Source organism: Dermacentor andersoni, chromosome 2 (assembly GCF_023375885.2).
Source record: "Dermacentor andersoni chromosome 2, qqDerAnde1_hic_scaffold, whole genome shotgun sequence".
In the NCBI taxonomy this organism is placed as follows: domain Eukaryota; kingdom Metazoa; phylum Arthropoda; class Arachnida; order Ixodida; family Ixodidae; genus Dermacentor; species Dermacentor andersoni.
In genome coordinates this window covers 205,476,769-205,548,857 of record NC_092815.1, presented here as the reverse complement: position 1 = coordinate 205,548,857, position 72,089 = coordinate 205,476,769, and the positions used below count along the sequence as shown (strand labels likewise).

The 72,089-nt window shown below is 47.4% G+C and overlaps 1 protein-coding gene across 1 annotated transcript; it reads left to right on the top strand.

Moving 5' to 3' along the window:
- The first annotated feature begins 29,659 nt into the window (after positions 1-29,659).
- LOC126540129 (ABC transporter G family member 20-like) lies at positions 29,660-64,943 on the top strand. Its single transcript, XM_055076289.2, has 5 exons — positions 29,660-29,726; positions 36,333-36,421; positions 40,919-41,095; positions 60,915-61,001; positions 64,634-64,943. Exons 1-5 carry the CDS (start codon positions 29,704-29,706, stop codon positions 64,846-64,848), a joined length of 591 nt encoding a protein of 196 aa, XP_054932264.1. The 5' UTR covers positions 29,660-29,703; the 3' UTR covers positions 64,849-64,943.
- The last annotated feature ends 7,146 nt before the right edge of the window (positions 64,944-72,089 follow it).

Genomic DNA, 72,089 nt, shown 5'->3' with positions numbered 1-72,089 from the left:
CCAGAAATTGAAGCGCCAACAAAGAAATGTTAGTGTCATCGGCATACATAATTAATTTAGGAGAATTCGGCACGTGGCACAGATCATTTACGTAAATTATGAATAACAGTGGACTAAGTATAGATCCTTGTGCGACACCTTTGTTAACTTTTGCACGCAAGGATGTCTCCTGATTAGTAACTACCTATTGGTAACGGTCTGTCAAGTAAGTTTGTAGTAACTTATTGGCTATACTGCGGACGCCGTAAATACTAGGTTTTTCTAGAAGAACGCTATGACACATGGTATCGAATGCTTTACGGAAATCTACAAACAGCCCGAGCGTGTATAATTTTTCCTTGAATTTATTTATTAGCTCATTTTTTATATCCAGTAATGCAATTTCGGTGGATTCGCCTCATTGAAAGCCAACCTGGACATCATTTATGATATTGTACTTATTGAAAAAAATTGCAATGTAATATTAATAGCACTTTCAAACACTTTTAACACAATCCGCAGTACCGATATTGGTCAGTGATCAACAATTTCTTGGTCATTACCACCTTCGAAGACCGGGCACACACGGGTTGTTTTAAATTGTTCAGGAAAAACGCCAGTTGAGAAGGTTAAATTAATAATGTTGGAGAGCACGGGTGATATCGCACCAGCAACGTATTTTATTGGCATTGGCTTGATGTCATGATGTTTTAATGATTGCTTAATTTGGATAGCCAAACCACTTCCTCGTCCTGAGCGACGCACTAGGCAATTGTAAATGTAGTTTTCAAGGTATGTTGGATGTTCGCCTACAGATAGCCAAGGTTTCAGAGAACAACGGTAGGTCAAAGCTAAGTGAAAAGGAGCCAAAGATATCAAGGGTCAAATCTCTCTTGTTGCGTATACTGCGTGTGTTTATATGAAATACCTGTATGCGCCTGCGCGCATCCCGAAGTAGTCTATTCAAAGAATAGTTATCATGATAATCATCATTAGGCATTGCGCTAACAGTGTTCATGAAAGTCATGCAAGCATCTGTGAGTTTGGGCTTATTCCGACACCGTGTTTATTCTCCAGCAGTTCTTCCCGCTTCTGCTGTCATCTTATCGAGCTTGTTTGCGTTTCTTGTCTTCGGTACAGGCGAGCCCTCGTTTCTACGTGCCTTGCCCCCGATGTCCAAACAAATTTCCATTGCATTTCATTCTTTCTCTGTAGCTGACCCGAGAAGCTGTTTGCCGCGTTTCGTCAGATGTTCATTGAATGTACGGCAGGGGACGTGTCTGCCCAAGTCCTTGCTATCAATTCTGACTTTCTTTGACTTGCTTAATACAGCAGTTTTCTTTGTCCTGCGCACAAATCGGATAATTATGTTACTTTGGTCATGACGGGCAGTCGGTACTCTGTGGCAGATATGGACGTCACCAGCAGTTATGTCTTCTTGAATAAGAACACCGATTTTCGTGACCGCTACGAATGGTTCAACATCAGGTAGAACACCCTTATGTTCCAGATTATTTGAGGGCTCATATTGCTCAATTTCCTCCATCCTGCGGTGCAGTCCATCATTTTGAGCTTTGAGCTATTCGTTTACCCTTGTTACATACTGAGTATCTATAGTCTTCCACTTCCTTCAAAGCATCTTTTATATCTCAAAGTTCCTTTCACAATTCACGTCGTAAGTCTTCGATGGATTTGGCGGTATCGCGCACATCCTTCGACATAGCTAGCCATGGCAAATAAAATCACTAGCCAAGCATCAAATACAAAACGGTGCGTCCGGCAGCACTACATAGCTGGCGAAATTTAACTGCTGCAAACTGCAACAGGAAATTTCTCAACTGAAAGGGGCGTAGTTTTATTCTGGTATGCTAAGGTGCACTGCTGCCGGAATGTTGACGACGACTTTCTTGCAGCGTGTTTTTGTAGCAGTGGTGAACCGTAGCCCTCTGGTGATGCGGAGCTTTCGTCGACGGTGCAGACAACACGTCCTGCTACGCCAGCTCCGGAGTGTCACGCAGCGTCGACGATGTATCGGCAGTAGGCGAACCTGAAAGAGGCGTAGTTTTAGTATGCGATGCTGAGGTGCACCGCTGCCGGACTGCCAACTGAATGTGCGAACATTAGACCTGTTATACAAAAAAAAAGTGACGTTAAAAACGCCCGTTATAACAACTAGCGCTTTGATAATGTATCATTTCTGCACAGTGAAAAAAAAACACGCAATAGTGTATTGATAGTTTCACTAAAGCATAATCCATATACGCTGAATTCTTACTGAATTCTTATTTAAATCTGGGCCATGTGAGTCTAGCAAACGAAGGCAGAATTTGGCGGGCCTTGCCTATGGATCTCCTTTCTTTAGCGCACAGCAAACCACTTTCTCCGTGGCTTGTGTGTCGCAGCACCATCGTGTTCCAGCTCGTGATGCCATCATGCGTCGGCGTGGTCTTCTGTCTTTTCGTGGGCGGCAACCCGACCAACCTGCCCATGGCGGTGGTCTGCGATGAACCGCAGGGCAGCTACTCGAAGGCTTTCCTCTCGTTCATCAACCCGGACATCATCGATCAGGTATGCGATACCGCACGATGGGTACGTGGAAGGGGTCGGATAGGCATTTAATTGGATAGGATAGGATAGGAATTCAATTGAATTGGCCTGAAGTTTGTTTGTCCTCCCTGCTTGCATACGGGAGTCGGAGTTGAGGCTAAAGGCTGCATGGCCTGACAAAAGCTCTCTGCTCGTGCTACAATGTGACACGCGCACCGATGAACACGATTACAAAACAACAGAATATTGCAGCTGTACACGTATATAGCAGGAAAACTCTGACATAAATCTTCCTATACGTTACCAACGTTCACAAATGTATGTGAACTCAGAAGAAACTGACCTGTTGAAGTTGTATGTTTATTCGATTTTGGCACATATGCATACGTGGGTACACTTACCGTGCAGAAAGAGATCCCATACTAAAACAGTATAGCGGTGCCCCCTTTAACATGTTACAAAGAATACCATTACTGCTGAACAACAAGAACAATATTAGTAAAAGAGAGACACTTGAAATACGAGCGGCTCACATATTTACACAAGAAGCAATGCAGAACATGGCAAATCAGTTCTGTGGAATCCCGCAAGGTGGAGGAAGTATCATGAAAGAGAAAAACTCTCAGCCACCCGAATATAGCACGAAGCTACGAAGGAAACCCATACGGGTCTCTAAGAAAGAAAGCTTCGCATTTGAAGAAAAAATCGTCCTGGTCCGGGATTCGAACGCGGGACGAACGCCTTTCCGGGGCGGTTGCTCTGCCATCTGATCTAACCAGGAGGCTAGCAGATCGCAGCACGATGGCGGATTAATCGACAACGCGACACATCACCTACCCGAATGTAGCACGAGGCTACAAAGGAAACCCGTACGGGGTTACCAGTTTATCCACCTGAAAGGAGCACGAAGCAACAAAAGGTGGTTTGAGTTGTCCATTAAATGTCCATGAAAAAAAATTGTAGACCAAGATGAAAATCAACTCCTGGTACAGCTCTATGTTGCTCAATACGGGCTACATAAAAGTGTTTTTGCGAGCGTGAAAGAAGCCGCGATTACATGCAAGATTGTCGCGCGGCTGGCTGCTCGAGGCACTTAATTTGCGTGTATTAGCGGGTTTTTAACCTCCACAATTTTCTCATTTACACTTTTCATGGAATTATAATATTTGAGAAGTTAATTCAGGATAATTATGGGCTTTTGCTGAATGCAAAAAATATGAATATTTCCAAGCGACGGCTGACAGCAGTACCTCGGTTCTGACCAGCTAAGCGGCGTTTGCATATATTTAAATCCTGGTGCGTGATAGTTGGAATACCCTGAATATTGTGTATGTTTCTGTTAATGTTGCACACTGCGCAGCAGTTACTTTGCCTAGTGCTAGCGGCATATGTAAAGAATTGATATAACCTTTCTGCAAGCTTTAAACATTGTATACGATGTCTGTTATTTATAATATCAACAGCCCCCGGCGATTTCGAACTTTTTAGTAATTGATGTAGCCGCTTCCAAACATTTCATGCATTGTCACAGCATTCCTGTTAACACAGGGCGTGTGTATACCTGCTTTTTTCACTCTTCAGGAAAGCCATTAGCTTATTGCGGCACTGCTTAAAATTTTCTAGGTCTATGATTGACATTGTCCAAAGAAATTTTTGAATAATCTTGTTTTGCACTTTATTCTGCTCCGACGCTCACGAGTTATCCATGGCTTACGGCCTTTGCCACGTTTTCTTACCCAGGAAGTTTTGGTGAAGCACTCACGGTAAATACGTTGTTACGGTTTACTTTGTGTGGCCACGAATGGAATGGAGGCCAGGTGCCTGAGACACGACGTGCCTAATCGTCACGCTCGTCAAGATGAAAAAAACTGGTCCATCGGTTGTGTGCGACAGGAGTATGCACCAGTGAAAATCCCACTCTCCTCTGTCGCCCGTTCACCACCTCTACGCCAGGGAGTGGTTTATCTCCGTGTTGCTCTGCGTGAGCTGACTCGACGTGACCTCCGCTCACCAACTCTACACCAGGGAATGGTTTCTCTCCGTATTGCTCTGCGTGAGCTGACCCGACGTGACCTCCGCTCACCAACTCTACAGCAGGGAGTGGTTTATCTCCGTATTGCTCTGCGTGAGCTGACCCGCCATGACCTACCCTCACCACCTCTACACTAAGGAATGGTTTCTCTCCGTATTCCTTTGTGTGAGCCGTAATAACCTAAACTCACCACCTCTACACCAGGGAATGGCTTCTCTCCGTATTTCTTTGTGAGAGCTGACCCGTCATGACCTACACTCACCACCACTACGACAGGGAGTGGGTTCTCTCCGTATTCCTTTGTGTGAGCTGACCCGGCATGACCTACACTCACCACCTCTATGCCAGGGAGTGGTTTCTGTCCGTATTCCTTTTGTGAGCTGACCCGTCATGACCTACACTCCCCACTTCGACACCAGGGAATGGTTCCTCTCCTTATTCCTCTGTGTGAGCTGACCCGTGATGACCTACACGTTCCACCTCTACGCCAGGGAGTGGTTTCTCTCCGTATTCTTCTGTGTGGGTTGACCAGTGTGCTGACAAGTTTCTCTACCAGGGAGCGAGAGAGAATGTGGTTGCAAAGATGGTGTAAAGTATTGCAGAGTCAGCGAGACGCTGTGAACACATCTTCTCTAGACTTGCGCACAGGAGCACGCACGGCGAACGTTGCTGTACTCTTTCTCTTGGAGCGCACCGCCCATCCGTAACCACAAATAAAATTCTGTTATTTCTTGTTATATCATCTCGTCCTCCCTGCCGGACCCTCTTTGATGGTCAACCTGGTTCGAGCTCTAAGCAGACGCTATTGAAAACCCCTTCTCCGTATTAACTCTTACCTGCTCTACTGAGCTTGAACGTGGAATACCGTTTGAAAGTGCAAATAAGTGCCTGATAAGTCTCATCGGCTGTTTCGCCACATGTTTCTTCGACTCATGTTTAATTTTAAGTCTTAAAATGGCATCCTAAATCTCCAACGTAATATTCTGGATTGTTACTATTAAATCTGCTCCTGGGTGGACTGATGTGTCTGTTCCTTGAACGACTAAATAAATGGAAATATGTAAGGGGCATGACCTTCGCAGGCCATTATTTGATGATGTTTAAATATCGCTGAAACTTTGTGACATTACGCACGGTCTTCGTTTTCTTTCCCTCATGTTTTCCGCATGCGTGCATATATCGCACTATTTTAGAACAGAAGATACCTCTTATTTCTTGACAGTTCGAGTACTACTTGTAAACTAAACAGGTACCGCTAACATAATTGAGGAGCAAATGCCGCTATTTTGGTGCCATTATTTCTCTGATTAGTAAACTGACTGCCCTTGCTAGTCGTATACAGCACCTCCTTTAGGTAGTGAATGCAGTTACCGGTGCCGCTACTAACGGTCCTCACTCGAAGACTAGTTTAGTTAACTTTAGTACAAGAAGTTACTGGCTTTTGATTAGTAACTGACGCCATTTCCTATCTAAGAGCCACCAGCCGACAGTTGGCAGTGCATTTACTCTGCCGTGTCCAAGCACCAGGTGCATTGGTCGGACAAAGCAGCTCGCCAGGCAAGCCCAGCCCTGTGCCACGAGCGCCTACCCGGAGAGGTCGATCGCTATGATGATAGTATAAGCGCCCAGGACAGAATACAGCCTTTGCAAGTGCCCAGGGAACAATGCAGCGTTCGCTTTGTGGCCCGCTTCTCTGGTCTCGTTTGCTTCGTGTTTGTCAACGTCTTGTGTCACTACAAGGCTGTGACACGCTAAGGCTATACACTACAACCTTAAGTTTGTGTCTGGTATCGTTTGTTTCATGATTAGAATGTGCAGCACGATTAGACGGCGACAGGAAAGGAAGACGACACACACAGCGCTCTATCAACTAGGCTTACTTTTTTTACCATTTTTGCAAGTACAGGATGAAAATAAATATCGCATGAACCAAAATAAAAACAATAATATTGTTGCAAGATGGAGACAAGCACAAATGTTGTTTATGCGAGGCGAATGCTGAAGGCACCGGCTGATACTAGAACATGGCGGCGGAAGCTCCTCAGCTCTCCTTCGTCCTCGTCTTTTGTCTGCATGTCCATGTTTCGCATCGCGATAATATTATACATTCATTTTGTCGTCGTCTTTAATTGTGCACTGCAAAATGTAATTACGTATCCGAATCCGCAAACCTGTTTCCCTTTCCGCAACGCCAAGTGTCCATCTTAGACTTCACGGCGTAGTAGTAGGATAGATAATTGGTCCAGTTTCTAGTTAGCTACTTAGGCATAGTGCTTCCGGAAGGCGAAACATGCGGAAGGAAAAGGAACACAAGCGAGTACTCGACTGTGTGCATTCTCCTTCGCTACTTGTCATTTATATTCCTCAGGCATGGCAGAGTGCCTGAAGATCCCTGCAAGCATGCAGGAAGTAAAGCAAGAGCTAGGAAACAGCATTGCGCAACACGACCGAAGATTGAAGCCAAAAGTATCGGCCCAACACGTGCTCGTCTCGTGAGAGCACGCGGTAAATTCTCCCGCTCTGCGGGCAGAGCAGCGGCATGCAGGGCAGCCGAAGTGCGCATCCAATAAAAGCTATGGGGAACCCAGCATGTCCGGCTAATACGCTTAGTCTGAGAGGTTACGGTTGGGGCCGACACTTAGATGAAAAAAAAGCGAAGATAATGGCTTCATGGTGAGTTCGCTTGCCAAGATCGGCTGCACGACGTGATGCTCCCTCCTAGTTCACTTCGTCCTTCCGTGTCTTCGAGTATGGCGCTGTCAGAGAGAGTGCATGGAGGGTCAACTGGAACATCGGCGCATGCTGGGGGGTGGCGACTATGGAGCTGGTGGATGGCGCTCAGAGCGTTTGTTCATTGCCGATGCGCAGAAGGTGTACCCGAACCGCGAGGAGGCGTTCGCTGCCGTGCGGAGAGAGGATGTTTGGGGCACCATCCACATACCCGGCAACTATACGTTCATACTTGAGCAGCGGTGAGTAGCCGGGACTTTCTTTTTTGTTTCTCCATTAGTATGTTGCTACATTCTACGCCTACAATACTGTCGGGTAACAGGTGAAACTGATTGCTAGTCGAGGAGTGTTCGGAACGTACCCTGGAAGGACGCACCCGTTAATACAGTCGTAAAGTTCCAACACCGGGGGCATAGCCATCCGGGGGCGAATTGGTACAAGCAGTTCACGTGCTTACCCTCCATAATGTCAACAATGTCAACTGCATGTAAATTCAAAACGACAGACAGATGTGCTATTTGGTATTTTATTACCGAATGCGTAATCACCGCGTCTTCGTCGTATTGCGTGTCCCTTTAGCGTTACGCATCACGTGATTCGGGTAAGTAGAAATCTTTAGCTTGGCGTTATACGTGACACGTTACCATGATACATCTGGCAATGTGCGCATGCGCCGCCTCTAGTATGAAAGTAGCATGAAAGACAAACCACAAACCATTGCTAATAACTTGGCCTCAGCGTGAGACGGGACGACGCGATGGCTGAATTTGCCATTTATTTGTTGCCGTCACTACGATGAGCAGCGGCAAGGGCAAATTCGCGTCGAAGCGAGAAATCGGCGTTGCCGTGTCGTTACGCAATCGTGATAGCCTGCGCGGTAGAGTGGCTGGTATAAGACGCGCACGCGCAGTGAGCCTCACATGCCGCCCATCTCGGTAGCAAATCACATATTGCGCAGACCGAAACCCTGTAATGTCAATCATGCTTCCATTACCTCTTGTGCACAATTGCTTGAGTGCGAAGAAAGTCCGCGAGCGCAGTATCTCGCTGACATCCCAGATGAGAGTCTGCAAGCAGATTCATACCTCGAAACGAAAGGATAGAAAGCTGGGCAAGGCGAATCGATTCGGAGGATTTATATCAGAACGCACAGCGCGTACAGCATGCCACAGAATCCAATAAGATAACACTGAGAACAGCGATACCGACCGTGTGGTTAACCAGCCAATCAGGCGTCCGACGTTCGAGCCCTCACAGGAGTCGCTTGATGTCGCTCTGTGCGCAGAAACGATCGTGATGCGCAGCTGAGCCGAATTGACAAACCTTTCCTTTCGTGAGCGCTTTTTTGCCATAAAGATTGGCTGGAAGTTTCTCTTAGAAACAGTGCTAGAAGTATTTTTTTGTAAATTCAGGCCGCCGTCTCTGCATCGAAAAGCGCGCACTGAATACTAATTGTACGTCCCTAAGCCTTATTAGTGAAGAGCTGTAATCATGGTAATCATGTAAGCAATCATGTTTAGATTTCGTGACATCCGTTGTTTCGGGGAATGTAGACTGCCAATTTTCATTTTTTTTCTTGCATTTTTTGCGATTAGTGCAGGCTTTTGAGGATGTGGTTAGACACGAGCAAGAAACTTTTTATTTCCTTTTCTAGAGGTGAAGACCTCTGTTGTTGGTTTCAACTTTGTATGCGCTCGTCTTCTGCAAATTGCCACTCTCTGTTTTCCGCTTTGCCCTTCGCAGTTTAAAGTGACGCTAAATGAGTTTATATTGGGGAATTATTCTTTCAGAGCTCTCTTTCCGTGTGTTTGGCGGGAAAGTTATTAGGAAGAAATATACAGCATGCTATTCTGGAATTTCTCGTTCACGTGACGGCACCGGTGCGTCAATGTTACGTCAGGGAATGCAGAGCATTTTCGCGTGTTTCGGCCCATCTTTGTACCGAAAAAGTGTATACAATACTGGCTAAGTTGAATCGTCGGTTTATTTAAATTTTACTGCGACACACTGTTGTCGCGTGTAGCGCGGTGTTTTTTGCGCCATCTGACGAAAAAATATTGGCTGCCGTACCCGAAGGTGGTGCAGTCTAAAAATGTATGCTCATCCCGTGGTGGTGCACGAAACGCCCGTGAAACAGTGCGCCATCGCTAATCGCTTGCCACATCCTCTCTCGGCTTCTTGGAAAAGCGCGACGGGGTTCTTCCGCAAGTGACGGCTGTTGACGTTAGGTGCGGGGAGGCTAGCTGAGGTATACCTGGAAAGCGAGATTGCCGTGCGTACCCTGCGTCTTTGATTGAGAATATTGGCGGCATTTCTTGTTAGGTGTTCGGGTGAGTCGTTGTGCATGGCGTGAGTAGTGTAGGGCGACACTTTTAATAAGATATTTTTTTAGAAAACCGTGGTAAGTGGATGGAGGCTAGGGGTGGTAGCCGGATAGCGAGATTGCCGTAGGGCTTGCCGCGGGGCTTTGTTGGGTATTTTGGCGGGCTTTTTTGTGAAGTGATCAGGAAGGCGATGGAGCGGCAGGCTAGGAAAGTCAGCGGGTGATGGCGAGCTAGTGGAATGCGAGGAGTGCAAACGTTGGTACTACTTGGATGAGACGGACTTCGCAAGTTCAGCCGACGCTGAGAAGGCTAGCTTCGAGTGCAGGCTGTGTGAGGGATTAAAGGGGGCTGTGCGGCGGATGGAAGCGGAATGGGCAGCTATAGTGTTAGGAGCTCGAAGGGAGCTGAAGATGGAGCGAGAGCGGTGGATTCAGCTCGAAACTCAGATCGGCGATATTGCTTGAGAGGCAGGGGGCTAAGGCCAACCTGCTAGAGAGAATAGCTGGTGAGCTTAAAGAACTGGAAAAGCGGGCCGAACTGGAATAGTGGGTGGAGGCGATAATGGCGCAGGCAGCGTGCAATCCCGGTTCGGAGCAGCGACAGGCGGAGGGTGAGGACAGCGGGGAGTCTCAGGCAGAGGCACGTGATCAGAACAAAGGAACAGGCCGGAAGGAACACCTATAGGAGCCGTAGAACCGCACGCGAGAGCTGGCGGGAGCACGGGGGCTCCACAACGCTACAGTGATGTAGCGTAGCAGGCTTCGGGTGAAGCGGGACGAGCGGCATCGAGCCCGTTGCCCCGTGACAGTGCCGTACGGCCGACGGAGGGCCAGCTATAGCGCGAACTGAAGGAGAGAAATCGCAGGCTGGAGGTGAACGAGTTGAGCCAAGAAGAGTCCTGGTGGGGGGCTCCAACGTAGCGAGGGTTGAGGAGGGCGTCTTTACAAAACTTGTAACATTCCACGCCGAGCGACAGCAGCAACTCATGGAAAATGTTCTGACTGTTATTCAAGCCCAACAACGACAAAACAAGTAGATGGTAAAGCCCTACGTCTTTGATGGAGAGAGCTCAAGCCCAGGGACTTGGATCCAGTTCTACGAAGAAGCGTGTGAGGAGAACTCCTGGGACGAACCTTGCGATCGCATCAGGAACATGCGTCAGTTTCTCAGTGGACTTGCCAAGAAGTGGTATGACATCCATTGCGCCGGACATATGACGGACACATAGAAGCAGTGGAGAACGAGCTTTTTGGCAGCTTTTGACGAAAACCCGGTTGAAAGGTAAGACCGACCTATATTTTATAAATATCGTGCAGGAAAGCCCCTAGAATATTTTTACGAGAAAAGGCGGCTTCTTCACATGAGAAATGCAGAGCTACCGGAGTTCGCAGTAGTGCCACCAATTGATCATTGCTTACCCAAAGAATTTTAGAGGCAGGCGCAAGTCGCCTAAAACTATCGAATGTTGGGATGTTTCAGGAACATCTGCACCGATTTTATACCACAATATGTGCGTAGGACAGATCAAACTTTCGAAAGGGCTCCATGGAGGTCTCGCGATCTCGAAAATCATCATGGCCGACATCGAGTCGTCAACTTAATGTCCACTAAGAGCAATAACGCTGAACCAGCAGCCTCTCATTCAGAGGAAGCGCAACCAAAAAACTATTTAAAGAGGGTGTCCAGTCCCGCCTGATGACAAAAGCTGAGACTGTTCTTCTAACCGCCCCTAGCCTTGTCTATATTAAGTTCAATATCAATGGAGACGATGTTGATGCACTGGTTATAGTGGTGCGTCAGTATCAGTAATAAATGAGGCTCTTGTTAAAAGTGACTGAATAGTTAGAGGAAGACCGGTGCAGCTACAGAGCTGTGATGGGACGAGACAAATATATGATGAATGGGCGAAAGCAAATCTCTCTTATCAAGGCCAGAGGGCTAATATCGACGTCCTTGTCGTGAAGGATGTGACTATAAATTCTTACTTTCCAGACCATATATGAAGACGCTGGAATTAAACCTTTATTAAAATGATGAAGCAACTGGCGCAAGAGACGTCCTCGAACGGCGCGGACCGCCTTGTTAAGTGTGAAAAAGACGTTCGTGAAAAATTCCCTGAACTTATGTCTAGGCAACTATCCACCGGCTACAACAAAATTTGCTGTTCCCATTAAGCTGAAAGATATTACGCCGGTCAGAAAAAAGCCTTACAGTATGTCATGCGAAAGGACACTTTGGTTGAAAAATGATATCCAAAGTATGTTAGATGCAGTAATAATACGGCCATCGGTGTCGATGTTCGCCCCGCCAATTACTCTGGCTCCGAAAGAAGACGGATCTCTGCGACTGTGCACTGATTACCGGATGTTGAATAGCTAAACGGACATTTTTCCTTTTCCAATGCCAAGGATTGACGAGATAATTGAAGAAACCGGAGGCTGCAAAATATTCTCCCGTACAGACCATTGCAAAGAATTTTGGCAGATTCCGCTCGAAAAGGAATATGCAATGTATAGAGCCTTTGTCACTCCATTTGATGTGTACGAATATAATCTTTTGCCTTTTGGATGAAAAAACAGTGCAGCATAGTTCCAAAAGATGATAAATAGTGTTTTCAAGCCATTTCTAGGATTATTCTGCAATGTGTATGGATACGACATCATAGTCTACTCCAATGATGAAACATCACACGCCGAGCACTTGACATCTCCTTTGATGACTTTAAGTTACGCCAAAGTTAAAGTGAATTTAAAAAAGTGATATTTTTAAACACAAAATGACATTTCTCAGTCGCATTTTGGACGGATTCACAAAGAGCAAAAAAGAGGAGTCCATGGAACGTGTACGAGAGATGAAGAAGCCAGACAATGTACACGCAGTCAGAGTATTTCTTGGCCTCGCAGGATATTTTAGAAATTACATAAAGGATTTTGCAGCACGAGCTAATCCGCTGAACAAACTACTCCGTAAAAACACAGATTTGATTTGGACTGAAGAATGTGAGAAGGCGTACAGACATTTGGTATTAGCCATATCATGTCCTCACAATACTGGACTTCACGGTTCCATTTGAACTTGCAACGGATGCATCGAACTACGGAGCAGGTGGTGTACTGTACCAACGAAGAAGCATGAGTGGCAGCGAAAGAGGAAGAAATGCTGTTGGATAATACTCTTATACTTTCACAAAATCGAAAAAAAAGTACAGCACAACTGAAAAGGAGGCATTGGCTGTTGTGCTAGCGATTAGGTATTTTCGATCGTACCTAGAAGGCACGAAATTCAAACTGTTTACTTAAAAGCAGGCACTTACTCATTTGCTGAATGGTAATTAGCCGAAAGAGCGGATTGCTCACTGGATCGGTGAAATTCAACCGTTTGATCTTGAGGTGGCACACAGGAGCGGACAAGATATGTCAGATGCTGATGCACTTTCTCGACTTCCCATTGTTAGGAAATGTGGGAACGAGGAAAGCGTGAACTCACTTAAAAGTGGGAAGGCAAAGAACAGCTGATGTATTTAGACGGAAAGTTTCATGTACTGGATGCACTGAAAACAAAAGTTCTCGACCCCTATCACGACAGTCCAGAGTCAGGAAGGCATGACGGCTTCTGGCGAACATACTGCAAAATGAGGAGATTTACATGGCCCGGTATGAGTAAATATATTAGCGATTACATTAGCTCTTGTCAACAATGTCAACTGAACAAAGCAAATACAAGCAGAAAACACAGCATGATTTTTCCACCTCATTCTAATGTGCTATTTGAAAGCGTACATGTTGATTTCGCTGAACTGGAGAAAAAAAAACGAATGAGTGAAGAAAACGCAGTCCTTTTTAGTGTGCATTCATAGATGCTCAAGGATGCTAGCTGCCAAGCTAGGAAAAGAAAATACTGATGCTGTCATATCTCTCTTGAATAGAGCGTGTTTAAAGGATTGAAATATGTCCTATTCGACAATGGCCTTGCATGCAAGAGTAAGGCATTTGCAATGTGGGCAAAAGACAGAAACATTACCCTGAAGTTCACAGCACCATGCCATCCATCAGCTAATGGACTAGCAGCGCGAGTTATCCGCGATATACAATAATATATCAGTATGAACCCAGGATTCCCAGGAGAGTGGAAGTGTTGTCTACAAGTAGCTGTGTCGCACCATAATAGATGTCATACGTGCACTCTGGGATGCAGTCCTCAATACGCCGTCTTTGAGGAGCCTGCCTATTTGCCTGCGGACGATATACTTGGCATAGCAGAGAAACTTAACTTGAAGGAAACGAATAAAAGTTCAGACAGGCAAAGGAAGCACAGGGAAGCGATGAAGAGAGCATTTGACAAACGTCATAACACAAATATTCCGGCAATTTCATTAGGCGATATGGTTCTGGTGCGGAAAGCATACTGCAATACTAACAAAAAACGTGTGGGTCCGTTTGAAGTCGTAAAGTTGGATATAAAAGGAGGTGTACTCAAGACCATCGGCTACACGACGGAAAACGGCGCGATGGAAATAGCAGCCATTGCCAACGTCATCACTTATTTGCTGCCGATGGATGAAACAAAGCCCGGGAGAGTGTAGTGGGCCGAGAGGACAAAGGACAGGTCTGGTTGGAACGGGGGAAGGAGAAGAAGAAGAAGAATAAAGAGATAGTGCTTCGGTTCTGTGCACGCTTATCGTGGAATGTTACAAGAGTGAAGACAGACAGGCGGGTGAAGGTAGAGGCCCAGTCAGGGAAGTGCATAGTTGACGCAATGGCCAAAGCTCAGGAGATGAGATGGGACAACATGGAGGACAAAAACCTGGCCGCTATCCATGTTGGTCTCTATGATGTGCTTACGGGAAGGATCCAGAGCCTCAAAAGACAATTAGAGGTTGGGTTGTGTAAACTCAGAGGCCTCTGCGAAGGTGCATGTGACCATATGCACAATCCCAAAGGTCCAGGGGCAGTCTAGCTGGATGTAAAGGAGGTTGGTTGACGCTAACCTTGTCATTAGGGGTTTGAACAGACGACTTGGGCACGGCGTAATGGAGGTAAACTGGGACGTGTACGAGCCTGGCTCTCACTCTTTTGCACAGGATGACATTCACTGCAGTGATGCCACGGTCAGGAGGGTAGGTAGTAGGATAGGCCGCCAAGCAATGACTTTTTTTGGGGGGAACGCAGAGCCCTGAGGCTACCAGTGTGGACAAAAAAGAAGATGAACGCGGAGAGGCCCCGAGCTTCAGGAAACGTAGAGTCTGTAGGAGAAGAAATAAACGTAAGCGCCAGGGCCAAGGTAATTGCGACATAAGGTACATTAACATGCAAGGTGGCAGGAATAGGCTGAAGTGGAAGGAGATAGACAAGCAGTTAAGGTAGGAGGAGCTGATGGTATGCGGGTTTGTGGAGGCACATCTTAGGGACATGGGGCAACCACCCTGTAATCATGACTGTGCATGGGAATATTACAATAGAAGAGAGGGCAGCAGAAAGGGGGTGGAATTTGGGCATTCATTCATCAAGGTATGAATTAGCGAAGTGTCAAATAGGAATGTAAGGAACATTTATGGCTAAAAGGGAAAGTGGAAGGGGAGCAGACACTCCGTGGCTTTGTATACCTGTGAACAGGAGCAAATGCCAAAGAGGAAACGAAAAAAATGGTAGAATGCATAGCAAGTTACAATAATGAGCTAGATAGCTATACTAGGAGATTTGAATGCACGCATAGAAGATATGGACGGGTACACAAACTCAGCAGGCAAACTGTTGCTGGATATGTGAGAAAGGCATAACTTCTTTATTTGTAACAGTACCGAGAAGGGTGAAGGGCACATATATGGGAGGTAGGGAGACTGCAGTTGACGATAGATTATACACTAATGTTACATACAATGTATAATAGGCTAGGAGTAATGAACGCAGATGAATATGGCTCCAGGAGTCGCAGTAGTGATCACAAAGGTATCAAGCTGAGTTTTGGACGAGAAACGAAAGTAGTGAGGAGGCAAGATAAACAACCAGATTGCTACTATTTTTAGATTACTATTTTTATACTATTTTAGATTTTTAGATTTTTACTAGGAAAAGCAGCTAGAAATAGTAACCCAAGAAGTTGAGGAAGTAATTTCTAAGGATACTGTAACAGAATAGACATACGCAAACTTATCAGGCCTATTTGAGCTAGAACTCGCTAAGGTACGAGTCAGGCCCAAAGGGAAAAGAAGTCGGAAACCCAAGAGCTGGTGGGATGAGAAGGTTAAGAAGGCCATAGAGAAACGTCAGGAAGCATCCAGGAAACACAGATATTCAAGCAGAAGAGTGAACCAGAAGCTGAAGTACACAGAAAATGGGACAACTTCTTAAACAGTAGAAGGGAAGCATCCCATTTGATCAATGAGAAGATTAGAAGAAAGTGGACCCAATGGTTGTCAAAAATGAACAAAAAGGATAGAAAAGCAGCTAATAAATTTTGCAAACATCTCACTTCCTTGAGTAATAAGAATGGCCTGCAGCAAAAGTTTATAGTTACTGCTCAAGGTGTTCGGCTAAAAGGAGATGAGGCAATGGAACATACAAGAACAATTATAACAAAAAATGTAAAAAAACAAAGAAATGTTGCATGTGCTCTATCAGACGAGGATAGACCGTTTAGTGCAGTGGCACCACTGCAACAAAGTGAGTGGGAAAGGGCAGAGAAAAGGGTTCCAAGTAGCACGTCGATAGAACCTGATGGCATCCCAGTTATGTTAATAAAGACACTGGGCCCAAAATCTAAACAAGTATTAAGAGAGGTAGTGAGAAAAACGATAATGGACGGTAAAGACCCCGATAGGCGGAGACAAAGCAGGATGAACATAATATACATGATATATAAGGGATAGGCGGACAATGCTTACATAAACAACTACCGTCCCATAACAGTGACCTCAGTGGTTTGCTGATTGTAAATGAATCAGGTTATCAAGGACAGAGTGCAGGCATGGGTGGAGGGTGAGGAGGTGCAGGGGGAACTACAATATGGGTTCCGGAAACAAAGGAGGACAATCTGTTCTCATTGACGCAGTGTATCGAAACAGTAGAAAGGGAACACAGGGCCCTATCGCTAGCATTTCTGGATATCAAGGGAGCCTACGACAGTGTAATCGAAGAGGATTTTTGGAACATACTGGGTATACTAGACGTGGAAGATGGAGTAACTAATTTTTAAAAATATATCTATAAAAATAACAAGGTGCTGATAAAATAAGAAGAACGGTATTTGAGCCTATAGAGATACAGTGGGGCTTAATCAAGGGTGCCTCCTGTCACCTTTTTTGGTCATGTTGTATCTACAAGGATTAGAGACTAAATTAGAGAGGAGTGGGCTTGGATTAAACCTTTCTTTCTTCACGCAAGGAGAATGAATTGAACAGTCATTACAAGGACTGATGTACGCGGACGGCATTGTACTTATGGCAGACAACAAAGGAGTTTTGCAGGGATTGATGGACGTCTGCGGTAAAAAGGGAGATAGGTCAGGTTTAAAGTTTAGCGACGAAAAATCGGAAGCCATGATTTTTAATGATGATCATGGCAGTGAACATCGGATGCAGGAAATAGCACTGGAGATAGCGGACAAGTACAAATATCTTGGCGTGTGGATAAACAATGACGCTGAGTACCTATTGGAACATGAAAAATATACAGCGACTAAAGGTAGCAGGAATGCGGCTGTAATGACAAATAGCGAACGGTGAAATTGCAATAGGTACGAGGTGAGAGGGATTTGGAAAGGAGTGATGGTCCCTAGTTTGACTTTCAGCATTGCGGTCCTGTGCATGAGTTCAGAGGTTGGCGCAAGGTTGGAAATTAAGCAACGAGGGGTAGGTAGGCTTGCTTTGGGAGCACATGGAAATACACAATATCAGAGATTGCAGGGTGACGTGGGATAGACATCATTCGAGGGTAGGCCGGCTAGCAGCACGATAGAATTTGAGGAATGATTGAGAGAAATGGCGGGAAAGCGGTGGGCAAGGAAAATTTTCAGTTACTTGTACATGAGGAATGTTGACACAGAATGGAGGAAGCGAACCAGGAAATTCTCACGCAAATGTTTGGACAGCAGCAGGCAAGCAAGCCATGAAACATCAGTTAAGAAAAAGGTTAAAGAAACAGAGGGGTCTGTGGAAAACAGGGGTGCAGACGAAATCAGCACCGGGAACATGCAGAGGGTCCAAGCAGGAAATTGCCCAAAAATATGTACGCGAATTCTAGGGGAAGCTCTTTGTTGTTTGAAGCTACACTTTTAAGCAAAATTACACCCTTTTGCCACACAACAATGATCATCATGTGTCTTGTCCGCATTTCCTTTCTTTAACGCGGCGAGCCCGGTACTTTCCAGTAACGAACGGCATGCGCGTTATCAGCATGCCATAGCATTCCCAACAGGAAAGTAGCGGGCGTAGCGTTAAGAAAGGAAACGCAAGCAAGGCAGATGACGATTATTGCTGTGTGGCAGAGATACAGCCCAAAGGGTGTAATTTTGCCTAAGAGTGTAGGACAGGAGTACTGCGGACTAAGACGTACCGAGTCAAGTACCAAGGGATAGACACGTTATGCGGTGCGTGTGGAAAGGAAGAGGAAACGGCTGAACTCCTGATACTTTTCTGTAAAGGGCGTAACCGTACAGCTCAAAGTAACGGGGATGACTTTTTCAAAGCGCTCGGGTTTGGGGACAGTGGAGGAAAAACAGACATTAAGCGGGTAGAAATGAGCAAACGGAGGTTATCTGGTGGCTAAAATCGAGGAAAGAGTGAAATTTCACGCTCCACTAAGTACAGAACATATTACTAGTCACGGCTAGGTGGTGCGTGCCGCCGCCCGATTTAAAGGGTTCAGCCTCATCCATCCATACTAGGCGTCTAGCATTGTAAGTGGCGATTGACGCACCAGGCTCGTCGTCAGTGGGCCATAGAAGCTTCGTATAGTCTCCACGTCGCTCTACAGGGCCGATTCCCGCCAAAACACGCCGTCCCTGGGAGGTTGTCAGCGCATAGGTCCCTCGTCGTTTTATGCAAACAAGCAAGGATTCATAGTAAGGTTCGTTTCAGCGCAACGCAAGACAAGGACAAAAGAAGGTATAAAACGACGACACGGCGATGACTCTCAACTGATATTTTATTGAAGATATGTCTAACATATGTATAGGCGCCAGTTGATAACTATGACATGCACGAGACACAGATATGCATCGAAGCAACTGTGACAAACTGACGCATAATCAAAATTGAGATAGGTAACGCAGTTCCTTGTCATGAAGAGTGATAGACGGTTCGCTGATACATGCCTTGTCCGTAATCTTTATATTGTACCCCTCGGAGATTTTCCTTGTCAGTTGGCTCGCGTGTTTAAAAATAACACTAGCTTTTTTTTTAAATTCGGGGCGACAACCACACGACTTGCAATGCTCCGGGAGATGAAGTGGCGCAACCCCTTGAAGAGATAGCCCATGCTCCTTAACTCTAACGTTCACACATCGCTTCGTTTGTCCCACGTACTCTCTACCAAAAGATAATGGAATGGCATACACAACCTGCTTAGCACAAGTGATGTACCTGTTCACATGTTTTACAGTGCATTTTCCCTTCCCTTGCTTCTCCTTCAGGCATATGCGACCTACCGTATGTTTCGAGGAAAAGCGAACATCAATGCTGTACCTTGAACCAACGTTCTTAAGCCCATGCGCTAACTTGTGTACATACGGTACTACTGCGTTTTTAAACACGCGAGCCAATTGACAAGGGAAATCTCCGAGGCTTAAGAACGCTGGCGTTGGCGCACATGTCGAAATCCACCATGCACACTACGGTTTGGTAGTGGAACCTGAAGGTATCCCGTTCTTGTTCTGTTTCTTCTTTGTGGTTTGCCAATTGCCAATTCTTCGCATACGGTAAGGCAGACATTGTTGAAGCAGTGTAATTTGCCTATCTGTATTACCCTAATTACATTTCTTTGGTGTCCGTCTAAACTAAGCACGATAACTTGCCGCACGTACAACGCTTCTGTTATGCGCTTTCTCTGCAGGATGAAAAACCTTTTCCGGGTAAGCGATAGAATCGCGAGGCTGAGCACGATCAACGTCTATATGGACGCAACCGGTGCGTAGGCTCGGCTGTTCTTTCTATTTTTGATGCGAAAGCATCAAATGGCCCATTGAGCAAAAAAGGCGGCGTCATTAGCGGCGAAATGGCATCCCATGTTCCCAGTAGCTGCGACGCGACGTCACGTGAGTGCCTCGACGGAGCAGAGTGGACGAAAGGGTTCGCCTGCTGCCTGCCGCATTGGCCCGCGAAGTGTTGCGTGAGGGGAGAGGGCATCGCCTCGGCGCCACGTCAGCCGCACTCTCGGAAGCCATTGTTATACGCGCATTCCTTGTTCCGTGCAAGCGCTCGCCTGCGTTCTAAGTTTGCCTCGTTAATCGCTGTCGAGAAATTAATGTATATATAAAAACTAAATAAATTTGAGAAGAAACATTTTCGCGGTAATGAGTTACGAACCTACGACTCCACGCTCAGAAGCCGAGTGTCTTATCCACTGGTCTAAACCAGCTCCTTCTAGATAGCAGGTCAGTGCACTACGCTTTATGACATCGTGGTACTTGGACCGAAATTTCTGTTGCGGTGACCTCAAAATAATTTCTCCTCACTCAGAAGTGTCCCCTTTAGATTCTGAGACAGTCGGGCAATTTAACATGACGTCACACATCGAAGGGCACCGGCGTGATGCTATATTGGAGGGGTTTGCCAAGTGTCGTAGTGCCCTCGCTTGCCCGCGAAGATTTCGTAACTCGAAGGACCACTCAGCGGCGTTCAATTGGACCTTAATGCTTTCGCATTCACAAATTGTAAAAAGTTCTTAGGTGTCTTCGGATTTCTTTTAATGCGGAGCATCCTTGGCGGAATCAAGCCCGTCTTTCTTTTTTTTTTTTTGCAGTAGGGTTGAAAACTCAGCTTAAAGTGGCACATTAATGGCAACCTGGTGGCAGCACTAAGCGATGGGACAAGAAACACAACGCGTGGGCGTTGACTAACAAGTTCTATTTGAAAGACCATACATACTCAATGGCGTCCTCGACTGCGCTCGTTACATATGTTCGTTCGAATAAGAACGCACTCGAGGACAGCAGAAAATTAGGTGGGACGACGAGATGAGGGAAATTTGCAAGCGCAAGTTGGACTCGGCTAGCGCAAGACGAGATCGGAGATTGCTAGGAGAGGCGTTCGTCCCGCGGAGGACACAAGGATAGGCTGCTGCTGCTAATGATGAAAAGTAAGTTCATTGCGACGCCAAATAGTGAGTGTAAGAATCAGAGCGCACAGATAAGCCGCCTAGTCAGATGATTAAACTGTCCATGGGATTTACATTTCGCGCGTCCTTAGGTGACAGCCTTAGATGACACCTAATATCTTAATAATACTAGCGGACTCATTGGCAATACCTTAGGTGACACCCATGTGTCGCCTAAGGATTTGGCAGTTATAAAAAAACCAGTGTTGTCTTGCGTCTCGTAGTTTTCGAACGAGCAGCCAAATAGGTGACCCCTTGGTTTACCGCCGCTCGCTAGTCGCTAGGGTCAGAACCAGCCAAGTGTGTCGAGTGTTGTCGACGCGCGGCGTTGCGCGAAGTCAGAGTCCTGGTTCGCTCTGGCGGCATTCCCTTCCTTGAGCTTTGATGTGCCTGGAGGTTTAGACGCGGCCGGCAGTGGAGCCCTCGCTAAAGAAAGGATTCGTCCGTTCGTTCTTTCGCTCCCTCGTTCATTCTTAGTTCCTTGGCTGGTTCGTTCGTTTGGTCGCTTTTTGGTGGTGAGTGCCACCGTAGGAAAGACTGTCGCTGTAGTTGGCCTGACATGGCATTAGGGGGGATCACGTGCAGTTGCCGCGTTGGGTGCTTTGGGAGCAGGGGAACGAGCTGAGAATGAAAGCGTTAGCAACGGCAGCTGGGGAAGCCTCCGCGGTGTGGTTGACAGCTCATCTTGATAAATATTGAGACATTCAAAATAATTAGAAAAAAATTGGCTGCGGCTTAGCTCAGCTAACCTTGTATATGCAATGCAAAAGGTTGGTTTAGCCTGCTTAAGTCTTGGTTTCACTTGGTTAACCTTCGATTTAGCTCTAATTATTATACTTTGGTATGCAATCATCGCTAAGCCAGGTATGCCGGCTGTGCCTAGGCTCGGCTCGATGCGATTAGTAAAGCCTTCGCTTTAAAGCAAAGATTCAGTCGTTGCCAAAAGGCTGTTGCATCTCCCCGCAAGTAACGAAGTATCTAGCTGCAGAGCGAAAGTATTTCCGAACCGCTCAAGAAGCGATGTCTGCTTGTAACGCGAGAGCTTTAAGGGCCCCGGGCCGTAGAAAATCCGGTATCGGCGTCCGGCGTCGGCGCCGGGCGTCCTGTGAGCGAAGGCTGCCGCATATGTTCAATACGGCACTAAAGTTTTTATATCACGAAAGTTACTCATACCTTGTTATACATTCTTTACAAAGCTCTTCCTTGGAATTTTGAGAGTGACAGCCTACAAACAAATGTCATGAAACAAAACAGCGGTAGCGTATGATGCCTTTTATGTTAAATCTTGTCAAACTGAAATTTCAAAAGTGCGAAACAATAACAGAAGATGGACCCACGAAAGAGGCCGCGTTTCTATCGCAAAATTCGCCTGCGTGCGTAGCGTTCGCCGCCAGCGTTTCCCAGTAAATATTACGGTTACACAAGCTGCAGTTGCCGCGAAGCGCGAGAAGCAGTCAAGGATCTTTGTATGCCATTGTGTTCCGCACATGAAAACGAAGCTTAAGCATCCTCGAAATTTTGTCCCGTCAAATACTATGTCAAATACTTTAATAAAGCCTGCGGCGCGGTGGACATATGTGCTTTGTGATACCGCATCTCATGATTAAATTCAGGCAGGTATGCAATATACCGTGCTTTATTGCGCAAGCATTCTGTGGTGAGCTCCCTAACCCTGTCACGTGAAAAGTGTAATGCCTTGTATTTGCACAAAAAATGCGTATTTGCACAGACATTTAATCGTTATGGTAGTGCAAATGTAGATGATTGGTAGCTTTTAGGCGATAAGAAAAATTAAAGCACAAATAAAATGAAAATAAAGAGAATACTCATAGAGATACTAGAGGCTCCTTAGAAGATGCATGGCGAAGCTAATGTAGGGCCAACTGAAATTTGGGGTTGAACCAACTTGAAATTTGGAAGCGGGTCAACTTGAACTTGGGTGTGGACCAACTTGAAATTTGTATGTGCGGCAACTTAAATTTGTGGGTGGTCCAACATGAAATTTGAGGGTGCGCCAACATGAAATGTGGGGTGGGCCACATTGAAATCTGGGGGTAGGCCAACTTAAGGCATTGGGGTGGCCGGATGTCAATGGGAAGGACGCTGAGCATCCTTCGAGTTGTGAACTCCTCGCGGGCAAGCGAGCTCATTGAGACGCTTGGTTAGTTTTCATTGGGCGTTACCGAATCGCAGTCAGAACGCAGGCGAGACCTTGCGTGGACAAGGAACGTGCGCACAGCGCAGGCTCGCGACAGTCACAGCGAGGGTGACAGAGAGAGTGCGATAGAGTGACTGTGAAGAGGAACGTGGGCATCGCGGCCATACACTCTCCTCTCACGCAACGCCTCACGCGCTACTGCGGCAGCTGGTGTGCCCTTTCGACCGCCCTGCTTAGTCGAAGCGCGGTGGTGCCGGGCGTTCCGTCCCAATTAGACGATTGCACTGAAGGGGCCGGATGCGGAGAGAAAAACCTGACGATTGTCTACCAAGGCCTAAGGATTCATTGCCACCGGAAAGGCCATGGATAGACGCGCATAAGCCAGAAAAAGCAAGTAGGTAAAACTGGGCAAGAACGAAGTCATTACGCATTAGTAGACAATTCTCAGAATTTTTGCAGCTTATATTTATTTGTTTTACTTTAATAGCACTGTTTCAAATCGTTTTGTTCAAATCTGTCATCTGAAAAGGCGGCTATTAGTTGAATTGTGAATCGGAATATCAAGTTTGCTATAATGGAAACGTGGCACTAATAACATATTAATTGTTCACTTTTTTAATTACATAACTAAATTGCGAAATTAAGCCGTTGAGAAGTCATGTCTGCTTAGCGAAAATCGCAAAACAGGTACCAACTTTGTTCTCTCTGCTCTTACTCTGCTTGCTCCACCCTCTCTCTCTCTTCGACATCGGCGTCTCCAAATGATGTTACAAAATATATTAGCGTTCCTATAAAGTTTCGAAAGAGCCTCCCTCTAAGAGCTCTGAACGGTTATAAGATCGATGCCAACGCATACTTTATAATATTTGGGGGAGGAACGTTTTGAAACTCATGCGAGTTTCAGTGTTGCTGCTAGGCATAGATGACTTCACTACGCCTCAGTTTCAATTTCACAATTTGAACAAGTGAATAATTAAAAATGTTATTAGTGTATATCTTTAGTTAGCTAGATGGCTATTTCAATTTGTCTACCAAGTAACCTCCTCCTCTTCATAATATCTACGGCAAATACAATATTGCGCGAGCTTCCACAGGCGATGCGAGAAAATGCGCTCCAACTAAAAACAAAGAGAAATGAAAGACACAGGCGGCGTTGCTGGCAGGCAAACGCAAATATCGCGCCATAAATGCACGCGCACGTGCCAGCGCTCGCTAAGAATTCGTGTTATCGCTGTATTGAGCTGAAATTGGTTGCTGTTTTACAGACAGCGTAAGCACGAATATATTTCATTGTCTCTTGCACAAAGAAAAAAAATCATTTTAGCATACCCCTAAGAGGGCGAAGGCGAAAGCCTGCGCGCTCAAGAGACATCCATTAAATTACTTTACATTCACCTTACAACGCGTTGTAGCTTCTTATTGTTTTCTCCCACTGAAGGTCGTGGGTTCGAGTGTTTTAACAAACTTCGCCCTAATGAATGCGACAGGTTGTGGTTTCGACTGCCACCAAAGCCGTGGGTTCGAATGCCTTATTTAACTCTATATAAGTTAACTGTGCCTTATTTTTGGCATGATTAGCGGCATCGATGTGGCAAGGATCTGGAAGACGACGACGACGAACGCGTGCGCAGTGGCACCAGCGCACCGATTTTCGGTGCCTCACAACGTGACCTTGAAACATAGAGATCTAAGGTTTTTGCCTTGAAAACGTGTGAGTGGGTGAACGTGATTTCAGACACCAAGCTACTGATGTCCGTAGGCGGGCGACCACCCTATCCCAGGTGGACGCATGGCTTCCTGCCGATAGCCTAGCCCCGCTCGCCATCCGTAGCTGGTACTTTGGGTTAGTCAGCTGGGCCTCCCGTCTTTTGTTGGTGTCCGGATGGGCGTTGCCCGCGGGTTGTTTTTGCATTCCCAGACCGTATGGTAAACGGTGTTTGGTGTATTGCAGAACTGGCAGTCTCTTGTAAATGTTGGTGGGTACACCGCGTGTCGGCGCAGTATGACGGCTTCTTCTCTGCTAAGCCTGCAGTGTGGTAGCGGGTATTCCCACTTGTTCTTCGTAGAATGTTCCAGCATGTTGTAGTATTTGTATCCTTTCGTCTTGGTCTGACGGTAGACGATGTTCTGGTGGGGTTGCCCGGCGTACCAGTTCTCGGGCGTCGGCACGAGCCGCTTGGCTTCTCAGCAAGGATTCGTGTAACGGGCTTCAGACAACGTAGGTTTGAGGGATTTCTTGGTTCTTGATGTTGACTGCCGTCTTGCTAATACTTCCTGCCCGGAAATGGCGACAGGCTGCCTGCGAATTTATGACGACCATGACCGGCACATCGCATCGGCATGTCCGTACGGCCATTGCTGTGGCGACCTGTTCGGCTACCTTAATGTCCCTAGCAGCCACTGATGCAGCAGCTGTCTCTTAGTTCTGCTTGTTGGTTACGTAGGCTACATATATCCCTGCCTTGTATCTTTCGGCGTCCGTGTACCTTATTTCTGCTTCGTTGCTGTCTTTGCCTAGCATTTTTTTGTGGCGCGGTGGCTCTCCTTGTCTCTTTGTCGCAATCTGGGTGCACCTTTCTTGGTACGAGTGCTACCTGTGTCCTTGCACTCAAGGTCGGGGGTACGTGTTGTGGGCTGTTGTCCTCTTCCTCTAGAGGGCATCCAAGTCTTCTGAGGAGAGTTCTACTGGCAGTGGTAAGCTTTAGTCTTTCGACTTGGCTCGTCCTGTGAGCCTCCGCCAATTTTTACCAGGTATTACGTACGCCTAGTTTTAGCAGTTTTTCTCTCGACGTGGTGGAGAGAAAGAAAGAAGTAATAAAAGAAGCAGTTAGGTGGATTCCACTGCGAGAACCGCACACAGTGGGCGTGCGTCATATTTAGTGAAAATGCATGCGACATGTGTGAAGGGTTTTCTGCTTGCGCATTCATATAGAAAACGATGACGTTTCGTCCAGCCGCTTTGTATGCGTTCTTCCTTTCCCCCTGTGCCCTGGTTTACCCTGAAAAGGAAGGAGACGGCACATCCGCTGCCCGGCACCCCGTCTGTTGAACGCAAGAAATTTGTCCCGCCGCTGCGCGAGAGGGTACTGCGCAAGTTGAAGCGAATGCTGAGAGCACCTACTTCTTCAATTCGTCACCGGGAACACTCATATGCCGCATAACCGTCAGAATCGTTTTTCCCCGATGTGCATTCACTGTCTAGAACACATTTGTGAGTAGCTTCTTAGGTATTGCACAATTTGCGTAGCTTTTAACATTTTTGCATCTTGTACACGAATGTATTTTTGTTTGCGCTATGTTAGGAACAATTTCACCCCATTCCCCCTTAAAAATGCGATGTGAGGATGTAGGTAAATGCACGAATAACCCCCGGATCACGTGGTCGCATATGAGATTCTACATGAAGACCCGTAGCGCTCCCGGAAATCGCATGGGCACATCGGGCGTGAGAGTTGTGCGCTCTGTGAGTTTTCTCAAGGGTGACCGATCCGCTGTCCAACGGCGCAGACTACACGATCCGAAACGCCATCATCAAGGAGCTGCATCGGGCCAACGATCAGGTGTTACAATACGTCACCAGGACGTTGATCAACCGGAGTCTCTCCATCGAGATGCTCAAGGCAAGCATCCACTTGCCGTTGCGGTTACGTATACTGGTCGTGGTATGCAAAATACATACATATATATATATATATATATATATATATATATTATTTTGCCATCATTGCGCATTATTTTGCTCCGCGTCATTTCCGATTCAGGGCGTAATGTGGGCTGCAAGTTCAGTGCAGTATGTAGAATTTGCCATCGTGGCCCGTAACCGCAGCAGATTTTTTTTTTCAGCCACAATAGGCATAGTGCACCTTGCCACGGAGTTTTCGGTCTCTAAAGGGAAATATGGCGCTGAATCGCCCCATACCTGTGAGAATCACGTTGCACTGATGAATCGTGGTTAGCGCTTGAAATTTCTCGCGACTTGTTGGCGTGGTACGTTGCAGCTCCCTTCGCCGTTCTTTCTGTTTCAACGTTAAGGCATGCTGGCTTCGAGACATTTATATTGAGGAGTTAATAGAGGAGTGACGTGTTCTATACACTGAAATACAGCTTATTTAATTGCGTCATTTTGAGCCTGTGAATCTTGCCATATTTTCTGTACGTCGGTCTCCCAATGTAGATCCCGTTTTTTAAGCAACACTTACTGTGCGTAACGCGTAACAGATTGTGCTCGATTTCGATAACGGCTTCACGCGAATTCAAAACTGTACAGAAAATAGAAAAAGCGAAACCTCGAACTGAACTGGCGAACCTAAGCACAGAGAAGCATTACTCGGATATAAGATCTACAACTGCTTTCTAACTTTTTTTAAAGCCTAAATAGAATGCTTCACTTAGACGACTGGACGCTCTTGTGATGGGAACTCGCACTATTTCTCGTGTTGTGCCCTGATTGTGCTGACAAATACCCCATCGTAGGACGGTAAGAACGAGGAGAATGGGGGGGGGGGGGGGGGTGGCGGGAGGGGGTGCGGCCCTTAGTCATAGCTACCGTACGGAGCCAACGCGGAGATAATCGTCTTTGTTAAACCTCTTGAAATATGGCTTGCGGAGGTTGTGCTTACCGGGTGCAGGAGTTGTTTGAGGGCTAAATGTGAAAGCACTCGTGTACTTAGATTTAGGTACACGTTAAAGAACCCCAGGTGGTGCAAATTTCCCGAGTCCCCCACTATGGCTTGCCTCATATTCAGAAAATGCTTTTGGCGCGCAAAAACCCATAATTTAATTAATTTAAATTTAAGTTATTTGAGCGCAAGACGACGACTTCACGAATAGCAACTCTCTCAGGTGAGAATTGTTATATTTGTTTTTTATTTTGACATTTGTTGTGTTTACTGCTGTTTGTTAAGGCTGTTGAATATAAGCATCTGTAGCCTCAGTTACCGTTTGTGCTAGGTTTCGATAACGGCTGTACGCGAAGATCAAATGCTGCCTGTCGATACTGGACAGCACTTTCCCAATAGCATTCTTAAGCGATTTTTCAGCGCTGTGTGGCTGCTAGTTAGTATCCCTCTCAGTGACGCTGCCCATACATAGCAGCGTAGGAGATTTATATGGGAACTAGGTATTCTGCATTGAAGGGAGACCTGGCCGAATAGTTCACAGGAAGCCGCGATTTTGGCCACGGGGGTCCTTATGGAAGCAAGTAAATCTGTTAATTAGGGGTGGCACCTAGTGAAATCTGGCCTAGAAGGCTTGGCTGCCGGCTCTGCGACTTGAAGCAGCTGCTCGGCGGTGGCCATAGTTCGCTTTTCAGGTTTCTCGCTCGCTCCACCCGCTGGAGAAACTTAACCGCGTGAATGTAGACTCACAACTGGCGGCACTTATTTCTATTTGTCACACTTAATCGGCTCTATAGAGTGGTCTCTCTCTCCCACACACAGACAAAACAAGGAAAGGATTTGGCGAAATTCCAGATACTGGTGATGTCCGAATCGCTGTCTAGGACAACCGACTAGGAAAACGTTCGGCTTCATCTCCCGTGTCAGAATGGAAGCTGATATCTTGGAATAAATGTGCTAGATTGGTGGCGGAGTGCTTGGCGAGGGCAAAGTTAAATGCGCAAGCCGACTAAATGCTAGCGCTAGTCTCTATGCACATTGAAAGCCTTGCCCTCAAACACCTTCGAGCACCCAGTATATGCACATTTCCTATATGTTCATTATTATGAACTGTTGCCATGCCGACGTCACTGACGCCGCCATAATCGCGAATAGTGCTAGCTAACAATGTCATTGGCCGGCTCTTACGTTTACTCAAAATCATTGATGAGAAAATAATGGCAACTCCGCTCCTTTGCTACCTTGACTCATTTACTGTGATAAGCTGTTGCAGAACATGTCTTCGCTGCTTCTCTGATTTCAGTGTCTGCTTCTGCAGGCTCTGCTTCTTCAATTGGCGATTTCGAAACACTCCCAGTTGCTCCGCATCAATTTTCTTACATTTTGTGGCCGAGCGTTTTATAAATCATCAGTTAGTCTATGCGATTCATGTCATGTACGATTTTGTAAAACTGTTAAAAATTTGTAATTCATACCTTAGGACCTCCGACTCTATTCTAAATGGCTACCGGTTCTTCTTCCAGTATTTCTTCGCGTTCGCTCATCACAGAGATTCAAAGTTGGCGAAACAGCGTGACGTAAAGCTTCGTTAAGTATTTTACTTGCAGAAAAATCCGGCTACCTATTGCACTTAACCACTTATCACAGTAAAACATATTTCGCAGAACGCGCATTATTAATAGCACCGGCGCAGAGAACTGACAGTAGCGGCAGTACCTGTGTTTCATATTTAACTGATATGTTAGGGCTGCTTCGTTCATTTGCACTAAAGAGTACCTGAGCATGTCATAGGCGCATAAACGCTATGGTGTATCCTAAAACGTGACAGCGCATGCGCAGGCTCTCCCATTGCGGCAGTTGCCGCGTGACGTCGAGTTGCGCCTCAGTTGCGCCTCAACTGCTTCGCTTTTATTCTTCCGGTGCCTCTCCTGTGACGACGTTATGCCTTACCGGCGCGCAGATTTCCGATCCGTTCTACCAAGCCTTCGACTTCACTTTCCGGGAATTCATGAGCCCCGGAATTATCGCCTGGTAAGCCTACACCTGACATGTTGGTTCTCCTGCGTGCCTGAGTGTATCGCATTAGAAAAAAAGGCCATCGATTATTATTAGGATATAACGGTGAGCTTTCTCGTGCGTGTAATCTGTTCGCGTACACTACATGTCTATGCAAGCATGGCGCGCACACACACACACACACACACACACACACACACACACACACACACACACACACACACACACACACACACACACACACACACACACACACACACACACACACACACACACACACTCTCTCTCTCTCTCTCACACACACACACGCACACGAACGCACGCGCACGCACGCACACGCACGCACGCGCACTTACGCACACACGCACGCGCGCACACGCACGCACGCACACGCATACGCACGCACACACGCACGCACACGCACGCGCACGCACGCGCACGAACGCGCACGAACGCACACACACACGCGCTCACACGCACGCACGCACACACATGCACGCACACACGCGCATACGCACACACACACACACGCGCACACGCACGCACGCACGCGCACGAACGCACGCGCACTGATGCATACGCACGCACGCACACACACGCATACGCACACACACACACGCACGCACGCGCACGACCGCACGCGCACGAACGCACACACACACACGCACGCACACGCACGCACACGCACGCACGCACACACACGCATACGCACACACACGCGCACACGCGCGCACACGCACGCACGCGCACGAGCGCACGCGCACGCACACACACACGCACACGCACGCACGAACGCACGCGCACGAACGCACACGCACGCACGCACACGCACGCACACACACGCATACGCACGCACACACGCACGCGCACGACCGCACGCGCACGAACGCACACACACACACGCACGCAAATGCACGCACACACACGCATACGCACACATACGCGCACACGCACGCACGCGCACGAACGCACACGCACACACGCGCACGAGCGCTCGCGCACTCACGCACGCACATGCACGCACATACACGCATACGCACACACACACGCATACGCACACACACACACACACGCGCGCACACGCACGCACACGCATGCGCGCGCACGACCGCACACACACACGCACGCACGCACACGCACGCACACGCACGCACACGCACGCGCACGAACGCATACGCACGCACACGCAGGCGCACACACGCACGCACACGCACGCACACACGAAGAAAACAAAAAAGAAAATAACAAAAAAGAAGAAACGACAAGGACACAAAATCGCTTGCAACTGCTCCCGTCAATTTTTGTGTCCTCGATGCCTTTCGTTTCAGTCCGGCGTCCTTTAAGCGCTATATTTATGGTGGTTCAATAATAATTAATAAGCCCACTCCAGTTTCTTCAGCTGTGCTAGTTCTTCAGGATATTCTTCTTTAGATGCCCTGTGTTTTAATAAAAATAAGAAAGCATGAAAAATAGGTATCTGCAAAATGTGCACAGCAGCGCTAAATCTACGTGTAAAAAGAACAATCTAGTCTTTTTTTGGTATAGTGGTAGTACTAGCAGGGTATCTGGTCGAAAACAGTACCAGTGTCGGTTCTTGCTAGCGTTCAGCGTACTTAGCTTTTGTTTCGGTTCAGTTCCTGTTTGCAGAAGATATAAATTTAATGCTTCGTGACCTTGCGCAGCACAGTTAACTTCATTGCAACCATCACAGGTGGTTGAGAGGTGACACTTCGCTAATGCGAATGCTACCGTTTTCTCTGTATGCGCAAGTTTCTGTCAGGTAGAGGCAGGGCTGAACTAACTGGCACGTGTGACACAGCTGATATTTTTACAGAATATTTTTGTGTCATCTAGGCAGAGCAAGTGCACGCACAAAAACAGTCATCGCGACGCCTCCACCTGTCTATACTTCTGTACCATCACAAGTATAACCAACCTAATTATGTAAACTGGAATACAAAATTTTCGATCTTCAATTACCTGTGTCTTGCGCTAGCTAATTTGGTCTAATTGATGCGAATTATCTAATTTCTTCTACACCCTCCCCCCCCCCCCTCACTTTCACCAGCCGTCATCGATTGCGCTTCCCTTCTTTTGGCACGGTGCCTCACAATCAGATCGTGGTTTTCGCACGTAAAACCCCATTTTTTTGGGCACCAATTCTGGAACTCTAGTAGACCTCTAGTAGTAGTAGTATATAGCTTGCCCAACAACATTTATTTCTCCTGATGTCAACTACAATATCGTCTGCCTCATGCGCTAGCACCGGCAGAATTCACCGATTGCACGCTTCTTTGTTCAAGGATAGCGGTTAGCTAGGGGTCATGATTTGGTAATATTTGCCGTATGCGCTGTACCACAATTTATTTCTTCTGTAAACTTATTTCTCTTGATAAGAATCCTCTGTTTTAATTGGCCTAAATAAACGTAGTCTAGCACAAATTTTAGGGGTTCACTGCCAATCACGAATTCCTGTTCGCGTGCCAGGCTATTGAAAGTTACTTTGGTCTTCTGCACATTGTCTTCGGCACGCCATCTACAGTTTGTCGGTTGAAGTGCTCAATAATTTGTCGCAAGTACTAGCGAGCGTTGGTTGACAGCACAATGCCATCTGCAAAGCGCACATTGCTGGGATATTCACCGTTTATCCTCGCCTCCTGATCGTTCTAGTCTAATTGCTTGACTACTTTTTAGCATGCAGGTAATAACGTTGCAAACGTTGTGTCTCTTTGCCTGATTCATTTTTAGATTGGTAGTTTTCCAATTGCGAAAGACTAAGGCAGCTGTTGGAACTTTTTAGGTATTTGCTAAGCTATTCACGCATACTTGTTTTACTCGTTTATTATTCAGTGCCGCTATTACTGCTGGTATATCTACTGAATTAAATGCCTTTTTCTAACCTATGAGAGCTATCTGTACAGCTCTAGTATTTCTAAGATTTCTGAAGTACCTGCTGGGTGACATGGAATCTTGAATGTCCTTTCTCAAATCGGTCTAGCCAACACTTTGAATGAAGTCAGATGCTGCCCTGATTCCCATTGGGAAATACATTAGAGTATATTTTACACACTACTGAGACCATGCTTATGAGCTTATAATTTTTCAGGCCTTTAACGTCTCCCTTCTTATCGATCAATATGATGTCGTCATTCTTCCGGGTCTATTGTACACTTTAAGGCATGAAGAATGGAAAATAAAGGGTAGCGAGCATTTCGATTGTATCATGTCCTCAATCTTTTATCGAATCAGCTATTATCCTATCTTCTCCTGCTGCTTTTCTCGTCACCACTAGTCACACGTGGAACCTCTGTGTTTTGTTCATCACAGCTTCCAAACAAGGTTATTTGACTTCTCTGGGTGTAGTCCCTATGATGTATTTATTGTGCCGTCATAATCATTTATGACATTGCTCTGCTTATCTTACACTGCATACATCTTCTTCTTTCTAACGTTGCTTCTTTTTTTACTGATTTCATGCTGTCTTCACTTTTTACTGATGGCTAAATATCTCCGACGTCACATTTTGTTATGTTACTCATCTTCTTGTTTATCCACTTTAACAGTCCAGTCAATTCTATCTGATCTCTGGAGTTCTAGCTGGAGGCAATACCACCTGATCTTTGCAAACAATGCTAATACTACAAAATGCTGTAACAACACAGCAATAATACCGATAAAAAAAGTATAGAATGGTGATACAACTTTTATAAAGGCAAGTCATTCCAGCCAGTAAGGGTGCGTGGAAAGAAATAAGTACTTAAACAGGTTGGTTCGGGCAAAATAGGGGGCCAGAGCATTTCGGGGATGTTGGCGAGTAGGTCTCGTTATTAGTGGACGTACATATATTGCCGGGTCGAGTGCCAGTTTGTCATTGAGTAACTGTGAAACAAACTCGAGCCGTAAATTTTTGTGACGCGATTCAAGTGTTGGAATACAATTAGACCTCATTAGTACAGTTGCAGAGTCGAAGGCAGAACATTTGTTGTAAAGAAACCGGATAGGGTATCTTTGGATTCGTTCAAGTTTATTTAGGTTACATTGAGTGTAGGCATCCCACATAACAGGGCCGTATTCGAGCTTCGGTAGAATTAAGCAGCAATAAGCGAGCAGTTTAACAGAGAATGGGGCGTGTTTAAGCTTGTATATGAGAAAGCTCAATTTGCGGAAGGCAGAGAAAGATATGCATTTTGCCCATGAATGTTCCAGGACAGGTTGCTGCAAAGGGTGACACCTAAATATTTATATTTAGTAACTTGTTTAAGTGCAGAGGAGCCTAGCATATAATATATAGAGAAATGTTTTCTTGCGGCAAATGGAAAGAAAAACGCTGTTTTCAGCATTCAAGGTCATGCCCCACTGAGTGCACCAATAGAACCATTTTCCTGAGGCTATCATTCGGGTCATCTTGGTCACTAGTGTGGGTCATTTCTTTAAACACGACACAATCATCTAGTGGCATAGATGATCTGTGCCACTGAGAAAAAGAGAAGAAAACTTGACTACGTTTATAATGTATACAGATGGCAGGTTTCATTCATCGTTGTTTTTAATTATAAGAAGCCATGCGCATGTCTGATCGCCTGATAAATAATATCATACTGTTTACAAATGCAACGCAGTTTCCAAATAAAATTGTTCGAAGTAGAGCATTGTGGTGTCCAGCTTCGTCCCTGTCTTTGTCTTTTTACTCTATGCGCTCTTGGTTTTCTCAGTGCAATATATCTGTTCTTGCGGTGCAGGTACATTACTTTAAACTTTGTCCCGATGTTCGTTTCCTCGACTTATGGGACTTTTGTGAATAGTTTCGAAGTAATTGAGGTGACCTGTCCCGAGTTTTACTTTCAACATATTAGAGGCCCTCTCTCTTCCTCTCTCTCCCAAGTGCAATGAAGTTCATTCGCGTCATTTCAGTAGATGCCTAATGAGAGCCATTTTACTTTTCACGTATACGTCATCAGGCGAATCGAAAGTCGGGCACTGAATAAGGATTACCTTTAAAAATGTATTTATTAACTTGTTTTCTTTTAGGGGTAAGGGGGGCCACAGGAGAAGGGCCAGCTTGTTTTGATTTTTCAAATGAGAAGCAGTTAACGATTGTAAAATATTGTACTACGCGGTGCTCCGATTTTAGAAGCGGATGCTGCGTGCAATACTGAATAGCACGGCGGAACCTACGTTTCCTGTGATGAATGCGTTCACAAGCACTTAACAACGCCAGTATGTCATTTACAATTACACCATATTGCGATATGTAGAGACGGCTCGGTGACATTCGGCTTTTCTTTTTTTTATCACGCGAATACGATCTGTGCACACACAAACAATTTTATTTTCTACGTCATGCCTAGCGCTCTACAGTGCTTGTGAGGGCAGACTATATAGTCTGTCGCGAATCACGCTCCAGGTTGCTTACGTTTCATGAGATATTTTTCGCTGTCACGTATACCGTTCCAATGCTTGCGACACCTTACTATAGTAGTTTTTAGCTCATTAACGTCCTGGACAAGGTCCCTGCGACTTGGCTACACGTTCTGCACTAATGGCATTGCGGTATAGTGCTGGTGCTGCACCAGTGCAGTGCCAGTTCAGAGAATTCAAGTGCAGTACCTGCTCTATCGCTGCACGTTTCCTTCAAAAAGGATGAGAAAAGCGGAAGCCGTGTTATCTGCTCGGTGCATTACACGAGTTCAGCGCATTGTGTCGTAGCGTCTGCCGTTGGTGCCAAATCGTTCTACGGGCGCTTTTACGAGTTTTGGTGGGGCTCCTCGCGGGTCGAGATACGTTTTGCTTACAACTACGATGGCATAAATCAATCTTTCGAGCGCCGCTTTGTTACGTTTACTTGAATTCGGTTTCCAGAGCGAGAAGTTGGACGTCCTTGTTTCAGAGCGAGATAATCTGGCAACCATCGCATACAAAGTTTGGCTTCCGTGCGGACACACTTTTGCAGTTTGGCAGCACTTCCCATCAATTTAGTGCGGGCCTGTGGTGAACCATTTCGAGAAATTCGCACGTAGCAAAGGAATGCTATTTTGTTTTCCGTATCGCGCTAATCGTTCTTTGTGATTGTACTGCGTCGTAACAACCGAATGCTCGGCCTGGATGCTGTTTTTACTCAAAGAACGCGTTTGTAGCAATTTAACAATCGAAAGCCATTTAAGACGTCACATGACTTTATTAAACTACGCTTACAACCATTAAGACATCGAACTTCTACCTCCCATTCTTATGCCAGCTGAAGGAACTGTTGCAACCAAAACGGGAGACATTTACGTTCGCGCACCATTATTAAACGCGCTGCGCCGTGTTGTCTGCTGCTTAGAGCTTGCACGATGCCTGCACATCCAAAGTAGCGCGTGCAGGAGAACCGTGCACTTGTGCAAAACTGGCCTTGTACGAAGTAAAGTCGAAGATTGCGAAGCGCGAAGAGCGCGCTGACCTATACAGAATCGAGGAGAAACGCGCTGCATTCCCTGAATTAGTGCGGAAAGTGTAGCCAGCTGGAAGATACCAATAGTGATATGCATGCCTGCAGCGCCCGACTCTATAATGCTGCGCGAAGCATGCCCAAAGTAGCACGTTCTCCGCAGCCGACATTTCTCGCGCGTGTCCTACGCGCAGCACCCTGTTCGCACTGTCCATCACACTCACGGCGCTGCTGTTGGTCAGCGAGGACCAGGGAGGGATTCAAGGCCGGTGCGCCGTCGCAGGTGAGTCACGTGATGCGCGCTTTCGGGCCGCGATCAGCATGCCGTGGTCGGTGACTTCGCGTCCCTATCCATTGCGCTGTTTCTCTGATCGTGCCGAGCCGGACTTGACGCTACGCAACAAAAGAAGCCGAGACAAGAGGAACACACTTTGCTTGAAACAGGCGTGCACTTTGATCAGTAAAGAAGCGCCCTTTAGAATTTAACTGAACGTTGTTCGCTAAGAACACGCATAAAATGAGAATGACACTGGACGCGCAGACCTGTATCCCGAAATTCTATTTCAATCTGTAATATTAATCCGCAAATTTCTAAGTTATGTGTACTCGGCCGACCAGCTATGCAACAGCTCAAAGTATACAAGCGACGGCATAAATCAAACTTTCCAACTTTCGAGCGCCGCTTTGTTACGTTTACTTGAATTCGGTTTCCAGAGCGAGAAGTTGGACGTCCTTGTTTCAGAGCGAGATAATTTGGCAACCCTCGCATACAAAGGCGGCCGTTTTCCTCGTGCGAAGAAGCCTCGCGTGGTATGAGCGAACCCGCGTCAGTAGCATCGTCAGGTCTGGGAGAAAGCGGCATCGCGGGCCGGTCACGGGACGGCACTGTCAGCGCGCTGAAATATCCGCCGCCTCCCGTTTTCCCGCGCGTGGATATTCCGCGGCAGACGCAGTCGCTGACTACTTCAGGTGATAAGTCGGAAACCCTCTCGATCTAGCAGACTCCTATTCATGATTCCAGCTAAATGCACGCACCCTATCAGCCGCGCCGAGAACCAGCCGATCTAGGTTCAGCCTGAGGCTCTCACATTACAGCATGCTCTGCAACGTTTCCTCGTAGTTCTCAAATCGTCGTGAGACCGCCGCACAAAAGCCCGAAAAAGAAAGAAAGACAGATGTCGAAAGAATTTTGCTGTGTACTATTAAGCGTGTCATCGCGGGGCAAAGGCGGCGATGCATAATTTAATCGTTTCCCTAAAGAAGCAGATGGCGCGCATCGGAGACCGTCATGGCTCGCGCGAGTGGCCTGATCGGTCGCTCACGTACACCTACGCTTAAGCATAACCAGACAAACAAAGAGCGAATATCGCTCTAAGCAAGTGGAACGATTTTAAGCATTTAGAGAAACAACGTGTTCACGATTACGCTCCTGCTAAAAAATTTTCATCAGTAGCAAAGTAGAATACACTTCGCTATTGCTATATTAGTTCTGTAGCTCTGTGCCACCAGAAGGCTGCACCGTGCAGACCGTTCACGTTTGCACATCCGTTCATCCCGTGAAACGATCAAGCGCAGTCTACTTGAGCTTGCGTTTACGTGAATACCGGACACGCGAAACACTATTGTGGTAGTAAATAATCCTCCAGCGTAAAGTGACGCCCGCAAACGCGCAAATTCTGGCGCCAATCAGATACCGACTGTGCAATACGCGGCAGCCAGTCCGCTCGTCTAGAGGGACACGATGTCGCAGCTTGACATGCTGCCAGTCGCTACGTTTGCAGCCAGCTTACAAGGTAACAAGGACGAACCACGGTGCTCGCGAAAAGAAAAATCGAGACCAACGCTGACCGCGGAGCTCTCGTCAACACCGAGCACGTTGTAACACAAGCAGACGACCATTGCTGTGTGCCTGAAGTCTTGAGCGTAGTGGTAAATTGTCCGTGTGCATTCTCTTTATGTTACTTTCTTCCTTATAGAAACAAATTGACTAGCATTCCAACTATTGTGAACAACATTTGTTCGCCATTAAGTTGGGAATATTATCGATGACGCGCCCTGGGTAGCCAATCGGACAGCTCACCCTACTGGCGTCATATCGTCACTTCACGTCACCTGGTCAGGGGCGGCTGAAAATTAAGCCGAGTTGCGTGCTGCGATCGGCAGCGGTGTACATTTTTAAAAGTTTATAATAAATTACACGCTTTGCGCGGAGCACTTAGATGCGTCAATTATTGATCGATAGGACCTACCCTAACGACTGAGTACGTTTGTACAAAATCGTCAAAATCGTTTCAGGGTTCCCTTAAAGGTCAAAAACAGTAAATTATCGTAACTGTAGCAGTGGAGCAACGCCGCGAACAAGTGCTTGCACCTTTTGTAGGCCCGTTATGAACACACAGTTCTATTTTTAAACTCCGAATCGGTTGAAATGCTCCTAGTCATTAAAAAGGACTGATGTGGCTTGCTAGGCGAGCAGGCCGGACGTTTGCACGCATGGCGCAACTATTACCGTGGTTTCTTCGTTGATATCCTTGATACCGATCAAACTACGGTAATCGGCAGCAACGACCCTGTCGGCTTCGAAGAAATACCTCCAAACTACGCCACAAACGAGAAGCTTGAGCATAGCACATACAGCACCAAACGAAAGAGCCGCCGTGAACTTGGATGTCGTAGCCATCTTTGTTTATTAAGACAGTGTTGCCAGCACAGGCAACTGATTGCCAATAGACTAATCACTCAGTGACCTCCCGTACAGCTATGTGGCGTGCTCGAAATATGAGTAGCAAAAGCAATCGATACTTTTTCAAGGTACCTGGGTTCGTCATCGTAATTTCTCGCACTTGTGCTGCTTGTACCGAACCACGGTTGTCGAGCAGGCTCGCGGCAACCGGGATGCGCAGAGTACCGGGCGTGTCGCCATCGGCATCCCCGTGCATTACATATACGACCTCGCTAACATGGCTAGGATGTATCGAAGGGTTGGACTCATATGGGATCCTGAACTTAGCGCACGCAATGTGAGCGAAATTGGAGAGCTTTAGAGGGGACAATTGTTACGTGGTCATGACGACGAAGAGGTCGTGAAATCCGAAGTGCTAAACGAGTACGGTGTCAAGTCCTTTCATGTTACTATTTTGGGCGAACGTCATAAATGATCCTTTTAACCGTATTTATCTATACCCACTACTAACAAAGAAAAAGAAAACTTCTGTGTTAGAGGTGGGCATAGTCCTCACCAAGCACCAGAAAAGCAGAAAATATGTACTCTCTAGCGCTCTCTACCAAGTCGCACGAGCGGACGTGATTACTCAGAAATTGAAGCACCAATCGGCGCTTTCACATTCGCGCCTACTTTTACATGCGAAGCATTTATTGGCTAGCATTCGCCACTTAGACAGTATCTATCTGTCTATGTGGCCGCCTACGTCTTGGTGCTCTCATGGTTATTCCGTTAACTTGGTATTTAGAAAAATTGGTACAGTGTGACAAAAGTGTACGACGAACATAAATGATCCGTCGTGACAAGAATATCATGACATGTGTGTCACGTAAATCATGAAACAGCCGCCTACATCTTGGTATTGTCATGGTCGTATCGTTTACTTGGTGTGTACGACTATTGGCATAGTATGACAAGAGTGCATGACAAACATGAATGATAGGTCATGACATGAACGTCATGACATGCTTTCCATGTAGGTCCTGAAACAGCCGCCTACGTCTTGGTGCCCTCATGGTCGTTTCGTTAACTTGGCATGTACCACAATTGGAATACTACGACAAGAGTGCATGACAAACATAAATGATGGGTCATGACATGAATGCAACATGACATGCGTGTCATGTAGGCCGTGAAACAGCCGTCTACGTCTTGGTATCTACCAACGTTTGCATAGTATGACGAGTGTATGACGAACATGAGTGATGTGTCATGACATGAATGTCCTGAAATGCGCGTCATGTAGGTCATGAAACAGCCACCTATGTCTTGGTATGTACCAAAATTGGCATAGTATGACAAGAGTGTGTGACGAACATAAATGGTATGTCATGACGTGCGTGTCATGCAAGCCATTAAACATCCGCCTAGGTCTTGGTGCTCTCATGGTCGTTTCGTTCACTTGATAGGGTACCCGCACGTTGATTCGCATAACAACGATTTCCACAGGACTTGGGACCTGCCGGCTTTCTACTTGACAGTTATTTCGAAAGACGTTATGGTATGAGTATTGGCGCACTGTTAGAATGGTTCCTTTAAGTAATCGTCATCTTCAAAAAGTATAAGCAGCGGTTCCTGTGCAGCATGTTATTGCACTGTGCCTGTTGTTTTTCGTAGATTTATAGAATCTTTAGTTTGTCTTGAAAAAGAAGAGTTATCATCCATCCAGGAACAGCAGAAAGCTACAGAGGGAACCCGTACCGCTTTTCCAGAAAGAAAAAAAAAACATCACAGTTGAAGAAAGATCCGTACTGGCCCGGTGATCGAAAGCGAAACCAACTTGCCAATATTTTACTGATACCAACTTGACAATTGGGATGTGACAATTTGTTCTTTCGTGAAGCTACGTTAATCTTGCGGATTGCGGCAGAACTTATTCGCCATTTCAATGTTAGTCTTATGAACTTTTTTTTTTATTTTATACACAGTTGGTGTTTCCTGCGATCCCTCGTGTTTGCTGCACTAAATATGTTTAATCGCCATTGACTTATTTCATGAGACTCCCTCACGACACTAGCGAATGCATCGCCCTATGTCGTTGTCTCTGTGCGCACGCAGGGTTGAGCACCACCGAGGTGATAATAGGCCACGCGCTGGTGCAGACGGCGCTAGCGTACGTGCAGACCGTCTTCATGCTCGTCGTGTTCGTCAGCGTTTTCGACACACCCGTGCGCGGCTCCATCGTGGTGGCCTTTATTATTCCCGTCTTCATGGCGTTCACCGGCATGAACTTCGGTGAGTGAATGAAGCGCAACGACCAGTGTGCGACCATTGCGTGGTTCAGGCGCGACCCATCAGATGAGTGCCGCATATGGTGCTCTTCATGTTCTAGAACGAATCCTGGATTTACGCGGGCCCGTAAACCTCACTGCCGCGCTCGTCTACTGTAGGCGCAGCTTGCACTTCCATCTTCACCCGGGGCCTCTAGCTCCCTTTATGCAATTAAAGAGAAGAATAAGGGGAACCTACAGGCTACTCTTTAAAGTGATAGCTTGGTTTGGCCCTTTCGCTGGATTTCGTAGTCATTCGTGGTGGATTCGTTTTCTAAGTGCATACGCATGCCTCTCATTGGATGAGAGACGTGGAGACAGAATATGCGATTTTGTCGAGGAAAGGGCGTTGTTTCTTGCAGCCCTTTGGTAACAAAGCAAAGAAGACAGAGGAGGTCGTCGTGTTCACATAACCTATAGCTGCAGGCGCATGCAGGCGGCGCGTTGTCAGCTTAGACACCAGTCCCATGTCGCTCCAGGAAACTAAGTAGATGCTGGAAGGCGGAGCTGTGGTGCCGTCCGGGCACCAGAAGTTGCGGCGCCGAGTCCGCAGGAAGGCCCAGTCGTTGAAACTATGAGGAGTGTGAATGCCCCTCTTTGGAGTACAGCAGAATGTGAAGCAAGTGTCGCGGAGTGTAGGGAGAGGAGAAAAAGGAGTTGAGAGGGCGTTGTCACGTGACGTCGGAAGGAGAAAAGCTACGAGACGTTCATCTGAGGGATCGCCAGGCGTTTGTGCGCAGGCGGGAGAGAGAAAATCGGAGGGCTTTTGCTGCTTAGGCACTACGGATGAGGTTTCATAGCGCGTTTTGTATGCATTTGTCCCCTAGGCACGTCGGCATTGCGGAGTGGGGTCGAGTTTGTTGACGCTCCGACGCTGGCTGCCCGCGCGGTCATGCAGTGATCACCGACATCGGATATGGTGATCGCTCTTACTTGCGCCTGCGCACAAATGTCGGGCGAGCCCTCAAATGAACGTGCGCGAGTAAGAGCGGGTGCGAGAGAAGAAATCTGGGGGCTTTTGCTCCTTGAGTATATCACTTTGCCTAGATACTACGGAGGAGTTTCTTAGCACGTGTTCTATGCGTTTGTCCCTAGGCGTGCCGGTATTGCGGAGTGGGATCGAGTTTGTTTACGCTCCTACGCTGGCTACCAGCGCGGTGCAACTGGTGATACCATCCCAGATGTTTCTGTGGGAGCAGTAGGGACCGTGGAAGAGACCGGTTCCCACCCCTGAATTTCAAAACTTGAACGCGTGACCGAGACCATGGTTGCTGAGCAAGCCGCCTAAAACAAACAGCTGGTAGAGAGCGTTGCCGCTCTTAGCGCTGCTATGACTGCGGTTATGTCCCCCATTGGATTAACTGCGGCACAACCCCAGTCCCAACCTCAACCTCACCTTCAGCCTCAGACGGTAACGCTGCCTGCACCAACGCCAGAACCAAACATTCTGCGCAACTCTGTGGCTCAATGCGCTTCCGGGGTGCTCACAAGGACAGCTAGCACGGCTTCACCGTGCATGGAACCGCACAAACAAACGTGATGGCCAACGCACCATTTGTAATCTGGCAGTGGAATTGCAGAGGCTTCCACCTTAACCGCAGGTCTCTGGAATACACGCTTCAAAATCACCAAACCAAACCTGAGATAGTTGCCCTCCAGGAAACTAGGATAGCGGCGAAACTATCAGATGTTGCGGCTTATAACGAATTTACCACTCCAGACATATTTCCGGCCACGGTGATCATGGTGAACAGAAATCTGACCACCAACCAATTAAATCTAGAATTCACGGCGGTGTCACACACCTTCGTTGAAATCCTGCCAAAACGACCATCCGACCAAACGCTCTACATTCTGAACGTTTATAGCACCATAGGGATAAAAGCCTAGCAGTAGCTACACTATTAGGTAAGGCATATAAAGCTACAAAGAATGCAGAACTCGTGCTGCTCGGAGATTTTAATGCGCAGCATTCGGCCTGGGGCTGTCAAAAATGTCAAAAGAAGGGCACTAAACTCTGGGAGACTGCTCAAGACCTCGGTTTTACTTTTCTGCTTGACCCCGAAAGACCAACCCGCATAAGCAATAATAGCGTGAGTCAAAACACCTCGCCTAATTTGACGTTCACCAGGAACATAGACAATGCCATCTGGGAGAATATCGAACTAAACGTTGGGAGCGATCATTCTCTCCATTACGGTAGCCTCCAGAGGCTACAAGTGAAAGAAGCTAAAAATTAAGCACGCTAAATGGCACGCTTTCCGGTATGTTCTCAGTGGACGCGAACCGGCAACGATTACAAACCTCGAAGAGTGGATATCCACTCTTCTCAAAGACGCAGCTAACTCAACCACGGAGGTAGACCAGGAGGAGGATAGCCCGGGCCCTGATGCTAAATTGGTCCACCTGTGGTCTGCGCAGCAGAGCTTGCAGAAGCGTTGGTTCGCGCAAGAACACAACCGTGGCCTACGCACACGCATCGCGCAACTCGAACGGGATATCAATAAATACTCACGACAGCTCAGTCAGGAACACTGGCACCAGCACTGCGACCGCCTTAACAGCCAGCTAGGGTGCAAAAACAGCTGGTTCCTGCTTAAACACCTACTTGACCCCAGTCTGACGCACAAAAGCATCACAAAAGAACCTTCAGAGTATCGTACACTCTTTACCGGGAGATAATGATGCCATTTTTGAAGCTCTTAAAAACCGTTACTGTAATACAAGCACCGATATTCCCCTACCCGTAGCTTATACCGGTAAGGAAAACAGGAAACCAGACAGCGAAATTATGTAATCTGAAGTACATGCTGTTCTAAACAACGTCAAAACTACAGCGGCGGCTGGCGAGGACCGCATCACCAATTAAATGCTACAGAACCTAGACGATCAGTCGGTTACCGAAATCACCAACTTTTTCAACATTCACTGGAAAGAGGGAACTATACCCACCAGCTGGAAGCATGAAAACGTGAATTTCATGCCCAAAGTAGGCAAGAGGCTGGAGCTGGAGAATCTCCGCCCCATCTCCTTAACCTCTTGCCTGGGAAGGTTATGGAACACGTCATTTTTAACAGGCTAAACGTGTACACTGAAAGCAATGGGCTACTGCCCCATACGGTGATAGGCTTCAGACCAAATCTGTCCACTCAAGACATTATGTGGCGAATTCAGCAAGATATCATACACCCGGGGCCTATAAGAGCCACCCGTACAATTCTAGGGCTGGACGTGTGTAAAGCGTTTGACAATGTGTCACAAGCATCAATGCTCACAAATCGAGACATTAAAAGCGGACAATTTCAATTAAGTACAAGGGGCAACCCTCCTTTTCAATGTGACCATGCGAAACCTGCCCCCATTACTGAAAAGGATCCCGCATATCAAGCACTCCACCTATGCGATTACCATCTGGACCAATAGCGGTTCCGATAGAGAAATCACGGAAGCATTACAAGCGGCCGCGGATACCATACAAAATTTTGTGCGACAAAATGGCCTTACGTGCACCCCGACAAAATCCGAGCTTCTCGTCATCCGAGATAAATTGGCCAAACCCGCAACCGAAGGGGGCGCCAACTCGCCCATACGAGTCAATATGGAAGACGGCCCAGTTCCGCCGGTACTGACAATAAGAGTCCTGGGCATGCTAATTCTGAGGTAATGCTGAGGTAATTGTCCGATTACAGACGACAGCCCGCCAAATGTGTGGCCTGCTCAGATGAGTAGCCACACGACACCGCGGTATGAAGCAGGCCGATCTCTGTTATCTGACGCAGGCTTTGCTGGTCAGTCGCATCATGTATTCCTTCACGTACTGCCACCTGCACGTTTGAGACAAGGAAAAGGTCAACAGTGTCATTTGCACAGCTCATAAAGCAGCACTTGGTCTCCCGAGGTATGTGAACACTGAACCTTTACTTGAGCTAGGCATATACAATACCCTAGACGAACTCGTGGAGGCCTATAAAACAGCCCAAAATGAACGACTTTCCAGCACCTCAACTGGAAGGGTCATTCTGCGTTAACTCGGTCTGAATCGCGTTATGAATTCAGCAGGACGAACCTCACTACTCGGTGCGATCAAACGCCGTTTGGTTATAAAACCGTTATCCAAGAACATGCTTCCTGGGAGACACGACAAGAGGCTGTCTGCCAGAGCCAAGGCCATTCAAGAAAGGTACCAAAGCAACCCGCACACCGCGTACGTCAATGCAGCAAAGCAAAATCACCAAAGTTACGTAGTGAGCGTCGTGACCGGAGAGGGAAGTATCCTCCACGCTGCGACCATAAAAACACTGTCCACCGTGGATGCGGAAGAGGCTGCCATTGCTTTGACCATCACGAATCCCTCCGTGCAAACCGTCATAAGCGACTCCAAAAGGGCAATCGTCAACTTTCCGAGAGGCAGCATAGGCGTCTGCGCGGCGCGAGTCCTACGGGACTTCACAAGTGAAAATACTATTGAACTCGTACAGGTCCCTGCACATTGTGCGAATCAAGGGAATGAAGAAGTTCACTGGGTAGCCCGAGGTCTAATGAACCGGGAGGTGTGCCCCTCAGACTCCGATCCCATGGACGAGGCACCGACGACATACCACGAAATAACAAACTACAGGCACAAAAGGCAAATCTATCCGCCTCCAAACGCAAGCCTCACGCCAACACAAGCCCTAATCTTGCGTCAAATCGAGGCTAATTCGTTCCCCACCCCACATTGGCTGGCCATATTTATCAATGGGCAATGGAACCCAATATGTCAAAACTGCACAAATCAAACGTTAGCTACCAAAAATCGCATTCTTTGAGGGTTTGAGGGCTTACCTCCTTCGAGGTCGGTCCTGCCAGCTCCCTCACAACAGACGTGGGGGGAGCTGCTGAGAACACCAGATCAAAAACTACAAAAAGCCCTCGTCGCCTGGGCCGAAAGTGTCGCTCCTCGTGAGGGGCCATCCGGGCACTCGGGCCTGCCAGACCTTACCTGAGCAAAATTTTAATAAAGTTGTTACCACCACCATTGCGGAGTGGGATCGAGTTTGTGTACGCTCCGACGCTGGCTGCCGGCACGGTACAACAGGTAATACCATCGCAGATGTTTCCGTGGGAGCAGTGGAGACCGTGGAAGAGGCCGGTCCACATATATTGGAAATCTAGAAGGCAGAGCACCTTAGCAACCGCCGTTGAACGCGAGTGGCCGAAAGGGCGCCAATGATGCTCGACGCCCCTGCAACCGCTACGAGAATACGCCGTGCCCCACTAACGCGTTTTACGCTGATCTAACTTAACCTAACCTAGTGAGGCCGAGACAAAAGGCAGTAATGCTCACGACATAACTGCTGTGAGAACACGCTGCGCGCCACCCCGACGGCTTTTGCGCTAACCTAGCCTAACGTAACGTTAGCCTGACCTAACGTAACCCAACGTAAGCTAACGGTAACCTAACCAAACAGAACATAACGTTGTCTAGACGCAAAGACAATAATCCTCACGGAGTGACATAGGAAATCGCGTTCAACCGTGGTTACTGAGGCGCTGTGCGTTTATTTCACTCAAAGAGGACCATGCAAAAATTCTAATGAAAAGTCCAGGCGAGCAGGACCGACCTCTACTACGGCCCCTATTGCTCCCCCGGGAAAACCAGTGTTTTTTTTTTTTTTGAAGGTAGAGCGCCGTAAGGTGCGACGAAGTTATTATCCGGCATGACTGACTCAGCACCAGCGCCGCACGCGCGAGAAAGTCTGTCCGACGTACCTTTTGACTCGGCGATCGCCAAATGGGGCGTCAGTGCCCGCTGCTTCACCTGTGTCACCGCGCAGGCAGCCAACGTCTGAGCGTAAACCAACTCGACACCACTCCGCAATGCCGGCACGCCTAGGGACAAACGCATACAACGCGCGCAAAGAAGCTTCTCCACCGTAGTGCCTAGGCAGAGTCAGACATTAAAGGAGCAAAAGCCCCCAGATTTTCTCTCTCCCACCCGCTCTTACTCGCGCCAGCGCTGAAAGGTCGAGCGCCGCGTGAAACGCCCCGCCCCGCTGTACCTACCATAGAGTTTCATACAATAAAAACTCTATGGTACCTACCAGAAATTGTAAAAAGTGCAGCCCGGGCGGGGAGCGGCGGCGCTCGTACTTCCTTCGCCTTTGGCGTTGTTTTTATGATGGTGCCTACTTAAGACACACTTAGTCCTTCTACCAAAGAAGAAGCTTCGTGAAAAAGCAGCTCGTCGTCCTTATGTTGCGAAGAAGGCTGACGCTAAAGCATAGAGTTTCTCACTACATTACCTAGAGGGAAATCTGGCGCTGCTGCGCTGTGATATGCATGGGAATGCCAGTATATTGTGACTTCGGATTGGCATCGTTCTCGGAGAGCCAGGCAAGCACCGTTCCGTCTGTCACAATAATTCATTTTCTACTAAAACTGCACGTAAAAAACTGTTTTAGCTTTATTATTACACAAAAACATGTTTTGGTTAACTATGAGAACTTGTTATTGCATGTACAATTACATGACACGTAAAGAGTATCAGCGGGCCGCTAAAGTTGGAGGACAGACGACGAGGTTCACGCTCGTTTTGAAACAGTTTGTTGTCTGTTCTTGCTTTTCTTCTCTTCGTCATGCACTGTAAGTGAGTAAAGACGTAATATGCGTGAATGGAAACATTTTATGACGATTTTACTCCGAGAACGCATCATTTGTGTAGCCATATCCACGTTTTAGACGAAGCCTCTTACAACACCAGCCAACACGAGCCTCGCAGACACATATACCGTCATTCCCATGACGGCGTGGTGCCCCCTCAAGAAAATCCCATAGAAGGTGGCGCCAGATTTCCCTCAAGGTGTTATAGTGAGAAACTCTATGCGCCAAAGGGCTCGGGAGGAGGCCTTGACAAGGAACATGGGCTGCCCATGAGTGAAGACGAGAACCAGCTTCTGCTACACCGTAGACAACTTCGCGAACGTCAAGTAGGTGTGGTTGATGAAGGAAAAAAGTGCGAAAGTCTTGTGGCGAAGGCCGTGCGAGAAGTAGCGAACGCGGGATTCTCGTTATCACGATCGTCCGCAAGGCTTGATAGTGCCTCATAGTTCCATAAAACCGGAAAACAAGCGTTTGTTACCAACAGGAACTATATGTATTTTAAAGAAGTGCTGTCACGACATTTTCGACTGTTCAGTTTTCTTTTTCATTAGACGGACTCTATAGAGAAACACTAAATCAGATTAGACGGATAAACTATTCGTTATAAACACTATCTTCATTAATATCGTGATGAAGGAATGATTATAAAAAAAAAGAAAATCAAGGTCGAAGCTCCAGTTTTTGAAATTCGCGCCGAAACCACATAGTGTTCACCTGAGTAGGGCGTCATGGATTTCAAGGTATCTTGTAATATTCAAGCCTCTGTGGCTCACTAGAAGTTCTTGAAGCTAGCCAAATACAGTCTATGATCCTTCAAAAATACAATGCAGTGAATCTTTGCCGGTTGAATAAGCACCGCCGTCACAACCCATGACGCCACTTGTTTTTTTTTTTTACAAAGCCTCTTCTCACGGTATCATATTGCAGAACTCACCAGTACAGGTCAAATTATTTTTCTGGGGCCGACTCTTATAGCGGTTCGGAAGGGGAACCGTTCACTTGGCCTCACCTGATTGGTCAAAATTTTACTTGCGTCAGAGGCCGTTAGAAACTGCGGGGTGGCACCGCAAATTATGATCACGTCACGCATCTGTCAATCATTTTCAAAGCGAACCCGTCGTTGGCGAAGAGCGGAACCGGCGAAGCGGTAGTCTGCTTTGGGTTCCGTTGCTGTGGCTTGGCTGTTGGCTTGCGACTCTGCCCGCGTGCCGGTCGCGCAACTCCAGAGACACGCGGACGTCGCGCGCACGTGCGTTGGTTGCTTGGGAGGCTATCGCTTGCCCTTGTCGTCTGCTTGGCGCTGCTTTTTCGGTGTCGACCACGGCTGGAAGTGCGACACGCGTTCGAAGAGATGACGGATATTGAGTTGCACCGCCCCTGGCGGCTTTCTAAGTAGACCTTTTGCAGGCTACGCTACGAACTAGAGGAGGCTCGGGTGCAAGCGTACCAATGGTCATTCCTCGCAGAGGAAGGAATTGCGCGCTGCGGTTCATTGCCACCGGCCTGCAGCTCTCAGAGGTCGGTCGGAAGCGAAGCATTCATCGGAATTGCGTAGATCTCTGCTGCCTACGCCGCTTACGGATCTCTGCTGCCGACGCTGCTCGCAATTACGGTGTTGGCCGGTAGAAGGCCTGGGTCAGCGTTCCCTTGACCTCCGTTTCAAAGCCATTGCCAAGGATATATTTGTATGGTGAGATCGAATTCACAGTGCTATTGTCAGGGTGAATAGCTCGAAGATAGCTATTCAGCAATCAGAAGGGCTCAACCTAGGCTGGTCCAGCGCTTCCTTCGTTCGGTTGATAAAAGTAGAGTCCGGACGGGAAGATATTGTGGAGATCTCTTATTTGGCTGCCCTCTTTGTTCTAGTTCGGGAGTGCCGCACTTTCGTCCTCAATTTCACGGCACAGCTCGCATCGTCAGCACCACGCTCTTAGATTTCACTTCGCGCAGGCCAATGCAGGGCCGGTATATCGTAATGTTCAATTTCAAGTTCCATTGTTTCTATACCGCGACGCGCCGTGAGGCAAATTATCGCGATAGCGGCAGCGCGGCGGCGAGCGAGTCATGTCCGAGCCAATGACGAAGGGCGAAAAAAGAAGGAAAAGTCATATTGGGGGCGAGCTCCACCCCTGGAAAAGCTGGTGCCACTGTCGCCGTGACGTGGCATGAGGAATCACGTGGACACAGCGGCCGCGTCGGCTGCTTCGGAAGCGCCGAAGCTAGCTGAAAAAGACAGTTTAATGTTCCACTTGCGCTGCGCTTTCCTGCCTTGGGTGTCTGCTTGATATTTGAAAACACTATAATAGGTAGTGGCTGCCTTTGGAGGCGTGCAGCATGGTAAGCTCGGTGCCGCAGTGCCGGACGTACGCAACGGAGCCCGGTGTCAGCCGTATTCGCACGTAGCCACAGGACAAGAAGCTGCGTGAAGCTTGGCTCGCTAAACTTAGAACCAGCAAACAGCCGTTGGCTACAACTCGGGTATGTAGCAAGCACAGACGCGAGGAAGATTTCAGCTACGGCGCCGGGACTTCGACGTTCGGTGAGTAGCAGAAAACGCGGACTGAGACGCTCGCCCGCACCCGTTGCCCGGCTGATGTCATGACGGTTTGATCTATGAACTTCTTGATGCTAGATACTGGCAAATTCACTGGGATGGAAAGGGAGCGCTAAGAAGCGCATAAAAGAAAGGCATGGCATATGGTCATGTTTGTGTTGTGATTTAATGCACTGGATTACGAAAAAGAAGCAGCGGGAAATCACACGCTGAGAAGACCGATAAACATACAGTGCGACGCAACTTGAGAAATAGTATAGAAACATCCAAGAATTTAGAAAAAAAAAAAGATTGAATCATCGCGACGGCATATTATTAGTCGCCTTAGGCGTCGAAGTCTCTATAGCGAAATTGTTTTTGAGCAGTTCTGATAGTGTCCTCACAAATATGGTGGCTTGTGTACTGTGAAATGTTCATATTGACACGTGTACTTATCTTTATCGGCGACCACGTTTGGTTATGCAGACAGAACCATTTGGTTATGCAGACAGGCCAATACAACATATTTCAAATAGTTTGCTCTCAGCGTTGGCCTACCTTTCACGCAATACGCCGGTTCGGGAGACTCCGTCACGGCGACCGCACGCAGTGGCGTTCACTGTATGTACTCGGTAAAGAGATAGCGTCTGTAAATGATTCTGTGCTTTGTTTGCTGAAGATTACTATCTTGACGGTAGAAAACTTCCGTCGTTTCGAGAGAACTTACAGAAACGTCCAGGAGGGCTCCCGCGTGGTGTTCTTATTGAGCGTAGACAGCCAAATTTATGAGGAGCGCGCCGCGTGATCCCTTATACTACGCAAGGGAGACGCTTCCGTTAAATGGCGACTCCGGAATTCCTCGCCCCCAATAGTCGGCTAGCAAAGGTGGCCCTAATGAACCAGTTCACGGTTTTATGGCGTTCGGTACTTAGAAAGTGCTGGCAGTGCATTCCTGGTGCGTGCATCGTGCAAGCTCCTCGTAGGAGACGACATAGCCCAGTGCTCTGCCAACTCATTTACGCTTTCGATACCACCTGTAGGCTGAGAATTAAAAAGAATGACATTAATAAATTACTTCATGTATTGCGTAAATGCCCGGCACCGCACGTTTATATATTAGAGCTTGCCGTATAATGTTTAATTGACACTTTATATTTAATTAGCAAGCAAAAAAAAAAAAAGAATTCTGCAGTCCCTCGATTAGCTCGTCATATGATGACGTAGACTTCAGAGGAAGCACCCTCTCGTCTGTTGGGCGCGTCCTCCCCTTCTTCCACCTCCGACTTGGGAGCGGCCCATTTAGTGCCCTAAGCGGCGAAGTGAACGGTTCGTTTCCGAACCGTTGTAAGATTCCGCCCCTCTTTAGCGTCTCCTGTAAACGACGTCGTAGACCTCAATATAGCCTAGGGAACACACTAGCAAGCCCCGGATAGCCCTAATTAATTTATAACAACACCTCTTCTGCAGGCAGTTTCGGTTTCGTTTCCCAGGAGGTTACTGTGTCGGGACGTCAAGACGCAGAATGCAGTCACGTGGGAGCAGGATATTGCTACATTATGGCACTCGCTTCGGTTCGCTCGTTCGCCTTTTACGCTGCTATTCGTTATGAGGGCCGATGTAGCGACATAGGAGACGACCGAACAGATCAGAGGGAGAGTTAAAACCTTAAAACGTCCTACTCCCACGTGACGGCCTTCTATGTCATGATGTCGCGATATAGCAGAAACGTTAGCGAAACAGGCTCTAGAAAAGCTATTATATTAAATTTTTAAGGTGCTCTGAGGCTTGATAGTATTCTTTTTCTTGGATTTGGAGGTCGTGAATCTTCATTTAACACAAAAAACGAGCAGACGAAAATGTCGTGTCAGTACTCCTTTAATCATATACAGGAACACCACATTCAAATGATTATCAAAGTCAGCGATAGCTTTCTGGAGTTGCGTTGCATTTTGGTGAAAGCATGCGTCTGAATAAGAACAGGCCAGGGTAATGGAGCGGAATACTATGCAGGGTGTCCAGCTAACTTTAGCCAGAGTTTAAAAATATGCAAATATGCGAATGCCACGTAGCTGGACAGAACCAAGGTAATGTTGTTTTCCGTCGCTTGGAGATACTCAAACTATTTTTTATTCCAGCTAATAAGATAACTATTCCTAATTAATTAATAAACTTCGCAAATATAATTAGATGAAATGTGTCAACGAGAAAATTGTTGAGTGACATGAAAAACTCCCGATGCAGCTTTCTGTTGCTCAATAGGTGCTACATAAAAGTGTTTTTCCGAGCGTGAAGGAAGCCCGCAAATGCACGCAATATTGCCGCGCGACTGGCTGCCTGAGGCACTTTGCGTGTATTCGCGGGCTTCTTTTACTCTCGGAAAAACACTTATTTAGCACGCATTGAGCAACAGAAAGCTGTATCGAGAGTATTGAATGTCGCTCTAAAATTTTCCCATTGACACTTTTAATACATTTATAATATTAGACAAGTTGATTAATATAATTAACACTAATCATCTAATGAGACGGAATGAAGAAAGACGTGTTGGTTCTGTCCAACTACGTAGCATTCGCACATTTTAACGCGACAGCATTAAGGAGATCGTGTCGCAGAAAAGCCGGTGTCGTCGGTGTCGGCCGTGAGGGAAAAATCCCGGAAGGCTATTCATAAATAAAAACAACTTCCAAGATGGGCTGGGTGGGAATCGAACCAGGGTCTCCGGAGTGCGAGACGGAGACGCTACCACTCAGCCATGAGTTCGATAGTTCAAAATAGGACAAAAGCGCCTCTAGTGAATGCGGTGTTGCCTTAGAAACGTGCCGTATAAAGTTATACTGCGGTGTATATCGGTAATTATGAGCATGTAAATTACAGAAGTCGCAGTTAAACGCGTAGCGAAGTACGTTTCCGCTACATTTCTTCTGCGCTTCCTGCACACGCAGAGCCCTCTTGCTGCAAACACAGAAGACCTCTTCCTTGCAATGTACGGCGCTGCCCCGACAGATGGCGCGCCACTCGCCCGCTTTTCGGCGGGGTCTCAGACGCGGAGGGGTCTAGCTTCACGTGCAGGTCGTGCGAGAGTGTCCGGGAAGCCGTCCAAAAACTGGAAGAGAATTGGGAGGCCAAGTACGAAGAGCTTAAGGCTGACCTGAGGGAGGAGCAGGAGAAGCGGGTAGCATTGCAGGCGAAAGTTGACAACTTCGTCAAGGTGGAGACGGCCCAGACCGCGCAGTTAGTAAGGACCGTGGCCGAGCTTGAGGAAGAGAAAGAGAGGAGCGCCGATCTGGAAAGGTGGCTCGATGCGCTTGAGGCGCGGGCAGTGGAGAACGTCGGGTCAGGACAACAAAGCTGTGGCAAAAACTCAGAAAGTAGGGTAGACCCTACAGGCGAAGTGGGAGGCAGGGAGCCAAAGCAAGCGGTCGTCAGCTCGCCGCCGGTGAATCGGCGTAGTTATAGTAAGCAGCGCAACACGCCCGGAGTGAGGCGACGCTGCAGCCACATTGGCGCCAGCGGGCGCGAAGAGAGGAGGGGAACAAGCTAACCCCAAGGAATGAGCTCATAGCCAATGATAAGAGGCAGCATAATCTGGAAGTTAGGAGGGAGGGAGGGAATGCCCTAGTACTTATCGGCGGGGATTCAAATATGAGGAGGTGCAAAAGAGCTATAATGGAGCGTGCAAAGGATGATAAGCGGGTAGCAGTCGGGACGTTTCCAGGCAGGACAATGGACGCAGTACTGAGAGAAACAGAAAGCGAGCTTTCTGAGAATGTTGCAGAGCGCAATTTGGTAGTTGTAGCGGCGGGGCTAAACGATATCTTGAATGGTGAAGCCGCTGAAGTGGTGGAAAGATTAGCGGAGGGAGTGGACGATTTAAGGGCGATAGCACAGCAAGTCCAGATCGTGGTATGCACAGTGCCGGAGGTGCAAGGACGGAACGGAGAAATTGCCAAGGACGTTGTGGCGGTTAATCGTGATATAAGAAAGCTAAGCCAGGAGAAAGGATTTGAAGTGACAGACATAAACAGAGAAGTGCATAGAGCAGGCTTTGGCGGAGGCTTTACACGAGATGGCATCCACTTTAATGGAAGGCTAGGAGCCGAGATCGGCTGGCGCCTGGCAGGTCGGCCAGTAGCTTTTTTAGGGGGTCCACTGCGCCTCAGGGCGTAGGGGCAGATAGAAACAGTGTAGAAAGTGCAACAATAGAGGCTGACGCCAATAAAATGGCCACTAGGAGGTCCAGGAAGAAAATTACAAAAAATAAATTTAACACCAGGATCAGGTACATAAACATGCAAGGCGGTAGAAAGAGAGCGAAGTGGTTAGAAATACAACAGCAGTTAAAGGACAAAGAAGTAGATGTATACGCGCTATGCGAAACACTTCTCAGGGATCTAGAAGACCCACCGTTTATGGAAGGCTACGTTTGGGAAGGGAGCAATAGAACAACAACGGAGAGGAAGGGAGGAGGAGTAGGTATGCTGATACATCAAGGAACAAAATGGCAAATAATAAAGTTGACTTGCAAAGAACATGTCTGGGTATCAGGTACAATTGCCGGTAAAGAGACATGGCTAGGAGTAGTTTATTTAGGGACAGGGGCCAAATGCAGGCAAGATAACAAGGATCTAGTTAAGTGTCTCGATGGCGATATAAAGCAGTTTGGAGAAGGTGCCGATATTTGTCTGCTGGGTGACATGAATGGCCACATCGAGGATCTGGATGGATACACAGATTGTACTGGGAGGTTGATGCTAGACTTCTGTGAGTGACACAACCTAGTTATAGTAAATAGAGAAACTAAGTGTGAAGGACAAATCACGTGGGAGTCCCGTAAGAGACAAATGACCATTGACCACTGCTTAATGTCGCAGGGGTTGTATAGCAAGCTCGCAATAATGGAAATAGACGAAGAGGGGAAGTACAGCCTCGGAAGTGATCATAAGCGTATTAGTCTACAGTTGGGGGCCCTGCTCAAAAGAGAAATGCAGGGAAGTCAAAAAGAGTACGCAAAATTAAATGACGAACAAATAGCGCAAATAGCGGCCGGCATAGAGGAAGCAATGGAGAAATATCCCGTGGAACGGTGGGAATATAATCAGTTAGAACTACTCATTAGTACAAAAATAAAATAAGTAAAAGGAGTAAACTGCTGGAGAGGAAAGAGGAAGCCACGAAGTTGGTGGAATAAGGAAATTAGGGAGGCCATCGAACAACGATGGTTGGCATCTCGGGAACACAGAGAAGCAAAGAGGGCGCACTTATCTGAAGAGGAAATAGGCCAAAAATGGGAATCTTATCAACAAAAGAAACAACAAGTGCAGGTGCTCGTCCAGGCTAAAATAAAGCAGTCCTCTGATCGCTGGCTGGCTGAAGTTCGCGATGCAACTAATCAAGGGAGGTCAAGAAAATTCTGGAACCTTCGAAGCTGGCTGGGTAAAGCGAATCACAGAAAGAGATTCACGATGCCGAAGGAAACTGTTTAGAGGGAGATGACGCTGTGAACTACATCGCTTCAGTTATAGCAGAGTCATTTAGGAAAGACGATAGGGTAATCGCCCCAAATGAGGGACCAACACAGGATAGCATAATAGAAAACAGCTTAGAACTGACCAATGTTAACTTGAAAAAGGCGGAAGCAAATGTTCCAAAATGCACGTCCGCGGGGACAGACGAAATTCCAATCAAGGTAATTAATGAACTTGGCCCAAGAAGCAAGGAAACGCTGATAAAAGCATTGGAGGCAGTCATAACAAATAAGCAAATTCCGCGCAGCTGGAAACAGTAAAATGAATTTGATGTATAAAGGGAAAGGTGATAAGAAGAACATAAAATCCTTCCGACCAATTACAATAACATCAGTTATATTGTCACTTGGTGGTGACGTTGAAGAACACTGTAGCAATACTGTGAACGACAAAACTAACTTTTATTGGGCGAACCTGTGCCCACAAAACAGGCTACACTTATAGCACAACGATAGCGGCGAACACGGTCGGCGATCGTCGAAACTTCATCAACGGGTCAAGCGCGTCGGCTTTTATACATCAATCGTCGAATGTTCCAGAGTAATCGTTGGGACCCGCGTGCCTTCCACAAAGTTCTACACCATTCGTGTCAGGCGATGAAATCAGATAACATTAGGTTCGGTGACAACAGACAGCGAATAGAAGCATCGATAACTTTCCAGAAACTTCGGATACATGCAGGCGCGTCCCACGCTGTGCGATAACATTTGTTAGGCGGCGAAACGTGGTCGCCCGATAAAGATAAGTACACGTGTCAATATATAGGCTGGCGATGCAGAGGGTGAAATTAAAAATGCAGTCATGGGTAGAAAGTAACAGAATACTCGGAGGACTTCAGAACGGGTTCAAAAGTGGTAGGCACTTAGATGATAGCCTGTTCGTGCTTACCCAGTGCATAGAAATAGCTAAGGCGGAAAATAGACCCCTGTATTTAGCCATCCTGGACATAAGCGGTGCATACGACAACGTGAACAGGGAACTCCTGTGGAACATATTTAAAGATGAAGGTATCGGTCATGAGGTAATTGATTTTCTACAGGAAATATATCGAGAAAATAATGTTGAAATAACACGGGATGGAATTAAGAGTACGACAACTGTCGAGGTACACAAAGGATTAAGGCAAGGTTGTCCTCTATCACCGCTGCCATTCATGCTTTATATGACAAGTATGGAAAGAAGGTTACAACGAAGCAATCTAGGGTATAATCTGTCGTACAGGTTAGGCGGAAAGTTGTTGAGCAACGACTACCGGGTTTAATGTTTGCGGACGATATTGTACTGTTAGCAGCGAGCCAGGAAGATTTGCAAACTCTGGTTAATTATTGTGGAGACGAAGGAGACAGTTGAGGTTTCAGTTTTAGAGCAGCCAAGTCCGGTGGGTTGTTTTTCAACGATACAACTGATCAGGCGCTTACAATACAAGGCCATGAAATACCCCGAGTGGCCGAATACAAATATCTTGGGGTATGGATAAACAAAGGGCAGATGTACACGGAAAAGCACGAACAGTCTCTCATAGCAAAAGGGCGAAGAGATGCCGGGATAATGAAACATAGAGCATTGTGGGGGTACAACAGGTATGAGGTACTGAGAGGTATTTGGAAGGGAGTAATGGTGCCGGGGCTTACTTTTGGGAATGCCGCCCTGTGTTTAAGGGCAGAGGTTCAGTCGCGACTAGAAGTAAATCAGAGAGCTGTGGGAACGTTAGCACTAGGTGCTCACGGGAAAACCACTAACGAAGCAGTACAGGGGGATACGGGCTGGGCATCGTTCGAAGCACGGGAAGCTCAGAGTAAAATCCTATACGAAAAACGTCTGAGGAAATTGGACGATAACAGGTGGGCAGCTAAGGTATTTAAACACCTATACAAGAAGAGCGCTGACTCACAATGGCGGAAAAGAACTAGGAAGCTAACCAGTAAGTATGCCAGACACGAGGACGAAGAAAGACAGAGCATTATACGACAGGTTAAAAACGCGGAAGGTAAAAATTGGATAAATTCAATGGAAAAGAAGCCTAGTGTTGAACTATATCGAGACTGGAAATAGCAGATCAGGAAGGAAGCGTTTTATGATAACTCAAGAGGCAGTGCCCTTCTCTTCGAAGCTAGGTCAGGATGTCTTAGAACGCGGAGCTATAAAAAGAAATTTAATGAAGAAGACACATGTACTGTGTGTGGTAAATCTGTAGAAAAAATAGAACACCTCATACTAAAATGTGATGGTATCAATCCCGATGTCGATGCGGCCACAGTCACGCTTCCTGATGCCCTAGGATTCAGAGTAATAATAGTCATGTAAATAAATATGCGGTGGAAATTAACAAAAGGCGATTTGAGGATTGGTGCCTCGAAAGCAGAGAGGTGACATAAGGTTAAAATGCTAGGAAGACGTATTTAAAGAAAATCGAGAATTTTAATAACACACAGCACAGGTGAATAAAAATAAAAGGCAAATAACAAGCTGAGCATGGTGGCAACTGCCATCACCCCGTTTCAAAGGGGACGCTCCTACCTTCAATCCATCCATCCATCCATGTCGCGGCCGTGCGGGGACCGGTGCGAGGCGCGTCGTGGCCCGGCTGTCTGTGCCGATGACGACGTTTGGCTCGCGTAGATCGTTTCTCCCTCCGAGACACCGAGTTCTTTGGTTCGTTCCTCTTGCCCTGGCGCACGTTTCGTGCCGCGCCGAACGCTACGTTGCTCGGCGCTCACCACGTGATTGGTGGGTGCAAAGTCCGATGCGGGGCGCCTCGAAAGCGATCGCTGTGCCGCAGCGCATTGTCTTACACGCCTTCGCGGGTCGACGGGAACGCTATCGCGTTCCACTTTTGAAGGCGAAGCTTAAGCGTCCTCCAGTTTTTGAAAGCTCTGGCTAAAATTAGCTTGGACACCCTGTAGAAAGCCATCGTGGACTTTGATAATTATCGAGAACAATTTTATCACCGGAATTTCTTTTTTTTCTCGTTACAGCCACATTATAGGCCAACAAAAAACATCAAGAAAATCCCCGCTTAGTTAATCATACGTTATATTACGTATTATTTTTATTGAAAGGTAGAAAAATAAGGAAACATCATAAATTAAAGTGAATGAAAGAGAATTTGCCGCCAGAGGAAGCCGAACCCACTTCTGCCTTACGCGTTCGGGGCTTAATAAACTACAGCGGCTGCGGCATGCATTCCCGTCCACATTCTTGGGATTTGGAACACCTGCTGCCATGGCCTCGCTAACGCTCCGAATCCTCGATATAACTCACATACACAAATACTAAAGAAAGTTGGCGGTGCGGTGAACTGTCTCAAAGCCCCTCAGTGTCTGCATAACGTACAGCTAAGCTCGCACATCCTTGTATTGAACGCGCGTTCTTTATTCACGTACGGTAAGGACGGCTTCGCGCGACCACACTCGGAAATAGTCAGATTCACTTGTGTTCGTGGACTCTGTTGACGAGGAGGTTTTTTATTTTGTATCCCTCGTTGAGCAGTTCCCGGCTGTGTGGGACTCGAGCCGGGATGATAACAATGATAACACTCTGGCCGAGAGTGTAGCTGGTTGGTTTGCTCTGCCGTCTGCTATGGCGATCCGCCGTGTGGATGTGTTCTGCGCCGGAGCGGACCGCGCCGGACCGTGACGTCGCATCAAGTGACCGATCGGCCTGCAGGCTTGGTCCGTCGTCTGGATCGGCCTTACCTCCTCGTCACTCCAAGCGGACACGGTGTTTAAAAAATATATCTGCTGCACGCACGTGTAGGTGGAACGGCGGACATGAAACGACTGGTTTGATTGGCTTTTGTTGAGCCGAAAACTAGATTGGACTTGGCTGAAGACACTCTGTTGCCGGACAACATTCGTTGGCTAAGCCAAAATCGCTGCGGTTTGCATGCGGTCCGCCGCCGAAACGGAAGCGGGAAAAGCCTCGGCGATTTCTTGGACCGCGAGGGCCGCGGTCTTGCGCGGGCCAACGGCGGTACGCACGAACTGGTGACGTCCTATCACGTGACGCGCGGACCGCGGTCCAAAAGAGCAATTTGGTCCGTCGTGTGGATCGGCCTTAACGAGCGTATGATCGCTCCACAACTTTCCAATTGACCCCCGTCGGCTTCGGCGCCTAGCAGACGTCGTGCTCGACAGCACGATAATTGACAGGAGCGTGTCGTCATTTTGACGTCACCAAAAACGTGGCCGCGCCTCGCGGCTAGCGACGTCGGCGCGGAGTAACCGAACGAACGTACCGAACAACGATCTCCGATCGCACCCCAGTTGGTCACCGAGATCGCGCAGCGCTTCGACGCGTACGAGGCGTGCCACAGTGTCTGCGCATGCGTGGGCGCGCGGACGTGAGCTTGCACGCGTCCGCAGGCGTACGTGTGGTCTGGGCTTTAGATTTACAGAATGGGCGCCAAGGGAAGGGAAGCGTGGTCGGTGACGTAGAAAGCTAGGTCTAGTGTGATGAAGTTAGGAAATTTGCAAGCATAAGACGGTGTCGCCTGACACAAAACTGGAGATAGCCGAGAAAGGGCTTCATGCCGCAATGGACAGACAATACACGGCTGATGATGATGATGATGATGATGAGCCGTCTGCATGCGCACCTGGCACTTTGATGCGTTTTGGTATATTTATTTAACGATTATTTAGGTAACAGTGAGAAAAAAGAGTAAATTTCGAAGAGGAGCAGCGATGTATCCACGAGCGTAGAAACGGGAAGGTGAAATTTAAAATAGCATTTGGGAAAGCAACGGAAGAAAGGGACACGTTGAGACATACAAAATAACAGATATATGAAAGTCGAACTTCTGACAAAGAATGTGTTGCCGAGCTATAGTTGGTTCATATTTGCACTTTATGCGGGACCTGTCCCGTTTGAGGTGTGCGCTTGTGGAACCGAAATTACGACGCGGCACGGCTGCCCCAATAAGTACAGTCTGTAAATTCGAGCGTCTCCGCTCTGTCGCAAAGGAAATGCGCGCGACGAAGTTAAGACGACACGCGCAACAAGCAGACACGTCTGTGTCTCGCGAAGCCGCCAGAACTCTTGCTTCCAAAATAATGACCGGGCGATCGTCGCCTTCTTCGCAGGTTTCTTCACGTCGTCGGTGTCCAAAGACGAGGCAACGGCGCTGCTGATGTCCATGGCCGCATTATACCCGGCGCTGCTCATGGGAGGTCGGTGTTCGCAGCCATTCCTCCGCCTTTCTAATGGCGTCCGCGGCCGCTGATCTGCCGTGTGTTGTGATTTTATGCCGCATAAAAGTTACGAAAAATTGCCTGTGGCAGATAGCAGAATTCTATCCACTGAGCTGTACTACTCGAACAGGCGGTCATAACTTGCACGAGAAGCCGAAATGCATAATTGGCTATTTTTCAGCAAAAGTAGTAATAAACTTTTTGATCATTTACTTTGAGGCACATATTGTCATTGACAAATTGCAGCCGGTGCGGGTTCGCAAGGAATACTCACTTGGAACAATTTTTCAGGATGACACAACTTTCGAGATATTCATTGCCAAAGTGTGCAATGAAATACATGGTTGTTCCGTCCACTTTAGTGCTTCAATTCATAAAACGGCTGTTTGCTAAAAAACGTAAGTGACGCAATAGTGCATTTTTTTTACTATAACTTCCACGACCCATATCTCGAGACCCATGCGATCCTTAGAATTATATTCTTTTCAAGTGCCTTGCAATCTCACTGGCTACAATTCGTAAATTGCATTATGTACCCTACAGTACTTAGTTAAAGCGTAGGTAGCTAATTTTTGTAATGAGTCGGATATGCATTTTGAGTTCTCGGGGCGAGAAATATCCAGCGCACTCTAAACATTTTTACACCTTTATGGGCGTTCAAAGGATGTTCGGTTGTCTCGTAGCTAGCACCTTCTCGTTGAAGCAGTAAGATCGAATCGTTGGTGGGGACCAATGGTGGTATCTTGTTTTTCCGACCTCTTCTGGCGAGTAAATATGATTATAGCTCTGGCAGACAACACGAAAGTGCAAGAAATAATCTTCAAAAGCTATCACTCTAAAATTCTCTGGTCGGATATTTCGGTGCACCCAGGGCTGTCAGAATAATTGCGCAGTTTTCAACCACGATAATTTCAATCGCATGTCTGGTTACAGCTCGTTGTCGTGCGCTATAATTCCTTAAAGCCCGAGCGGTGCGGCCTTAATCCATGCGACATACAAACACCCTTGAAGATGTGAAAATGTTTAAACTGCAGTTAGAGTGATTTAGCTCAAGTACTATATTTACGCTGTCTACCTGTGATCGGAAGTGTGGATCCAGGATCTCAGACGTGCAGCGGGGAAGACAATACCCACAAAAAACTACTTCATGACAGCCGACAGGGCACAAGTTGACATGTAGACAGAGGCGAATGACCTAAGCAGCGCAATGAATGACCAAAATCGATTATGCAGTCTCCATTCTGCACTAAAGACGTCCTTCATTGCGAATGACTTCACATGGCACAGCGCGCCTTAGACAAAATGTGGAATGCTTGCGAAGACGCCGACCACCCACTCATGCCGTTGCGACGAACAAAGGCGCCGGGCAGCATGTTCATCTGGTCTTCCAGGACTTGCAAGCAGGCACGTCGCAGGTGCTTGCGACGGAAGCTTCTTACAGGGGGCCGGCAGAACTGTGGTGCCGCTGTGTCGTCCTTGCGGGCCTGGCGGCGCACGGGGTCCGAAGCCGCAAGCGCCCGATCGTAAACACGGCGATGACCTCGCCCCCCCCCTCCCCCCCCCCCGCACAACTTGATCTGATTCGCTTCAGCTCTTCGGCACACGTCACCGCCCAAACCGAAACTGAAACATTGCCAAACGCTTAAAGATTCTGTATGGCCTAGACAATCAAACCCGTATGCCACAGACGAGTAGAATCGGCGATAGCGTGCGTTTTACTCAATAGGGATTTCAGGAGCGTAGAAAAATGTCTTCACAATTTAAGTGTGCTCCAAAGTCGCTGTAGTCCTGTGATGCCGTATGTCTGTTATGGTAAAAAGGTAGGTTGGTGCTGACCAGAGCACAAGTCAGTATACAGCTAAGCCGTCAGTCAACGCAAGAGAGAGGGGTGGTGAAGTACGTGGTTTGCAAGGTGTCATGTACTCATAGGGGCTCTCGCAAACTAACTTTTGATTCGTGGGGATTAATGCTACAAAGCGCAACACGGGCTATCAGAGACGCCGTAGTGAAGGGCTCCGGATTATTGTGGCAACCTAGGGTTACTTACCGTGCACTCAATGCTCGAAACGCCAGCGTTTTTGGATCCTGCATCCATGGGAATTCGGTTGCCACTGCATGACTGCAATCGAACTGGTGACCTCGTGCAGTCACTGAGTCGCCACAGCAGGTGCGAACGAACTTTGGTTTCGATGAAGTCACAGCACTGTTAAAGCGTTTGAGTGCATGGAAGCAATTCAAGGTACAAAACTGGTTTACTAGTACCAGGCGCACTGAGAGGGGAGTTCTGCAGTGGTAAAATCCAGTTCTTGTGGATATAGCTCTCTTCAAAGCAGAGCAAACTGTTTTTTTTTCTAGTAATACAGAACACTAACACGGAAACTGCTTTAGAATTACTTACGTATTAAAAACCTAAACTTACTTCTTGCGTCGTTTAGCACGAGTCTTAATGTGAGCAACAGTTCTTGGGAACCCAGCTTACTTAAGTTAAGGTACGCCCCGACGGCTCGAGCCAATAATAAGGTTGCCGCAAGCTGGACCTCAGCAGAACTGGCAATGGCCTCCGTTGTATACTGCTTGTCAAGCTACTTCGGCCTGCTACGGAAAGCACTGCTGAGTGGATCGAATAACGCTGGTCGAACAAGGAAAGCATTGATCCCGAGCCCAAGGCTTTGACAAGGGACTCTACTTCAAAGCAACAGCTGTTTGCCCTGACGCAGGCACGTCCCCTTGCCGAGATGATGGCTCTTGGCTGAGGGTCCCTCTGTTCCCTCACAGTCAAGTCGCCGTCCATCTGCGGCATCTTTCTTTTGTTTCCAGCACTGTGCCTAGTTGCTTACGTGACTTCGGCAGCAAATGTGCATTAATTTATAATCTGTGTGTGGAGCGGCAACTCGATGGACCCGAAAGACGAGATGCGCGTGTGGCGACGTGCGCATTATCAGTAAATAACCAACTGTGAAGAAAACAGAACTAATGCCGATTAACTTGAATAAATTGTAAAAGTATGGACGAAGATCCAACACGATATTGAAATATCTGAATGACGCGGAGCTTGTTGAGATCGCGAGGCAGCAGCACTAGTGGAGGGCACGATGGTAGCCTCGTCGCCTATGGCTGGTAGCTGCCTTCGTAGAATGTTGATGAGAGGTGCATGCTTTGGCAAACTCATTCTGGACAATTCGCCAAGAATTGGCGCACGGCCAGCGCCGCAGTTGTCTGTTCGAGCACATACCCAGTTCCACGTACCTATGGGCCAAGTTGGCTACTAAGGCAGGCAGCAACAAGCAGCAAGCTATTCGAGCGCATACTTAGTTGCCCGAGTTGTCTTTATATATTCACAAATATATCCGTCGAGGAAACGACGACGCACGGCAAACACGCGCGAAAAGGCAACGAAAGATTCGTTTTAAAACTTTACGTTTGCGCACCCCCTAGGGTAAGGGAGCGCTTGCGAACAAAGCTCCCGTGTGTGATAATCCCTAATATTTCTTGAAAATTTGTTTATTAATTTGGTCGTCTTGGGGGTGAGCCTCGGCTGTGTTTTCGTCGGGATCATTGCCGAGCAGACGAGATTTCTTCGACACTTCAGTGTGTCCACACCCCGTACGCAGGGGTGCTGTGGCCGGTGGAAGGGACGCCCACTGTGCTGCGGCCCGTCAGCTACGCGGTTCCGCAGGCGCTGCCCGTGCACGGACTGCGGGGCGCCATGCTGCGCAACTACACCATCGCCAACCGCCAAGTGCAGTACGCCATCGCCGCCAACGTCGTGTGGACGCTGGCTCTGCTGCTGCTCGCCATCTTCACATTCTCGTACACGGCCAAGTAGAACACGGGGTGGGGGTCAATCTCATCGGCGTTCCATGCATCTCTCCATTCCCACAGACAGCAGTCGATTAAACTGTATCGTCATCACTGTCACGATCAACAGCGTGTGTATTAATTTGTGAACAGCAAATGTGTACAGATTTTACTTATAGACTAGCGAAATAAACTTTCTGAAGACTGGTTAAGCTGCAGCGCAGTTGACATATTCAGGAAGGAAAATCGGCCAACATGTGGGCTTACACAAAGCTTATCGTAAAGAACATGACCTACACATAATAATACACATAATAATTATTGCCGAACTAGGCACACTAATTTCCAATGATTCCTTTATTTTTAATTATTTTTGGATCCGCAAATGGCACGATCTGGGCCCCAGCACCGTTATTCACTGTATCAGCTCGACGCAACACATGTTAGGACGTGAAGAATCGAAAATGAAAAGAGGACACTTCTACTAAAGGGCATTCAAAATAACGGAAACCATAAAAAGAAACATGGCCAAAACTTCCTTAAGCGGAATTTTCGTAATGCAAAGCGTTATACTGTGTGACCCAGCTAACGTTAGCCAAGCTGTTTAAGGAAAAAGAAATATTAAGAAAACATTCTGCAATATACAACACATCGTAGGTCTAGAGTTGTATTCTTGCACTATACTTTCTTAATATGTTTTTTTTCGTTGGATAGCCTGGGCTTACGTTAGCCGGGACACCCTACACAATGGTTCCTTATTTGCGCGTTTGCGAGCTAAACGTGCTTGCTCCTGTTCTTCTGCTAGGTTAGGGCTTAAACATGGTGAATTCGCCCGTTCGTTCCACCCTCGCCCGCCCGCGTGCGCACTGGGGCGGATGCCCAAAAGGCGGATCGTGTCGCAAAACTCGGTGCTCGCTGAATGCGCACGATTTCATCGCACGCGCATTGCTATATCGCACGACGCGGTCTGTTGTCAGCTGGCAACCATTCGGCGGAGCAACGGTGTCAAGGTTGGCAACTATCTTTGACAGCGGACGATACTGGCGTATTTTTGCAGATGTGACTTAAGTTTCCGCGTCACGGTGAAAAGGCGACTCTAGGCTGTCACATTCTGTTCTGCAGTCGCATGTGTTGCATTGGCGCTGTCATCCTTGTTGGAAGCACTTCACAGTCGTCTTATCTGCGCCACCATATAAAAATGCATTGCAGTCGCATCATGTCGCAACATGGTACATATTTTCGGACGATCACTTTCAGTGCGCGCTGCCTTCGCTGTGTTATGATTGTAGTAGACGTGCGGCCTGTCATTTGCTAGATTAGAATGCCAGAGCCACGCTGGGAAGGTAGTCGAAGGACAGTTGCAACGCGATGCTGGGTGGTGCTAATTTTCCCGTAACGAGCTCCCCTCGCCAGCGAAGAAGTGCTACGAACGGAAGGAGTTGTTGCTCCAGGCCGAGATGACGCGAAGGAGTCGTGGACGTTTCCCGGAAGAGAGCCGCCATGAACTGCTACCTGCCCTCTACGGAGAGGCAGCGGTGAAGAACAGTTGAGAGTAAAAGCTCTCTCCTATTCCCACGGCCAGACTCTCTCTCTGCCTTTGCGTCCGCTGGAACTTGGGGGGGGGGGGGGGGGAGTTGCCGGTCCGATGTTCCGTTTGCGACGGTGTTGTATGTGCTTCTTTATTGCCGATCGTCCTGGTGGGTGGCGACCTTTGTGTGATTGGCTACCGCCAGGAGCTCGAGTTGGAACGGAGTTGCTATAATGACGGTGCGGAGATAAAAGAAGTGCTCTGGGCCATGGAAACGAGGCTCACCAAGGCGCTCGTTGCTAAACACTCGAATTTCTTTGTTTTTCCTATTCAACGATGTAAATAAGTTTTTTTTTCAAGCGCTAGTAAACCTGCTGGTTATCGTTTTGCCAACTTCCGACCTTCTAACTTCTTCCACCCGAAGCCTCCGCCACGCTACCATATGGAACCGGGTTGGAGACGTGACCTAGCGCCGCAACAGATGGTTGAGCAAAACCTTCCGAATCATCTAACGTGCCGCGTTCTGCGTCACGTGAAAGTGATAGAATCGCCGAAAGTGATTCGCCCGAAATCCCCGTGTTTACCGCGATGACGCAGTTTCTGTAGTGCTAATGATAGCTTGTAAGAACACGGAACACATCCACAACTGTCGCAGAATTCAGCTGCGCAGGTCGATAAGACACCCCTCTTTACCACTGAGCACACGTGTGTGGCTTCGATTACAATTTGCTGATATGCTTGCATTTGCTTGTTAACTTTTTTTCACTCTGCTAATGTGGAAAGTGCGTTTAAAGCACACGGATGCATGAAATGCCTTTTCTATTTTTTACATAAGTAAAAACACCACAGACGAAGTGGGGCATAAAACATGACTCTTGGAAATTCAATACTTGCTGCTTGTACATTTTCCAAATTAAAAAATCCTTAAAGGTGTGCTCAATATTGGATGAAATTCTCATCGCGTGTAAAACGGGTTTGCATAAGGGGTTAACTTGACGCAGCAAAGAATTGAAGGTTAAGCAGCAAGCGTGCAAGTCATTATGACTGACATAAAAGCAGTGTGTACATCCGACGACAAAAATTTACGGACCACGGGATCTTCGAAAACTTACAATTCCCGAGCAGCCTGTAGCAGTAGCCAGTAAAACTGCACACGGCAATGTTGGCAGCATATTTTAGTCGAGGCCCCGAATTGAAAATACCAGACTGCGTTGTGAGGTTGCGGAGATATTAAGCTTCTTCTCAGATATCGTGCCCCACCATATATATTTTGGCCGGGTGTACGTATAGTGGTCATCTTATGCAGGTGTTATGTATCTTATAACGAAAACGATGCAACACACAAAGAAAGAAAGGCGAAAGGAAAGGAATGGACAAAATGACGCCCTTTCCTTTCGTCTTTCTTTCTTGGTGTGTTGCGTCGTTTTCGTTGTAAGAAGCATGCATCAACTAGCCCAACAGCAAGTGTTATTAAGATGTTACGCAGACGAGATATTCCTGATAACACAACTAATTTCTAGTGCAATCAAATAATTACGTTCGTTCTTGCCAGCCTGGTTGGCCAATCTGTTGCCCTTTTACTACTTGGAGAGAGAGAGAGAAAGTTCTTTATTGAGAGTGTTCAGCCAGCGTATTTTCGTCTGCATGCTACTCTGCAGGGAACGGCACGAAGAAAAACGACCATGGAAGAAGGGGAGTAGAAGAAAAAGTGAAAAAGAAATGCAGGTCGTGTGATCTTTGCAGCAGCAGAATAAGTGTCCAAGGCGATGAAGGTAGATTGTGAATGCAAAGGGAAATAAGATCACTGTCTTGATGAGACGACGTCGTGAGTCATAGTTTATACAGTGAACCAATGCAAAAAACATTAAACCAGAATATTAAGACAACAAGTAAAGGGCTTTGTGCTGTTTTCATGGGCAAGGCAAGGGACCCAGAATCCGTGTGAATGTCAAGGGACCTTGGTCTAGATTTTCTATGTTCATTTTATATCCATGTTGCTCGTATCCGTACGCTGGACACTCGAGCAAGATGTGCTCTAGAGAGCACACGGCGGCACAGTTGTCACAACATGGATTTGTGGTCGGGCCAATGCGAAAGAGAAGATTATTCGTGCATACAGCGTTGAGTCTAAAGCGGTGATACAGGATCTCCGGACGCTGTGCTAGACATTGTGGTAGCCTTGATTGGTGTTCTGGGTTGATGTTGAAAAAAAAATTGCAATTACCTGAAGGTGAAGACAATCTTCTGCGCCTTTCATTGAGTAAATATCGCTTCGCCAAAGCTAAAGCCTCACTTTTAGGCAAAAATACCTTTGTAAATTTTATGTGAGTGTGTTTTTTGTGGGGGCCTCATGCACCCTTTGATTACCAGTTCTACTGCAATTATGCCTAATTCAGCATTTAAACAATGCACAACCAAAGTGCACAAGAAATAAAGCAGCACGTGACAGGCATACTTCCTCTGTCAGCCATGGCAGCAAACAAGGATGATCGACTTGAGAGTGCCTGATATTGTCAGCATCATACATGCGTCTTCTATTTTGATTACTCTATATATAAAGAATAAGTTCACACACGATGCACATGGTAAGTGAACTATTTTAAGCTCTACTCAGGTTATTTGAGTGAGTTGGGTAGAGCTGCGTGTTGTTTATGTATTTATGTAGCAACAACGTAGCTAGCTGATGCACAGCCACATTTTGGGAAAACTAAAAAGAAAGTATGGCATAAGAAACAGCTGGCCAGTACCTTTATTTGACAACAAACCAATGTTACCAAGTGACTTAGCTTCGCAGTGAGCTCAGTGATCTCTCGTGGTGTAGAAAAGTTGATGTAATAAGTGGTGTTGTGTTCGTCTTTGTTAATTAGTAGTTGCTCTAACATGCACATGACAAGGAAATGAAGGCTCGTATGATTGGAGGCAGGCCCGCATAAAAGTGAGGAAACATTTTTTGCTATTTTTTCATTTTCATAACAAACCAAGGAATAGTTCCTTGAGTTCAGCTTTGTGAATAACGCGCAAGATGTCCCACGTAAAACTTCAAGATTGGTATGCTCAATTATCTGTTGACTGTTCGAGTAGCCAAATGAATAGTAACACCAGGAGCACTGTGAAAGAGAGCGCGGAAATTTGCAGTCAGGAAGCCACAGTGGCTCAGCCTCTGTGGCAAACGTAAAATTATTACAGAAAAATACACGCATACTGTACTATTGAAATCCGCACATCACAAGTAATCTTGTGATGTGCGGATTCCTTGCCGCATTGCTCACCATTGTACAGACTTTGTTTCAGCGCTGTGGTGCTCCAATACGGTGATAGCAATTTTGCATGTGGCTTAGATAATATTGTCACGTGGTGGTGACGTTCAAGAACACAGTAGCAATACTGTGAAAGGCAAAACTAGCTTTTATTGGGCGAACCTGTGCCCACAAAACAGGCTACACTTATAGCACAACGATAGCGGCGAACACAGTCGGCGATCGTCGAAAATCTGATCAGCGGGCTAAGCGCGTCGGCTTTTATACAGCAGTCGTCGAATGTTCCAGACTAATCGTTGGGACCCGCGCGCCTTCCACAAAGTTCGACACCATTCGCGTCACGCGATGAAATCTGATAACACAAGGTTCGGCGACAACAGACAGCCGGATAGAAGCATCGATAACTTTCCAGAAACTTCGGATGCATGCGGGCGCGTCCCGCGCTGTGCGATAACATTTGTTAGGCGGCGAAACGTGGTCGCCCGATAAAGATAAGTACACGTGTCAATACCCCCCTCTTAAAAAGCATCGACCCGATGCTGCATACCAACGAAAGTAATAAAGAAAACACCTGTAGCAAAGAAAACAACAAAATAAGGAAGTTCGTCAGCGTGCGTAAAAGGGTTTCAGACACACCACGTAGACCACTTCAGATCGTGCGCGGCGCCGCTGTGAATGCGAAATTCCGTCTGGCACGACCTCATAGTCCAGTGCGCCAATACGTCGAATGACCTTGTAGGGTCCGAAATAGCGGCGCAATAGTTTCTCACTCAGTCCTCGTCGGCGTATCGGGGTCCAAACCCAAACACGGTCGCCGGGCTGGTACTCGACGAAGCGTCGTTGCAGGTTGTAGTGTCGGCTGTCGGTCCTCTGTTGGTTCTTGATCGGTAGGCGGGCGAGCTGTCGGGCTTCTTCGGTGCGCTGAAGATAGCTAGCGACGTCAACGTTCTCTTCGTCAGTGACGTGGGGCAGCATGGCGTCGAGCGTCGTCGTCGGGTTCCTGCCGTAAACCAGCTTAAACGGCGTGACCTTTGTTGTTTCTTGCACTGCCGTGTTGTAAGCGAAGGTTACATACGGCAGGACCGCGTCCCACGCCTTGTGTTCGACGTCGACGTACATTGCTAGCATGTCGGCGAGGGTCTTGTTCAGGCGTTCCGTGAGACCATTCGTCTGCGGATGGTAGGCAGTTGTCCTCCTGTGACTTGTCTGGCTGTACTGCAGAATGGCTTGGACGAGCTCTGCTGTAAGAGCCGTTCCTCTGTCGGTGATGAGGACTTCTGGGGCACCATGTCGCAGCAGGATGTTCTCGACGAAAAATTTCGCCACTTCGGCTGCGCTGCCTTTTGGTAGAGCTTTAGTTTCAGCGAAGCGGGTGAAATAGTCCACCGCCACGACGATCCACTTATTCCCGGATGTTGACATCGGAAACGGCCCCAACAAATCCATCCCAATCTGCTGGAATGGTCGGCGAGGAGGTTCGATCGGCTGTAGTAATCCTGCTGGCCTTGTCGGTGGTGTCTTGCGTCGCTGACACTCTCGGCATGTCTTGACGTAATGGGCTACGTCGGCGGTCAGACGCGGCCAGTAATACCTTTCCTGTATTCTCGACAGCGTCCGGGAGAATCCCAGGTGCACAGCGGTTGGATCGTCGTGTAGGGCGTGCAGTATTTCTGGACGCAGCGTTAACGGTACAACAAGAGGGTAGCTGGCGCGGACTGGTGAGAAGTTCTTCTTCACGAGCAGGTTGTTGTATAGCGTGAACGAAGACAACCCGCGCTTAAATGCCCTAGGGACAACGTCGGTGTTCCCTTCCAAATACTCGACGAGGCCTTTTAGCTCCAAGTCTGCTCGTTGCTGTTTAGTGAAGTCTTCCGCGCTTATTATCCCAAGTAAGGTGTCGTCATCCTCGTCGTCTTGCGGCGGAAGATCGATGGGGGCGCGCGATAAGCAGTCGGCGTCGGAGTGTTTTCGTCCAGACTTGTATGTTACAGTGATGTCGTATTCTTGTAGTCTGAGGCTCCACCGTGCCAGCCGTCCTGAAGGGTCCTTTACGTTAGCTAGCCAACACAACGCGTGATGGTCGCTGACCACTTTGAATGGCCTGCCATATACGTAAGGGCGAAATTTTGCTGTAGCCCAAACGATGGCGAGGCATTCCTTTTCGGTTGTAGAATAATTGCCTTCCGCTTTTGACAACGACCGGCTAGCGTAAGCTATAACGTGTTCATGTCCATCTTTTCTCTGGACTAGGACGGCACCGAGGCCTAGGCTACTGGCGTCAGTGTGGATTTCGGTATCGGCGTGCTCGTCGAAGTGCGAAAGTACGGGCGGCGACTGCATGCGTCGTTTTAGTTCTTGAAATGCGTCTGCCTGCGGCGTTTCCCATTTGAACTCGACGTCACATTTAGTTAGCTGTGTCAGCGGCAAAGCGATGCGTGAAAAATCCTTGACAAATCGCCTGTAGTAAGCACACATGCCAAGAAA

Bases quoted from the DNA above. Each gene is read 5' to 3' on its own strand.
- LOC126540129 (XM_055076289.2), top strand. From the start codon at position 29,704: ATGAGCCCCGGAATTATCGCCTG. The intron at 36,422-40,918 runs GTGAGTCACGTG...GTGCGCACGCAG, and splicing joins AGGCCGGTGCGCCGTCGCAG to GGTTGAGCACCACCGAGGTG. The intron at 61,002-64,633 runs GTCGGTGTTCGC...CCCCGTACGCAG, and splicing joins CCCGGCGCTGCTCATGGGAG to GGGTGCTGTGGCCGGTGGAA.